This window comes from Pongo pygmaeus, chromosome 1, assembly GCF_028885625.2.
Source record: "Pongo pygmaeus isolate AG05252 chromosome 1, NHGRI_mPonPyg2-v2.0_pri, whole genome shotgun sequence".
Taxonomy (NCBI): domain Eukaryota; kingdom Metazoa; phylum Chordata; class Mammalia; order Primates; family Hominidae; genus Pongo; species Pongo pygmaeus.
The window spans coordinates 128708421-128780509 of NC_072373.2; the positions used below are offsets into that span (position 1 = coordinate 128708421).

The following is a 72089-nucleotide window of genomic DNA, read 5'->3' on the forward strand; positions in this document are numbered from 1 at the left end:
CCAGGACAGTCCTGCGCAAACTAGGATGGTCAGTCACCCTAGGTCACATAGCTAGTAAATGACTGAGCTAGGATTTGAACCTAAGGCACCTAGCCCGTACTTATTATACTTCCTGAGTTATTGAACTCAATAGTTATTATTGCTAATATTATTTAACAGTTATTGAGTTATTGAGCTCAATAACTGTTAAATGAATGACAGACACCTAGTCTGTCTCCTTTCCACTGTGCCATGTGCTTCTCCTTACTAAACAGCAGTCTCTTCAGACTAATACGTAAAGGTGTTGCTTGCCTTCTTTCTTCTTGAAATGCCAATCAGTGGAAAGGAGAGGGGAAACACTGCTTTGAAAGAGAAAAGCATCCTTGCATTAACTCCATGTCAGAATAATCACTGACAGTAATAATTCAACAAAGGGATTAATTACAGAGTCTGTAATTATCTTAACAAGAGCTTGAAATCAAAAATGATTGTGATGGGCCACTAACCCAATCAATATATGGACTCTGCCCTGGGATAATCTAAGACTGATTGCATATATGAATATTCAGTACATGTAAATTTTAAATCCTACCATCAGATAAAAGCAAAGGGTTGTAAGAGATTTAGTGGTCAGTATATGTCCTTCCATTCAACCTTGACTTCACTGAAACCATCTCAGAAAAGATAACAGTTGGTGCTCCTTTTAAAGATGTCCCTCTGAGGCAAGCCCAAGAGCTTCTTCAGGTGCCACTTTCAGCCACCACTGAATGATGAGTACAGCTTAACCTTGCAGCTAGTAAAAGGAGTGCTGGATATCAGAGCCTGTTTACTTTCCCTCTACCAGACTCTCTGTGCAGGACACAACCTCCAGTTTCCTATCCCCTCAAACCCCTGCCAACTCAAGCTCTCCTCTGTCACCCAGGATGCCACTATCCCCCAAGACTATGTCTAGCCTTTCTTTTGACATATTTCCTTAGTTAACTCATATAATCTTCTGGGATAATTTTTTTAAGAGATAGATTCTTCTCTGTTGCACAGGCTAGAGTGCGGTAGCACAATCATAGTTCATTGCAGCCTCAAACTCTTGGGCTCAAGTAATCCTTCCTCTTTCAGCCCCCCGAGTATCCGGGATTACAGGTGCATGACAACAAGCCCAGCTAATTATTTTATTGTTTGTAAAGACAAGGTCTAGCTGTTGCCCAAGCTGGTCTGGAATTCCTGGCCTCAAACAATCCTCCCACCACAGCTTCCTAAAGTGCTGGGATTACAGGTGTGAGCCAACACACCCAGCATCTTTTGGGATAGTTAATTCCAAAGATTTGTAAGCACCCAACATTTTACTTTTTTTTCTTTCTGAATATCCATCATTCATTCAGCAAACATTTAGGAAATGTCTATAATGTGTCAGGCACTGTGCTAGGTACTGAGATTAGTCGCAGAAAATTTACAGGAGTTCCTAAGGCAGTTAAGGGAACACAGAATAGAAAAGTAATTCCTAGAAAAGAGGACAGCATCACATACACAAGACAATATGCTCAGACAACTACAAAATAAGTTCAAAAAAGCAGGAGTCAAGAAGTCTCTACGAGTTGGCACCCATGGCCAACTGGATAATTCGGTACTTTTTCAGGAAGTCTTATCTGGCTAATCTCGAGAGAAGCAATAGCTTCTGCCCCTCACCTTGAATAAACATAAGACATTCAAGACCTCCTGAGGCCATCCTCTCTTATTTTCCAGTTTCCAATTGTTTTCCGCTGTGAAAATATCTTAGCTCCTGTTTGCATTTTCTTTTCCATCTCTCTCTGTATATACCCTATACGCTAATCGACATCAATGTTTTCTGCCAGCAACCACTGGGAAGGGTGGAGTAGCCGTCGCTTCCTGAGACCCAGGAAGAAGAGAAAACCATGAGGTTATCATCTCTGTGCTATGATTAAGCCACTGTGTGTTTCCTTCAAAGTCTGGTTAACCTATCTTAGCACAACCTCAAATACCTGTCTCTGTGAAGTATGCTCTATCAACTGAAGGAACAGAACCCCTTACACTCCCAAAGATGCTTTCCAATGGCAGAAAGGGAGCTAAGCAGAGGACTGGCTTAATTCAGGCTGTATTAAAAGCAATACCAAGAAAAGGAAGGGAACTGAAAGAAGGCTAGGAAAAGCAAGGGAGGAGGAGAAAGTGGCTCTTTAGAAAATGTTCCTGGTTTTCAACACTATCACGGGCATGACAATCATGTGCCTGCTCCACACACAGGCTTAGCTAGAAGTTATTCCCCAAATCCTACCTGCCAAGTCTAAGCTGATTGGAAAAGTGGTAGGATCTGATCCAAGCTCTGTCACCCCACGGGCTGGACAATGGCCTGTGAAGCAGCCTCAGCATGATGATACTGATGGCTGTAATAATAGCAGCTATGATGCATTAGGGGTTACAATGTGCATGGTAGATAATTTATCTCATTTAATCCTCGCAGCAACTCTATGGGGTAGATACTATTATTATCTCCCTTTCACAGATGACAATACATGTTTCAAGAGGTTTCACAAGTCTGCCAAGCTCAGAGGATTGAGTCAAACTCTGGTCTGCCTGATTTTAGAATCAAACCCTTCCTCACCTTTCAGTATTGCCTTTCATTCATGTATTTATTTATTTAAAAAAATTTATTCTGTACCTGCTATTAACCAACCACTGTGGCAAGTGCTGGGGATACAATGGAGGCCAAGACTTAAAATGACCCTGCCCCCCGGGGCTTATACTGCACAGAGGAGATAGATACACAGTAAGCAAATAACACAAATAAGTACAGGCTGCATTCAGTTGTATGAAGAAGACGAAGAGTTTGTTATGATAGGTATAGGGGAGGCCGGGTGTGGTGGCTCATGCCTGTAATCCCAACACTTTGGGAGGCTGAGGTGGGCAGGTCACTTGAGTTCAAGAGTTTGAGACTAGCCTAAGCAACATAGCAAAACCCCGTCTCTACGAAAAATAAAAAAATAGCTGGGCGTGGTGGTGCATGCCTGTCATCCTTGCTACTCAGGAGGCTAAGGCTCAAGGATCACTTAAGCCCAGGAGGTGGAGGTTGCAGTGACCCGAGATCGTGCCACTGCACTCCAGCCTGGGTGACAGAGCAAGACTCCGTCTCAAAAGAAAAAGAAAACAAGAGAAAGAAAGGAGAGGTGTAAGGAGACTTACTTAGATAGGTGGTTAGGGAAGCCCCCTCAAGGAAGGGACATTACACTGAGATCTGAAGGATGTGACAGAGCCAGTTATAAGGTGACCTGAGAAAAAGGCAAGTGAACAAGATGCAGAACAGGCCAATCAAAGAAGAGACAGAGGCAGTGAGGCTGGGTGTCTAGAGAGCTTGGCAGAGGCCGGATGTCACGGGGCCTTAAAGACCACCAGAGTAGTTAGAACTGGCTTCCAAGTGCAATGGCAAGCTACGGGATAGAGTAAAGCAGTGGAGAGTGGAGATGGCTGGTTTACTTTTTATTAAAAAGAGAAGGGGCATAATGTAGTAGTTAAGAACATAGACTCTGGACCGATAATGCCTGCACTCAAATCCCTGACTTGCTGCTTACCAACTCTGTAACTGTGACAACCTCTTCTGTGCCTCAGTTTCCTTATCTTTGAAAGACAGACACTAACCAAACCTGCCTCAGAGGGCTGTTGGAATGATTAAATTAATTATTATTTGAAACCACGTAGAATACTGCTTGGTATCTAGTAATAAACATGCTTACAAAATACATTAATAAACATAATTAATAGATGTCTTTACAAATATAACCACATAAATTTGTTTTGCAGACGTACAGAAATGTAATATCAAAAGCATGCTTTTCTTTTAGTGAAGACTTTCTGCATTGTTCTTTCTCTTCCTCTTTCTCCCCCTCTACTACATCAGCAACTGCTCCCCCTTAAGGTAATTTATGTCAGGAACGCCATATGTTTCCGACCACAGAATTCTAAATAGGCAGACATAAGATTTATGTGCATACACATATGTGGCATTCTTTTATCTTTGTTTTGCAAAAATTAAATTATTATGTGCAATTGACCCTTGAACAACTCAGGATCTAGGGACGCCGAACCTCTGCACAGTCAAAACTCCATGTATATCACCACCACCAGAAAAAAAGAAAAAGATATTTTGTATGTTATATGGATTATATATGTATTCTTATAATAAAGAAAGCTAGAGAAAAGAAAATGTTATTAAGAAAGTCATAATGAAGATAAATATATTTACTATTCATTAAGTAGACATCAACCATCATAAAGGTCTTCATCCATCATTGTCTTCATAAGTAGGCTGAGGAGGAGAGGAAGATGAGGGGTTGGCCTTGCTGTCTCAGAGGTAGCAGAGGTGGAGAAGGTGGAGGAGGTGGAAGGGGAGGCAGGAGAGGAGGGCACTCCCTTGGTGTAACTTTAAGTGGACCCACACAGTTCAAACCTGTGTTGCTCTAGTGTCAACTGTGTATCTTTTTCTCACTCAAACCAGTATAACTCCATTTCATCATTTAAATGAGTGTATTCTGGTCCATGGAGGCAGATGTACCATAATTTATTCAGCTGTTCCTCAACTGATGGACATTCATTTGTCCCCACTTCTCTTGCTGTTACTAACACTGTCTCAGTAAACATTATTGTTCAAATGACCTTACAGTCTAGTGGTTTCACCTCTATGAAGTAGATTTCTAGGAGTGAGTAGATTTTTAGGAGATTGCTAGACTAGATGACATAATTATTATTTTCTAAATAGATATAGATGAAAGATCGCTTGTTTAAAAGACTAATACTGTTTTCATTTCCTGCAGGAAGATATGTGAATGCTCATTGGCCTACATCCTTGCCACAGCAGGTCATTTTTGGATGGGTGCAAACTTATGTTACTTTTTTTATAAAAATGTTTGTATTCAGTGAAAATGTACATGTAGTAAAAATACACAGATTATAAGTATACAGTTTGATGAGTTTTGACACGTGTTTATACCACATTATACCATGTCACCAATACCACTATCAAGATATAGATATTTCCAGCACCCCAGATAATCTCCCTTGCAGACAAACTCCACCCTTTGTAGGCAACCACTGTTTTGATTTCTATCAACGTAGATCAGTTTTGTGTGTAATTAAACCTCCTATAAATAAAGTCATGTAATGTTATTTTTGGTGTCTGGCTTCTTTTGCTCAACGTAATGTTTTTGAGATACATCCATGTTGTTGCATGTATCAATAAGTAAACAGTAGATAATCAGGGCTGGGCATGGTGGCTTGCACCTATAATCCCAGCTACTCGAGAGGATCACTTGAGCCCAGGAGTTCGAGGTTAAAATGTAAATAGAACAAAATGTACAGATTCCATATGTTCCACTGAGTTTTGACAATTGTATACACCCATTTAACCACCATGCCAAACATTTCCATAATCTCAGGCTCTCCTGGCCCTTCGTGGTTAATTCCCATGCCACCTTACTCTATCCAGAGTCTGTTCTAGAGCTGTATACAAATGGAATCATAGAGTATGTACTCTTTATATCTGGTTTCTGTCACTAAACATAATGCTTTTTTAAATTCATTTGTGTTGTTTCAGTTAACGGTAGTTCATTCCTTTTTATTACTGATTAGTATTTCATATAGCACAATTTGTTTCTCCATTTTCCTGTTGCTGGACATCGGTGTTGATTCTCATTTTTTAGATTTTCTGTATAAGACTGCCATAAACTTTCTTGTGCAAGTCTTTTGTTGACATGTATTTTTATTTCTTTTGTATAAATACCTGGGATTATAATTGTTAGGTTACAGTTTGATGTATAAATTTGTAAGAAAATGACAAGCAGATTTCCAAATGTAACATTTTGCACTACTACCACAAATGTATGAGTTTCAGTTGCTCCACGTCTTCCTCAACATCTGGTGAGTTATAGGATCTTTTTATATATTCTAGAAATAAGTCCTCATATTCATATATATATTCATATTCATATATATGTATGTATAGAGAAAGAGAGAGAGAGAATTATGAGTATTTTCTCCTGGTCAGGGCTTGCTCTTCCATTTTCTTATTCATGTCTTTTAACGAAGAGAGGTTTTTCCTTTTATGTAGTGCTTTTTTCCTAAATATTTGTCTGCCCCAAGTTCACAAAGATATGCTTATTTCTATGCTTGCTATGTTTACTTCTAGAAGTATTATACTTTTAGTTCTACATTTAGGATTTTTATTCATCCTGAATTAATGTTTCTGTATGGTATAAGGCAGGAATCAAAGGTCATTTTCCACACATTTATATAGTTTTTACAAAATTATTTGGTGAAAAACTTGTCTTTCCCAGTTAAAACTGCTGCAGTGTCTTTTACTAAAATTGAATTGAACATATATGTATGCAAATATTTCTGGATTCTCTAGTGTATTGATCCTGTTTGCCTATCCTTATGCCAATACAATACCACATTTATTACTGTAGCTGTGTAGTCAGTCTTAAAATCAGATAGTGTATTTTTTTTCTTTTATTCTAGTGAAGATTTGTTTTGTTTATCCAATATGCATTACGCATTTCCATGTAAATTTTAAAGTAAACATGTCAATTTCTACAAATAAAATCTGTTTTCATTTTGACTGGAATGACATTGAATCTATTAGTCAATCTAGGTAGACTTGACATCTTGACAATATTTAGTATTCTGACCCAGTTATTTAAGTCACCTTTAATAGCTCTCAGAAATATGTAGTTTTACTGCAGAGGTTTGGCATATCTTTTGTTAAATTTATTCTCTAGTATTTTATGCTTTTTGGTACTATTGAAAATCTTTCATTTAGCCGGGTAGAAAATTAAAAAAGAAAGAAAAATAAATTTGAGTTGTTTTTTTCTGTATGCTTTCCAATTGTTTGCTGCAAGTATATAGAAATGAAGACAACATTCAAATTGTTCCTGTTTGCAGATGACATGATTTTATATCTAGAAAACCCCATTGTCTCAGCCCAAAATCTCCTTAAGCTGATAAGCAACTTCAGCAAAGTCTCAGGATACAAAATCAATGTACAAAAATCACAAGCATTCTTATACACCAATAACAGACAAACAGAGAGACAATTCATGAGTGAACTCCCATTCACAATTGCTTCAAAGAGAATAAAATACCTAGGAATCCAACTTACAAGGGATATGAAGGACCTCTTCAAGGAGAACTACAAACCACTGCTCAAGGAAATAAAAGAGGACACAAACAAGTGGAAGAACGTTCCATGCTCATGGGTAGGAAGAATCAATTTCGTGAAAATGGCCATACTGCCCAAGGTAATTTATAGATTCAATGCCATCCCCACCAAGGTACCAATGACTTTCTTCACAGAAGTGGAAAAAACCACTTTAAAGTTCACATGGAACCAAAAAGAGCCCACATCACCAAGTCAATCCTAAGCCAAAAGAACAAAGCTGGAGGCATCACACTACCTGACTTCAACCTATACTACAAGGCTACAGTAACCAAAACAGCATGGTACTGGTACCAAAACAGAGATATCGACAATGGAACAGAACAGAGCCCTCAGAAATAATATCACACATCTACAACAATCTGATCTTTGACAAACCTGACAAAAACAAGAAATGGGGAAAGGGTTCCCTATTTAATAAATGGTGCTGGGAAAACTGGCTAGCTATATGTAGAAAGCTGAAACTGGATCCTTTCCTTACACCTTATATAAAAATTAATTTAAGATGGATTAAAGACTTAAATGTGAGACCTAAAACTATAAAACCCCTAGAAGAAAACCTAGGCAATACCACTCAAGACATAGGCATGGGCAAGGACTTCATGTCTAAAACACCAAAACCAAAATTGACAAATGGGATCTAATTAAACTAAAGAGCTTCTGCACAGCAAAAGAAACTACCATCAGAGTGAACAGACAACCTACAGAATGGGAGAAAATTTTTGCAATCTACTCATCTGACAAAGGGCTAATATCCAGAATCTACAAAGAACTCAAACAAATTTACAAGAAAAAAACAAACAAGCCCATCAACAAGTGGTTGAAGGATATGAACAGACACTTCTCAAAAGAAGACATTTATGCAGCCAACAGACACATGAAAAAATGCTCATCATCACTGGCCATCAGAGAAATGCAAATCAAAACCACAGTGAGATACCATCTCACACCAGTTAGAATGGCAATCATTAAAAAGTCAGGAAACAACAGGTGCTGGAGAGGATGTGGAGAAATAGGAACACTTTACACTATTGGTGGGACTGTAAACTAGTTCAACCATTGTGGAAGACAGTGTGGCGATTCCTCAGTGATCTAGAACTAGAAATACCATTTGACCCAGCAATCCCATTACTGGGTATATACCCAAAGGATTATAAATCATGCTGCTATAAAGACACATTCACACGTATGTTTATTGCAGCACTATTTACAATAGCAAAGGCTTGGAACCAACCTAAATGTCCAACAATGATAGACTGGATTGAGAAAACGTGGCACATAAACACCATGGAATACTATGGAGCCATAAAAAATGATGGGTTCATGTCCTTTGTAGGGACATGGATGAAGCTGAAAACCATCATTCTCAGCAAACTATCACAAGGACAAAAAACCAAACACCACATTCTCACTCATAGGTGGGAATTGAACAATGAGAACACTTGGACACAGGAAGGGAAACATCACACACCGGGGCCTTTTGTGGGGTAGGGGGAGGGGGGAGGGATAGCATTAGGAGATATACCTAATGTAAATGACAAGTTAATGGGTGCAGGTCACCAACATGGCACATGTATACATATGTAACAAACCTGCAAGTTGTGCACATGTACCCTAGAACTTAAAATATAATAAATATATATATATATATACCTAAAATTCAAAAAAAGAAATAAGGTTAATTTCTGCATTTTGACCTTGTATCCTACAATCTAACTATTCACTTAGACTTTGTAGGTTTTTATAAACAAGTTTTTTTTTATGTAACAAATCATGTTGTCTCCAAGTAAATACAGTTTCATTTCTCCCTTTGCAATCACATGCATTTTATTTCTTTTTCTTGCCTTATGGTATTGGCTAGTGTCTCCAGTGCAGTGTAAAATAATAAGTAATAAAAGCAAACTTTCTTGCATTGTTTCAAGACTTACAGTGAAAGAATTTAATATTTCTTTATTATTTCTTAAGACAGGATCTTGCTCTGTTGCCCAGGCTGGAGTATAGCGGCACAATCATATCTCACTGTAACATCAAACTCCTAGGCTCAAGTGATCCTCCTGCCTCAGCCTCCTGAGTAGCTTGGACTACAGGCATATGTCACCACACTTGGCTAATTTTTGCATTTTTTTGTAGAGATAGGAGTCTCCGCATTTTGCCCAGGCTAGTCTTGAATCCCTGGCCTTAAGGGATCCTCCTGTGTTGGCCTCCCAAAGTGTTGAGTTTACAAGTATTAGCCACTGTGCCCAGTTTACATTCAATATTTCATCAATAAGTATAATGTTAGCTTTGCAGACACCACCACCACCGGGAGCCCAGTACTACCCACCATGGTCAATTCCACTGTGTTCTTTGACATAGCCGTCAACAGCCAGTCCTTGGGCCTCTTCTTTTTCAAGCTGTTTGCAGACAAATTTCCAAAAACAACAGAAAACTTTCATGCTCTGAGCACTGTAGAGAAAGGATTTGGTTATAAGTGTTCCTGCTTTCACAGAATTATTTCAGAGTTTATGTGTCAAGGTGGTGACTTCCCACGCCATAATGGCACTGATGGCAAGTCCATCTAAGGGGAGAAATTTGATGATGAGAACTTCATTCTGAAGCATACAGGTCCTGGCATCTTGTCCATAGCAAATGCTGGACCCAACTCAAATGGTTCCCAGTTTTTCATCTGCACTGCCAGGACTGAATGGTTGGATGGCAAGCACGTGGTCTTTGGCAAGAAAGAAGGCATGAATATTGTGGAGGCCATGGACCACTCTGGGTCCAGGAATGGCAAGACCAACAAGAAGATCATCATTGCTGACTGTGGACAACTCTAATAAGCTTGACTTGTGTTTTAACTTAACCACCAGACCAATCCTTCTGTAGCTCAGGAGAGCACCCCTCCACCCCATATGCTTCAGTATCCTATAATCTTTGTACTCTCACTGCAGTTCCCTTTGAGTTCTCTCTTTTCCTTATTCCCTTTCTATGCCTAGCTGGATTGCAGAGTTAAGTTCATAACTATGAAATAAAAACTACGTAACAATAAAGAGTATAACGTTATCTGTAAGTTTCTCATAGATGGCCTTTATGAAATTAAAGCATTTTGTTTCTATTCTATTCTTCCTTTAGTGAAGGTTTCTAATCATGAATTGATGTTTTATTTTGTCAAATGCTTTTTCTGCATATATTGAATATAACTATCATAGTTTTCTCTTTTTCTCTTTGATGTGTGAGTTACATTGATTGGTTTGAAGAAGACCTTGAGCTAAGCTTGCATTCCTAAGATAAGCTCTACTTGGTAATAATATATTATCCATTTTAGGCATTGCTCAATTTGATGTACTAATATTTTGTTCAGAATTTTTGCATCTGTGTTCATGAGGAATACTCATCTGTAATTTTTTATTTCTTTGTTTTATTATCTGTTTTTAAAATTTATTTGAGAGGCTTTGATGTCAATATAATTCTGGCCTTGTGAAGGAAATTTGGGGCAGTTCCCTTCTCATATATTTTTTCAGAAGTTTGCAGGCTGGGCATGGTGGCTCATGCCTGTAATCCCAGTCTGAGGGAGTCTGAGGCAGGAGGATCACTTGAGTCCAGGAGCTTGAGATCAGCCTGGTCAACACAGGCAGACTGTCCCTACAAAAAAATTTGAAAATTAGCCAGACATGGTGGCATGCACCTGTAGTCCCAGCTACTCAGGAGGCTGAGGTGGAAGGATTCCTTGAGCCCAGGAGTTTGAGGGTGCAGTGAGCTATGATTGTGCCACTGCACTCCAACCTGGGCAACAAAGCAATAACCTGTCTCAAAAGAAAGAAAATAGTTTGTGTTAGATTTGTATTATTTCAGCTGGGCATGGTGGCTCACACCTATAATACCAGCACTTTGGGAGGCTGAGGTGGGAGGATCACTTGAGATCATGAGTTTGAGACCAGCCTGAGGAACATAGTGAGACCCTGTCTATACAAAATATTTTTTAAGGCTGGGTGTGGTGGCTTACACCTGTAATCCCAGCACTTTGGGAGGCCAAGGCAGGTGATCACTTGAGGCCAGGAGTTCAAGACCAGCCTGGCCAACATGGCAAAACCCCATCTCTACAAATACAAAAATACACACAAAAAAATTAGTGAGGCACGGTGGTGCACATGTGTAATCTCAACTACTTGGGAGGCTGAGGCATGAGAATTGCTTGAACCCGGTAGGTGGGGCTGAAGTGAGCCGAGATCTCACCACTGCATCCCAACCTGGGCGACAGAGCAAGACTCTGTCTCCAAAATAATAATAATATTAATAATTTTTAAAAAGTTAGCATGATGTAGTAGCACACATCTATAGTACCAGGTACTTAGGAGGCTGAGACAGGGGGATCCCTTAAGCTCAGGAGTTTGAGGCTACAGTGAGCTATGATCAGTGCCACTGCACTCCAGCCTGGGCAACAGAGTGAGAACTCATCTCCATTAAAAAAAAAAAAAAAAGATTTATAGTATTTCTACCTTAAGTATTTGATAGAATTCATCATTGAAACTATCTGGGTCTATGAGATCAGCTACTTCTGGATGATGCGGTATGAGAGAAAAAGACATATTCATGGGCTCACTCCTGTGCTTCCTTCTTTGAAGTGGGTTCCCTGCTCAAATGCTGTGTTTGTGAGAGTCCAGGCCTAGATGTCAGTAATTCTGTAAGCCCCCTAGAGAGTGGTACTAGCTGAGATTTTGCATTTCCAGAACCAGTATTTACCTCTGTGAGAATGAAATTCTGACCGTTCCAGAATTTAATAGTTGATGTGGTGGCAAATCAACTACTTGGATGGAAGGGGCCCAAAGTAGCTGACTTGCCACCAAGTTACAGGTTGTCCTTCTGGAGGATCAGTGCCATATATTGCCATATTAGTGGTAGGCACATTGGTCTATGCCACTGAAAGTTTGAATATTCAAAAGAGGCAATAGCTATATTGAACCTGGTAAGAAGTCCATGCTGTTGACCTATACGTAGCTTCCATATCTGCCACTATAGCACTTCTTGTGCTGGTTGCAGGGTGGCCAATGACAAAGACTAGCTAACATCAACTGGCCAAATAATGTTAAATAATTGGTTGCTCAGTGCCTCTTTGCAGGTGGATATGTGCAAGTGAGGGTTAATGTGTGATACAAAAATCTTTACACTTTATGCCCACTTTCATATTTCCTCTGCCTCCATATATCTACCTGAGACTTCCTTGTCTTCAGTCTTCTAGTCCTTTTCCTTCCAGCCCCCTTAACAGACAGCGAGGACATTTTCCACTATCCAGGATTTTTCATATATTTTTGTTTCAGGCGACTTCTTTCACAAAAAGTGGATGACTCAGTATACTTATAACAGGTCTGCCCTTTGGAAATTTCTCTCTCCGCTTTCAAGGCCAACTCGGATTGTACCTATAATACAGTCACTGTTTATAGTCAGCTTGCACACACATACCGAGACCAATCATTGACAAACCAAGATCATGATTTTTCCTCCTCCATCAGCTGGTCGTATGAGACCCCTTATGTGGCCACAGGTGTAAGCTCGAAAAAAAACACTTGTGTAACTATGGACAGTGATGTACTGTATACTCATGCCCTCTGGTCATACTTGGGCTTGACCTCGGAAAAACTATTATGATGAACAGCAGCTGGGCCTGCTCTAATTTGTGATTTGGTGAGTCCCACCTCTGACATTTCCAGCAAATTTGGGGTCAGTCATGGGCCCGAATGACAGAACTGCTTGTACCACAGCCTTGCTTTAGTGGACAGCTTTTTCCTGCTCTGGGCCCCACTCAAAGCTAGTGGTATTTCTAGGTGTATAGTGCGTTATCTTATATACCCACAAATGAAAGATGCCTGCCACACACTGAGCTTCCTTCTTTGTGATAAGGGATGCAAGATGTGTCTTTTAATTTGAAGGGGATAGTCCAGTGTTCCTCAGACTACTAGATCCATACAAACTATATCAAAGTGAGAGGTCAATAAATCTTCATAGTGTTTATCTTGCATGTGTCTCACGAAGTCTTCTAGAGTATTATCCAGTCGGCATAATGTCATTGATGGAATGAATCAATATGACTTGTAGGGAAATTTCGAGATGATCAAAATGTCTTCAGTTTATATTGTGTTAAAAGCAAGAGGGTCAGCATAGCCTTGGATCAAAGCTGCAGTTGAATATTACTCACGTCACATGAATGCAAATTATCTCTGATCTTCTTTCTAATTGGAATAGAAAAGAATCCATTTCCCAAATCAATGACCACACGCCATGTACCCGAAATCTCATTAACCTATTTTATCTTATTTATCTAGCAATAAAACCACATCCAGCACAGTAGCTACAACTGGGGCTATCACTTGTTTGAGCTGTGGTTTTCTGCTGTTATTCTCCAGAATCACCCAGTTTCTGTAGGAGCCAGACTGGTGCTGCTAAATGAGGATATGAGAGTGAGTAGTGACCACCACCCCTGCGTTTTTAGATCTTTAATAGTAGCATTAATCTCTGCTATTCCTCTACTCCAGGATGCAATTTTTCTCTATTTCCTGCCTTGGCTGGGGGAAGGGGTGTATGGACGGTTTCCAGAGGTTTCCACTTGGCCTTCTCCACTATGATATGGCCTTCCCCACAGGTCAATGATACAAAGTGGGGTTCCTCTAACTGCCAGTATGTCAATCCTAGTTATGCACTTGGAGATTTGAGAAATGATCACTGGGGGTGTCTATAGACCCACTGTAGCTAGAATTTACACAGGCATTTATTTGTTACTGGCCTCATCAAACTCCAAGCTCATGGGGGCAGAAGGAGGACCATGATGACACTGCGTCTCTGGAGATGAATCAAATTAGACAATGTATCTTTCTTTGGGGCAGGGACTTCTGAATTAAGATGATCCTTCAGTGCTATCCCAAGTTGAGGTGAGAGAGTGGCCCCTTTGTACCCCTACTGGATCAGTCATTGAGTGTTAGCTGCCCTGAAGAGGGCTTATCTCTGAATATGTTTGCCCAAGATTCCCAGCACCATAGCAATTAATTCCTTGTTCCTGAAGGGACATTTGGGCAATGGATCACAGTATCTACTACAGGAATGTCCTTAGAAACAATGTCTGTAAGAGAGTAAAAAAGCATGATTGGGCGGAGGGAGAAGTTGAAGTGTGATGCAGTTGTAACAGAGTCCTCAGCCAATCTAGGGAGCTCTGGAACTGGCATGACCCTTCAGAGTTGTCCTGAACTCTTGTATTCTTTGTACAAGAGTTTGTACTCTTTCTTCAACCAGCATTGAATGCAGGCTGCCCATCAAAAAGGGATATAAAGCCGGTTGCCGTGGCTCATGCCTGTAATCCCAGAACATTGGGAGGCTGAAGTGAGCAGAGGTCATTTAAGGCTAGGAGTTCGAGACCAGCCTGGCCAACATGGTGAAACCCCATCTCTACTAAAAATACAAAAATAATCTGGGTGTGGTGACACAAGCCTGTAGTCCCAGCTACTCAAAAGGCTGAGGCACCAGAATCAGTCGAACCCTGGAGGCGGAGGTGTGCACAGAGCTGAGATGGCACCGCTGCACTCCAGCCTGGGTGACAGAGTGATACCCTGTCTCAAAAAAGAAAAAAAAAAAAAGAAAAGAAAAAAAAACAGAAAGAAAGAAAGAAGTAGAAAAAGAAAAAGGGATATATAATCTTAAACCGAGGACAATGCTCAAAGAGGGAATCCTTGTGAGCTGTCAACAGTCAATACTCTCAACAGTTGGGAAAATGAATGCCTTAGTCTTAGAGGGCGTCTCTGGGTGGTGTACCACAATCTCCATAACAGGAATCAGCAGCATATAGACACTAACTCATGCCATGAATATGGATGAGATCACTAGGGAGAAAACATGGAGAGTAAAGAGAAGAGCATCCAGAACCTAGCACTAAATCAAACCAAATCAGTAGAAGTCAGTTAAAGGGGAGCTGGCAAAAAGAGATGGAGAAAGAGCAATCAGCATGCTAGAAGAAAATCCAGGACAGCAAAGTGTAACTGAAGTCAGAAAAGATAGAATTATCTACCAAGTGGAATAATACTGAGAGGCTAACAAATAAAAGACAAAAAACATGTCCATTGTTTTGTCAACATGAAGTCCACTGGTAATTTTGAGCAAAAATTATTTTAGCAAATGCAATACACAGAAGCCAGATTATAGTGTGTTGAAGGATGAAATGCAGTTCAGGCAGTGACATCAGCATACATATTAATAAAACTTTTTTAGTTTTACTGTACAAGGGAACAGTGGTAGCTGAAGGGAAATAAGGGTTTACAGAGGATTCTAGGTTTTTTTGTTTATTTATGCTTGCTTCTTAATTTGGTATCTATTAAAGTATGTTTGTAGTTGGGGAAAGAGATGAATGATGGTGGAGAAAAAATAAGAGAAGAAATAGGGACAATATTTGGTTGATAGAACAACTCAGTCCCAGGACAGAATTGGAGAGGATAGCCTTTGGTAAGCACAAAACCATGAGAAAAGAAGATGGGGAGAGATGCAGGCAAGATTGTTGATTTGATGGTGGAGAATGAAGAAGTTCCCAACTGATGCCTCTTATTTTCTCAATGAAATATAATAGTCTTGGGTAGGTCTCTGTTTTATGCATTGCAGATCTGTCTCCATCCTAAACTATGATGGCTCAAGGCTCTGGTTCTCATCATTACACAGGAAGAGAGAAATAAGGTGTGGCTTTGAAGAGCTGACAGCCACTTGGCACATGTCACTTCAGTTTTTTGCCTTCTTTCTTTTTACTTCCATTTAGAGTCATGTGTGCCAGCTTTCAGACTGGTAAACAGAGGGTGGGGCAGAAGGTCAAAAGGTGATGAGATCTCAATCTGAACTTACTGGTGTGATCAGCTGTGCTTCCTCATTATAATCAGGAAATCCTGGAGTGACCCATCCAGCAAGAGCACATCTGGAGAAAGGGGGCAGGGTGTATGGTAAGGAAGGGAGGGGCTCATCTCCCTTTTCTAGGCTCAAAATGGATTGTCATTCCTTTCATTCATATCTGTGCATATATTCCTATAAATACATGCACTTTCAATCTCTGCAACATTTTGTTTGCCCTTTAAGGCTCTGTTGTTTTTATGATCTCCTTCCCCACTAGAGGAGATTTCACTGAATTTATAGATAAGGTTTGTTGATTTACAGATAGAGCAAAGATAGTCAATATTCTGTCTTATGTCATAAAAGCCTACAGATATTAGTGGTAAAACAAAGAAAATATAGCAAGATACATTTCTTTTTTGTTTTCTGTTTGTTTCTTGAGAAAGGGTCTTGCTCTGTCACCTTGGCTGGAGTACAATGGTATGAACATGGCTTACTGCAGCCTAGGCTTCCTACGCTCAAATAGCCTCCTGCCTCAGCCTCTCATGTATCTGGGACCACCACGCAGGCTAATTTTTTTCTTTTTATTTCTTTTTTTTTTTTTTTTTAATCAGAGACACGGTCTTACTGTGTTGCCTAGGCTGGTCTTGAACCCCTGGCCTCAAGTGATTCTGTTACATTGGCCTCCTAAAGTGCTGGGATTATAGGTGTGAACCACCACACCCAGACACAAGATACATTTCTTGACATGAAAAAATATTCCCAATACATTGCTCAGCAATAAAAGTAAATTTTTTAAGTGGATATAGGCTGGGTGTGGTGGTTTACACCTGTAATCCCAACACTTTAGGAGGCTGATCGGGGAGGATAGTTTGAGGCTAGGAGTTTGTGACCTGCCTGGGCAACATAGCAAGATCCCTTCTCTACAAAAAAATTTAAAAATTATTCAGGCTTGGTGGCATGCACCTGTAGCCCCAGCTACTCAGGAGACTGAGGCAGGAAGATCATTTGAGCCCAGGCGTTCAAGATTGCTATGAGCTATGATTGTGCCACCACACTCCAGCCTGGGCAACAGAGAGAGACCCTGCCTCTCAAAAAAAAAAAAAAAAAAAAAAAGAGGGCCTGTCACGGTGGCCCACACCTGTAATCCCAGCACTTTGGGAGGCCAAGGTGGGTGGATCACTTGAGGTCAGGAGATCAAGAACATCCTGGCCAACATGGTGAAACCCCTCTCTACTAAAAATACAAAAATTAGCTGGGCGTGGTGGCGCACACCTGTAGTCCCAGCTACTTGGGAGGCTGAGACAGGAGAATCGCTTGAACCTGGGAGGCGGAGGTTTCAGTGAGCCGAGATCGCACCACTGCACTCCAGCCTGGCAACAGATCGAGACTCTGTCTCAAAACAAACAAACAAACAAACAAAAACAGATATACATATATATACAAATATACACTTTTAAATGGCTAACATCTCTTAAGTGATTATTATGTGCCAGTTATAATGTTAACTCTGGATATTGAAAATGAAGTTTACATCTTTTAGATTTTAGCAGTAGTTATTAATTTTTCTATACGCATTGCTTATGTAAATAAAAGTTAATTTTAGAGCCAATATCAGGTTGCTGGTAGACTTTGCCATTTACATGCAGATTCCATGGTTCCTCCTCCCCATTTGCAGCCTATAATTGTATCAGACATGAGGTTTGGGAGTTCTTTGCTCTAGCCTGACTGAAGCTTTTCTCTGCTCTTTAACACTTGCCATGGTTTTGGGGCTAAGTTTGGAATGCCCTGTAGAAGCTGATAATTTCCTGAGCTCCGTAATTTGCTAACAACAAATTTCACGTGTTCAGCAACATTAGCTTAATCTAATTCCTGTTCTTTTCTAAAAGAAGCTCCCGGGCTTCAGAGAGCATATGCATGGCTTCCCATTACTTCAGGGTTTGTGGCTTTGACCTCAGAAGTCTCTTAACTGCTTGAATGCCAGAAGCAGTTCCATCCTGTGACTGCTTGCTGTCAGAAAGAAGGCAATAAATGCCTCCTCCACACTGTTAATGGTCTCGTTTTCCACTCTACAACGTCTCTGTGTACAAGAAATAAAACTTCGCCGTTTCCCTCTTATCAAGTCTGAGCCAAAGAGAGATTGTAAAAGTGTGCTCAGAGGAACCAAGTATGTTTTCGCAACTTGTCTATCTTATTCCAATCAGGAAGTTACCCTGACAACTGAATAACTGCTTTTTTTTTAACCCTACTCTTTGTCTTCTATAAATTGAGTTTCTTCTTAGGGAGTTAGTCTGCCTCCTAAACTCTGCAAACCATATGATTCGTTTTTAAGCCTGCTGACAATGACAGGCATATTGTTAAAATTGTTGGAAATCTTTGTCCTGATTTCCCTCTCTTGAAGTTGAAAATGTTCTGAATGTTGGCATCCCACAGTTCCTATTAAACCTCCCTGTTTCCTTTGGAGATCACAGCTGAAGGAAGGGGGCTGGCAACACATCCCTAAAGGTGATATTTTAAAGAGAGTAATCCAGGCGAACAAAAAAGGGACAGAAACCCACTATTATCATGTTTCCTGATTCGTCAAGGAGGATTTCTGACCACCCTATTGGCTGATCTTTTGGATATTGTGCTATTTCGCCATAGTTTCCTAGGGAGTATTTTCCTGAACAACTAATTACGCTTGTTTTACATAACAGGAAAAGAATACTCTTTTTAATTCTAAACTTTTTTTTAATAATTCTAAACTTTTCTTTTTGAAAGCTACTTAAACTCTTAAAATAAGACCCTAATTTGAATTAAAAAGAAAAAAAAGTAAAAGTACAAGAAGACTCAATCAGAAACTAAATTGTTGTCTTTTATTTCCTAGCTTTTTTATCTGCTCAGCATCCCTGTTCCTGATTACTGATTTTCCCTGCAGTTATTTGGATCCAATTACCTCCAGCAGCTAGTTGATTTTCCTCTATTTCAATCCAAAGGGCCATTATTGACCAAGGGCAGGGCTGGGCCTCAAGAATGGGAGGCACAATGGTTAAAGCTAGGCCTTGATCACAACTAGAAAAATGACTCAGAATGCATGTCCTTTTCCAAGTGGGTTGGTGACCGCTTCTTTTTCTACAAAGGTCGGCATATTCACTGCATTCTTTTTCCTTTTCTCTTTTTTTTTCTTTTTCTAGGCAACTGTGGCAGGGGGAAATGGCATTTCTTCCAAAGAGTGTAAAGCAGAATACTTGGGGAAAGGATTAGAAGCAGATCTGCCTGGACATCTCACTTTTCTGCTTGGTGGATCTTGAGAGTGAATAGTCTCAGCCACCATCTGAGATCTGTGCACCACCGCCTGTCACCTCAGGCTGATATCATGATTGCTTTAAATGCTTAAGGATCACCTGCACACATTGTTCTTCATGGGACCCATGAGTCAAATGACATGTACACAAATAAGACAAACTCATAGATACAGAGGCTATGTTAGTCAAGGATATCCCTATGTTTATACAAACAATTTCTTAAAATTTAACAGTTAATAAATATGACATATAGAAATTGATTATTATTAATACCTTATGCCCATCAATAGCTGCAGTATTGCACATGGATCAAAATGGATTAGCAAGGATCATTTCTTCAAAGTGCCTCTGATATCACCAGTGAAAAGTTTCCTGAAAGTCATAGCAGCACAACGGCAAAAAGAAAAAAAAAAGAAAAAAAAATCTCTATTTCAAAATGACAGAAACTCTAGGAACTAACATTGTTCTCTTTTAAGATAAAAGGATGTATCCCCATCCTCTGAAACAGGAACCTGTGAAATCTTTCTTTATTATGAGATAGGAAGCTCTAAAAGAATCCTCTTCATTTTGCCTTAAAGACAAACCAATCAAGGAAATCAGAAGGAAGAAGGAGATGTCAGTGTGAGAGGAAAGAGATTAAATATGCTTTAGTTTAGTTTATACAATTCTTTGAAGACTCTCCGTCTTTTATTCCTTTCTCCTCTCTAATTCTTAAAATGCCAGCCCCATAACCACTCTGAATCATCATTTTAATCTGATAGAAAGTTCACTTTGATTCCAGAGGATGCTGAGGAGTACTTCATATCAAATACCTACACATTCTTTCGGGAGAATTCATCTCTCAACATTCTCCAAGGTACCCTCCCCCATACACACACATGAAAACACACGTACATGTGCATGCTCACACACTCAGTCACTCACATTTTTTTTTCTTTAGTGAGTGCTTAATCAGGTTTTTTCTTTGACCCACCCATTATCTTTTAGCAAAACCTCAGAGAATAAAAAAAACCAGCAGGGCTCTGTACACCACCTCCAAATGCCACAATGGCACAACTGTGACTGATGAATGAATTGTCTGTCCTTGCACAGAAGTTGAAAGCAAACTTCAAAGAATCCTAGTTGTGATGGCCAGGATTTTAGAGATTAGGATTCCAGTACATTTTATTTTCAGTAACCTAATGGGACAGAGCACTATGAGCAAGAATGCACAAAACAAAGCCAGAGACAGGGAAAAAATATGAACAAGAAGAGGGAGAAAATAAGGATAGATGGTAAAAGATGCTTTAAAATGGAAAATTAAATATGATATTTTAAATTAATAATAATCTAAACAGAACAGGGGAAAATAATTTAGCCTGCAAGAACAAAACAGAGGCCAGGCATAGCTCATGCCTGTAATCCCAGTGCTTTGGGAGGCTGATGCAGGAGGATCACTGAAGCCAGGAGTTTGAGACCAGCCTAGCCAACATAGCAAGACTGTCTCTCAAAAGACATTTTTAAAACTCAAGAATGGAGGAGGAAGTGGTGAAATTAGCCTAGAAAAAAAAAAGAACCTGGAACCAAAATAATATGGAGACCTTTACTGTTAGCAATTTTAAGTGGCTAAAATCTGTATTTTTTTTCCATTTCCTGGCGTGTAAAGTTCTCTTTACCAACACCAAGATCAAAATAAGTAGTCATCAGACCATTAGTCAGCACTTCTAATAGAATTGCATCAAGCATTAATCATCTCTGAAAAGGAGTTCCCCATTCTTCCCTTCAAAGTGATAACTTTTAGACCAGTCATCATAAACTAAGTTTTGAATTTCATGTTCAAGGTTATTATAGGATAATTCAATTTACATAAAATCTTTACTCAGAAACCTACATTTTTGTTCATAACAATTTTCTTTTGTGGAATGGTCTTTAGGGCCAATGAAACCTAGATTCAAGTCCCTGTTCTGCCAATTACTAGTTCTGTATCCTTGAACACAGTTTTTAAAAACTTCCTTGAGCCTCGGTTTCTTGCTACACACAATGGTGATTCTAAGGATTAAATGAAAGAGGCAATATAAAAGGACCTTTCTCATCACTAGTATATAACAGGTGTTCAATAAATTACAGCAATGATTATCATCATAGTAAAGAATCAATATTCACATATATAAATGGATGAAAGAGAAAATCCTGGAAAAAGAGCTAAAGCCACAGGGGACTGTAAACGTACATATATGAACAAAGAGGAGGTGATGATATATGTTTTCGTGTGTATGCCTATGCCTGTATGTGTGTCCAGTGTGGGAGCAAACTGCAAGTGCCGGATAAAGAAAGAGAGACAGAGATCTGACAGCAAAGATGGAGAAGAGGATAAGGAAAAATAAGAGGAAGGGAGACCCTTTTAGAGAAAGCGAAGGGCACACTGGGATCAAGAGGAAAGGTTTGACTTAAAGGTCTGCAACCACTGTCAATTCCAAATCAACAGACAGACAGACAAGTTCCAGGGCCGCCCACACCTGGGTGCAGTCCAGTCACCTGGATAGTCAGAGAACCATAAAGCTAATAAACAATGAGTTCCTTAAGGCAACAGCCATGCTTCTGTAACAAGTAAAATTTTGAATATTAAAATGCATTTTTTTTGCCTCCTTGAGTAGAAACCTTCACATTAGTCTGCCCTAGCCAATGACTTGCCCAGATGGAGAGTCTGAATTTATTATAGAAGAAGAACAAGAGAAAGAGTAACATTCTGCTTCTGTCTTTCAGAAAGTAGGTTTATACAAGCCTCTTGAAAAGGGATTTGCTGAACTCCCTTGTGAGGCATTCGTATTTTAACAACCAAGCATGGAGATTTCAGATCAATGTGGTTTAAAAACAAAAATAAAAAGAAGGTAACCTGCTTGTCATTCAGATTAAGCTAGGAAGAGTCAGGAAGAAGATAGACTAGAAAGAAGGAAAGACTAGTCCTTAGTTAGTGTGGAGAACTGTGGAAAGCAGAGAGAGAGGGAAATGAACTGGTGAAGGTTGTCCTAATCTCCCCTCCCCCAATTCTTCTGAGTTTGGCCCAGGTAGGGAAAGCGGCACAAGGGAAGCAAAGTTAACTCCAAAGGCAGAGTGGGGGCCATTATTGAAAAAACTCCTCATGAACTCGAAAGAGGGGGCTCCGTGTGTGGCACGCTCCCATACAAACCTAGGGACCAAGCCCACCCCTAGGTAGGTCAGACATGGTCAGACAGAGCGAGGTAGAGAGGACTCGGAAAGAGCAAGCCTCTCTGCTTATCAGAGGCAGGTAAAGCCAGGGCTGGCTGAAAGGCCAACCAAACTTCAAAGGGATCTCTAGCACCAGGGGAAACTGAAATGAGGGCAGCTCAGCCAGAGCACACAACAGGACTTTAACCAGACCCAGTGAGACCAACCACAGGTCACACCCACTCAAGCAATCACACCAGGGCAAGCAGTACCAAATGGGAAGGAGATTGGCTGGAGGACAGCCAAGGCAAGCAGGGAACTGTGGCTGAGGACACCACCTCCTCCCCACCAACATGAGGTTGCATAGACCTCAGCCCTTCCCCAGGGCTCTAGGCAAGCAGAAGAGGAAGAGCCTGAGAGCCTCAGCAATTTTTTTTTTTTTTTTTTTTTTTTTTTTGTGATACAGAGTCTCACTTTGCCACCCAGGTTGGAGTGCGGTGGTGCAATCTAGGTTCACTGCAACCTCGACCTCCTGGATTCAAGCTATCCTCCTGCCTCAGTCCCCACAAGTAGCTGGGACTACAAGTGCACACCACCACTCCCAGCTAATTTTTGTGTTTTTTGTAGGGATGGGGTTTAGCCATGCTGCCCAGGCTGATCTCCAATTCCTGAGCTCAAGCCATGTGCCCATCTTGGCCTCCCAGAGTGCTGGGATTTCAGGCATGAGCCACCATGCCAGGCCTAGCCTCAGCTTTTTTTTTTTGTTTTTGTATTGTTTGGTTTTAGCCTCACCATTTTTATCCAAAGGAGGCAGAACAAGCATTCAAATGGATTAAATTACTGATTGGGACTACATTTTAAACCAGTCATTTAGTTAACCTTATTCCCCCTTCTAACTAGAATGTAAATGTCTGTGAGGGAAGACAGAATAGGATAGACTAAATAAATTCATTTTTCTGCACATCCAAGTTGCAATGTAGGTCAAATTTTGCAATTTCATCATACGTTCTTTTTTTGATCTCATGCAAAAAGGAAATCTGAGCACAAAACATAGTTGTTGACCAGCAGAACTTCCAAAGGAATGAATTCTTTGAAAAAGCAGGAATATTCATCTAATGAGGCATGGTTTAGTGGGGAGGGTCAGTGTAAAGTAGGAAAAAGAAGAGAGGGAACTGGCCCTGGCAAGGGTTTTGTCTATTTTGTTCACTGCTCTAATGGCAGTACAAAGAACATAGTAGATGCTCCATAAATATGCATTAAATGAAGGAGTAAATGAACATTTGTTGACTATCATCTATCTTGGGCCAGACATTAAAAAATATAATCCTATTTATGTATTTATTTATTTATTTATTGAGACAGAGTCTCACTCTGTCACCCAGGCTGGAGTGCAGTGGCATGATCTCAGCCAACTGCAACCTCCACCTCCCGAGTTCAAGCGATTCTCCTGCCTCAGCCTCCCAAGTAGCTGGGACTACAGGTGCATGCCACCACACCTGGCTAATTTTTTGTATTTTTTTTAGTAGAGATGGGTTTTCACCATGTTAGCCAGGATGGTCTCGATCTCCTGACCTCATGAGTCTGCCTAGGCCTCCCAAAGGGCTGGGATTACAGGCATGAGCCACTGTGCCTGGCGAAATATAATCCTATTTAAATCTCACAACAGTCTTTGAAGTTAGTATTATTACCATTATTTTATTTTTTTAACAACTTGTAATCAACTTATTAAAATGGTTTACTTAAGCATCTGCAATGGTGCCTTCCACCTCAACTCCTGGCTCAATACTGATGGAAGTAACCTGCTTAACAATCTCAGGACTGTGCCAGTCAATGAGTCGCTTGTGGATTCTCATCCCGAAACAATCCCATGTCTTAGAAACTTCACCACAAGGAGTTTTTCTTGTAGTGATTCTCAAAGTCTTGGTAGGCATTCGAACTGGTCCTTTCACTTTGAGATTCTTTTCCTTTGCTCCTCTGATCAAGTCAGCACACACCTTCTCCAGGGATTTTACTTTGCGGCTTGTTACAGTGATTCGAATTTGGTGAATTGCCACCTCTGGCTCCATGGGTGTGTTTCCGGAATTCTTTTTTTTTTTTTTTTTGAGATGGAGTCTCGCTCTGTCCCCCAGGCTGGAATGCAGTGGCGTGATCTCAGCTCACTGAAAGCTCCACTCCCCGGGTTCACGCCATTCTCCTGCCTCAGCCTCCCGAGTAGCTGAGACTACAGGCACCTGCCACCATGCCTGGCTAATTTTTTTTTTTTTTTTTGTATTTTTTAGTAGAGACGGGGTTTCACCGTGTTAGCCAGGATGGTCTCGATCTCCTGACCTTGTGATCCGTCCACCTCGGCCTTCCAAAGTGCCCGGTATTCTTAAAAGCCATGGCTGCTGCGTGGCTTCCTGACCGACTGTTCCTCACAAGAGCGAACAGCGGTGAGTCAGGAACAGGAGCTTGCGGATCAGCGATTCTTTTTTTTTTTTTTTTTGAGACTGAGTCTCACTCTGTCACCCAGGCTAGAGTGCAGTGGCGTGATCACGGCTCACTGCAACCTCTGCCTCCCAGGTTCAAACTATTCTCCTGCCTCAGCCTCCCAAATAGCTGGGATTACAGGCACACGCCACCACACCCGACTAATTTTTTGTATTTTTAGTAGAGACAGAGTTTCACCATGTTGGCCAGGCTGGTCTCGAACTCCTGACCTTAAGGGATCTGTCCGCCTCGGCCTCCCAAAGTGCTAGGATTACAGGTGTGAGCCACCGCACCAGCCTATCACTATTTTACAAAGAAATGAACTGCATTTCAGCTAGGTTGAATAACTTCTCCAGGGCCACCTACCTAGTGTGCGGTAGAGGCAGAATTCAAACACAGGCCAAACTGACTACTCTGACTTAATATATTTCCTCGTATGCGGGGAAAAATCTTCATATACTAGAAATTCCATTGATAGTTCTCCATTCTGCTTTATATTACAAGAAAGATCCTGATGTTCGTTGGGTGACCAGAGTCCCGCTGCAAAAACGATTCTTCATGGCTGGGTGCTGTGACTCACACTTGTAATCCCAGCACTTTGGGAGACAGGCAGATCATTTGAGCTCAAAATTTCAAGACCAGCATGGACAACATGGCAAGACCACATCGGTACAAAAAAAAAAAAAAAAAAATTAGCCGGGCATGGTGGTGCCCACTAAGCCCCAGCTACCTGGGAGACTGAGATGGGAAGATCACTTGAGCCCAGGAGGCAGAGTTGCAGTGAGCCAAGATCACACTACTGCACTCCAGCCTGGGTGACAGAGCCAGACCCTGTCTCAAAAACAACAACAACAACAGTAAAAAAACTCCATGATTCTTCCTGTGCATGACACCACGAAGGTAGCACTGATATTACAGCATTTGTTTTATCTGTGTTGAAATGCTAATAATTTTCTGGCTAGAAAGAAATCACAAGAAAGAAGAAAGAAGTGTGTAGGAGACCACAGTGCAATCCCAGAAAAAGGAAAAGAAATTTTAAAAAGGGAAATCATAACCCTAATCTGTACTTTAGCTGAAATAAGCATTTTTAATGTCAAAAGAGCCCTTGAGCTTGGTGTAATCAAAATAAACAACAACATGGGCCAAATTGCACAAAATAAGTTCTTTCTCGGGTTTCCAGTGACGTTACCAACCACGCAAAACTCCACCGTCCACCGAAATTATAGCCTGTGATTTTATCCTCTGGTGGGTTGTGTTTAGTCAAACACCACCATTTCATTAACATTTGCCACGCAGTTCTGCTTGGATCTGCCACTCTCCCTAAATTCAACAGACATTCACACTGCTGCAGAAGCAAAGTCATTGTAATTTCAAAGACTTGCATTCCATTTACCTCAGTTTATAAAAGTTAGCAAGGGCCAGTAGCCTAAGGGTCTAAAGACAATCTGGCTGGATCTAGGAGAAATAAATCTGGAGACGTAAAAATAGCAATAAAACCAGCAACACAAACCTTTCACTTTTCAACATTTTCTTACTAGCACAACTATGATTTCAAACTAGACAAGGACAAGAGAAATGAGTAGGAGTCAAGAGCGAGTCACTTATCTCTGAAATGAGACGGTTGGGCAGGTTAATCTCTAAGGTTCCTTCCAGCTCAGTGAGTCTATGATCGTAAATCTGGGGAAGCCTGAGGAAGTTTTCCAGGCTTCACTGTGTAATGGAAAGGCAAAGCCGTCTTCACTGGTGACTCGTTATGTGGGGAAGTTGTTTAACCTCCCATTTGCCTCAGATGCGCTGCATCCTCTGGGCACTGATAGTAATACACACTTCACAGTATTGTTGTGTATAGCTAATTGAAAAGTGCGAAAGTCAGACTTGCCAATACATTTATAAGCTGTCATTTATATATATATATTTATATTTTATACATATATATATATATGTATAAAATAGATACCCCGCTGGGTGGGGGGTCTCACTATGTCGTCTAAGCTTTTTTTTTTTTTTTTTCAAGACAGGCTCTTGCTCTGTTGCTCAGGCTAGAGTGCAGTGGCTCAATCATAGCTCACTGAAGCCTCAAACTTCTGGGCTCAAATGAATCTTCCCACTTTGGCCTCCTGAGTAGCTGAAACTACCATGCCTGGCTAATTTTTTTTTTTTTTTTTTTTTTTTGGTAGAGACCTTGTCTCTACCAAACTCTCAAACTCCTGGCCTCAGGTGATCCTCCAGAGTAACCAGGATTACAAGCACATGCCACCGCACCCACCTGAAGCTTTTAATTTTTGAAGAAATTTTAGAATGGGAAGATGAAGATGGAACCAGCATTTGGAAAGGGTCTGGTATGTAGCATTTGATGTGCCTGTCTGAATTTCCCATTATGCTGCTACAGTGTACAAGATGTCACCTTTTAGAAATGTTGAGATGTTGGGAGGCCAAGGCAGGTGGATCACGAGGTCAGGAGATGGAGACCATTCTGGCTAACATGGTGAAACCCCGTCTCTACTAAAAATACAAAAAAGTAGCCGGGCATGGTGGCAGGCGCCTGTAGTCCCAGCTACTTGGGAGGCTGAGGCAGAAGAACGGCGTGAACCCGGGAGGCGGAGCTTGCAGTGAGCCGAGAGAGCGCCATTGCACTACAGCCTGGGAGACAGAGCCAGACTCCGTCTCAAAAACAAAAAAACGAAGGTTGAGATGCCACTGTTTCTGTGCCCATCACCATACATTCCATTCACCATACAATGGAAATCAGGAGCTGAAGATGTTTCAGCCAGATATGAGGTAGCCTCAGATGATCAGATATGCCAACTAAGACATCTCCCCATAGTCCTAAAACCTGAGCTAGCCTGTTCCCCAACTCCACCCATGCTTGTCACACCCCGGGCCACCAGACAGAAACTGCTCCAGTGGGGAATTGACTTAGCACCCATAGTGGACCTTCAGGTGAATAGCTCAGCTCTGAGAGCTCAGTTGTTTTAATTTATATTAGATGCCAAAGAGGAGCCCTGGGGTCAGATGTGGATACCATTGTGTCATATTTTGCCTGTATAAGAATTGTTTTTAATCAAATTAGCATCATTTAAAAATTGGGAGATTATACATCAAAGCTCATATGTTCTGCACACTTTGGAACACTGACAACACTGGGCCAACATTCAGCTAGCAAAAAAGAGCTGGAGTGGGATAAAGACTTCTCCACTGAGATGGACATTCACTCTCAAGCTCATCAGTTTCTCCCCAGGCCACTTCACTCCAGTAAGTCCTCTGCCTGGTTCCTGGACGTATTTGAGAGCAATCACTGATTCAGAATATCTGAATATCTAAGCAGACAAGAAAAACTACATCTGAGTATACCAGGAAAGCTTCTCAACTCTCCTCAACTGCCTAGATGATGCAATGGCCTCAGGATTTAAGTGGCTACCCTCACCTAGTCTTGAAGCTGAGATCTATCCTAGGGACCCCTGAAAACCAAATGATAGAGGTACACTGGCTAGCTCAGTGCTGTGGCAAACAGGCTGAAGATCATTACAACACTCCAACAAAGAAATCAGGGTCAGGCCAGAAGTTCTGTTTTAATATTACAATTGCTTGTCAACTGCTTTGCCATGCATGGTATATAAAATGCCATTTTATGAGATATGTTAATTAACCAACAACTATATGGAGACATTTCAATAATATAAAGAGCTATTTCAGTCTACTTAGAGCTGAATTCAAATAGTGCTTCACTTAAAGTCAATGCTTTCTAGATCCTATGATTCTCTTCAATAAAAATATACCGTTTCATGGAAAGCACTGTAAATCAAAGATCCTGATCTTAGCAAAGCTAACAGATAGATCCTTATTTTCCCAAGGCCCATAACTTGGCTCATTTCAGGGAAATTACTTTCATTTCGGTCATGGTTTCTTGTATATGGTGGTTGTCAGCCTGAATGCCAGTCCCTGAGTCAGGTCCTACTTGTGGGAAAGAGCTCCAGATACTTAGACTTTTATGTTAGTTCATCCCATTAAGGGGCTTATGCTTTGTTATCCTTTTCTGAACCTTGGCAGGGCCTCTTCATTCTCTTACAAGTTAAGTGAAAAGCAAAACTCTGCACTGAGCTGTGAATGATTCCTAGTGAGAGCTGTGAAATGTGAATGGTGTTTGTCCTAAGGGATTGTTCAAGTAGGCAGCCACAAATCCCAGGGACACCCTGCCAGTTCAGAACTACGGGAAACAAAGTTGCACCCTCAATTTGTGCTCCTCCTTAAACTTACCAAAAAAGGAATTCGGGAAGAGGAAATGATTCTGCCAACTTCAATAGCTTTAACCAGGATGTCAGCCTCTGATATAAGAGTGAATACTATGGGTTTCCTCCAAATTAAATAAAAGTTCATGGAGTGACATAAAGAATGGAGATCGTTTATAACACAGAGAAACTATAGTAAGCCCCAATGTCTAAAACTTCTTTTGTATGGAAGACAAAATCCTCTTTTTCCCTTTAGATAGATTTAAATGAAAGTAGGGAAGAAGTAAAAGTACTTTTAACAATTAGAAAATGTTCCGATAACTATGCTTCAAATAGAATTTTCCTGCCAGTTACCAGTGCATTCTTGATAATGAAATGCAAAGACTAATGTGAACTCACTGTGGTAGCACAGACATTTAATTCCATATGAGCCGAAATTCAGTAAACCACCGGTAACATCAGCTGGTAGTGCCAGAACTCAACCGTGACATGACCAGAGGCAGATGTGGTAGACTGAAAACTGCCCTCACCGGGGGAGAAATCACACCATTTGATGACAGCATGACTTTACAATGAAAGTCATCCCTTCGGTGCTTTTGTATCTTCAATGTTTATTTAATTCCTCCAAATACCCCACAAGTTTTTCTATCCATTAGCAAAAATTATATAGAAAGAACTGGGTTTTAGAAGAGACTCTGAGCACTAGAGAATTAGAAAATCATAGGCTGCTTTCCAAAAGCCACCTATCTGAAGAGCGTGTTGTATTTTATTTATTTATTTTTACTTCCATCTCCCTTTCCTGGTACATGTCATATTTTAAAACACAAAGAAAAATAACTGTCCATTCTTCAAGTAAAAATGTTTAGATTCAAGTGTGTGAAAGGTAAAAAAGGAAAAGAAAAAAATAAAATTATAAAAATACTTTAGATTTTTCAAACAATGTTGAACATTGCATTGAGTTAATACATTTATTCTAAACTCTTACTTTGGGGGCAGAACTAGTTCATTAATTGATTCCTTTTTGGAGAAGACAAACAAAAGATTGATTTTTTTTCTCTAGGGAGAAATCCGATGTATATTTAGGTATTCTAAGTGTTCAGAGCAGCTAACTACTGGCAGCTAACTAGTGACACTAGTAGTTTGTTGCCCCGAACACATAGGTGTTAACACACAAACTTCAAATATATACTCTAGTGCCTTGATTAGCATTTAACCTAGACTTTGTCAGAATGCCCAACACTGGCCTTTTTATAAATCTAAGAGAAAACCCAGATGAGTGTAGAAAGATGCCAAATAATTCTAGGAATCAAACGCTTCTCCATCTCTGAAGACCACATAAACCTCGGCACAGCTCTTGTCCCTGCAGTACCCCTTTAAGGAAAGAACACGGCAATCCAGATATTCTTCACGCTGGTATCAAGTTCAGCAACAATACTGGCTTGCATCAAATTTCTTAGAAAATGAACTGAGAGTAGAGGCTGGGCATGGTGGCTCATGCCTGTAATCCTAGCACTTCGGTGCCTAGGCAGGAGTATTGCTTGAGCTCAGGAGTTCGAGACCAGCCTGAAAAACATAGTAAGACCCTGTCTGTATTAAAAATAAAATAATAAAAGTTAAAAAAAAAAAAGAACTGAGAGCAGACTCCATTTGATACAAATCCCCTACAGATGTTTAAATTACTTTAACACATTTCAATTTTCGCTAATTAGGCCCACAATTCAAAATCACTATTTTTTGAAAAAACAACATAAAACACTAAACGAGCATAGTTTTTTTAACAGAAAAATTAATACAGTGGATATATAAAGTGACATGATGTATATTATGTATATATTATGGTGTATATTATGTATATTATATGGGCCTTTTTGCTTCTTTACAATTAGAAGGTCCAAGGCTGGGCACAGCGGCTCATACCTGTAATCCCAGCATTTTAGGCAGCAAAGCAGGAGGATCGCTTGAAGCCGGCAGTTCAAGACCAGCCTGGACAACAAAGTGAGACCCCCTGTCCCCCCAACCATCTCTACTGAAAAACAAAAAAGTAGCCAACATGACATGCACCTTGTAGTCCCAGCTACACAGGAGACTGAGGCCGGAGGATCACTTAGTTTGAGGCTGCAGTGAGCTAAGATCACGACACTGTACTCCAGACTGGGTGACAGAGCAAGACCCTGTCTCCTTAATAAATACATAAAAGTAAGCTCTTGTGGTTGTGTCTTCTAAATTTCTTTCTTTTTTCTTTTTTTTTTTCAGATGGAGTCTTGCTCTGTCGCCCAGGCTGGCGTGCAGTGGCACAATCTCAGCTCACTGCAACCTCCACCTCCCAGGTTCAAGTGATTCTCTTGCCTCAGCCTCCCAAGTAGCTGAGATTTCAGGCCCATATCACCACCCCTGGCTAATTTTTGTATTTTTAGTAAAGATGAGGTTTCACCATGTTGGTCAGGCTAGTCTCGAACTGCTAACCTCATGATCTGCTCACCTTGGCCTCCTAAAGTGCTGGGATTACAGGTGTGAGCCACCGCACCCAGCCCTAAATTTCTTATGATTCTGCAACTCCTACTATTATAGTGTAAATAGTATACATAGTAAAAATAGGTTCCTATTATAGTATAAATATGTAGCTGGAAAAAGTGTTGATATGAAATATTCAGTCAATTGAGGCAAAGCATTTTACAGATTGAATAATCTAGGTAATTCTTTGGTACCCTAATTCACTTTGCACGTGTGAATGGGAATATGAAAATCTGTGTTTTTCTAAATGCTGCCTTGACCAGCATCTAGACAAGGAAGAGAAACCAAGAACTATTTCTGCAGGTGGCCACATGAAGCTCGCTGAAGCAGAACAGCATGTGAGAACTAACCACTATTTCTGGTACCTCAAAAGATCTGCAGAAACTTGGTGAGAGAAGACTTTTCAGGCAGATGATAGTTAATGTCTTTACAAGTGATTTAGCACAAGTCTTCTCTTATTATAGAACATAACTTTACTGGTGACCTGAATTTGTTTTTCTCTGAAGTGTCTAGACAGGAGCAAGAAAAACTCTGAAATTAGAAATAAATATACTCTCCTTTGTACAAAACATTGAAGCTACTCATCCTCCCACCAGCAGACATTATACTTTGAGGGGCAGATCTGGTAATGGCGAGCAGGTATCTGAGCTATTGGCATTCTCAAGAGACTTCCTGATAGCAATGGCACACAAATGTGAGCAGGTCAGCTTGGATTCAGTAGAGCTGGTGTATAAGATGAGTGCAGAGTTCTTGGGCTGCTCAAGGAGTTATCCCCAGCTCCCTGACCTCAAGCAATCACTGAACATACAGCACACAAACGACCTACCTAGGCTCCTCTCTCAAGTCCTCTAGATGATTTGCAATGGCTCACTAGTAGATAAGTCTGCTCATCCTCTTGAGTTGTGAATTTTTCTCTCCTTTCCTTTTCATCCAAGTTGAATGAGGACACCACCTATGACTTATTCAAACGTACACTTCATTTGCACATTATAAACCAAGCAGCTCCACCTAGCACAGTTCACAGTAGGGATCTAGGAAGAAAAACGCAAACTAAGGAGAGATAGAAACTAAAGACAATGTTGAATGCTTTTATTTTACAGAGTTGATTCTTGATCACATGGGGACTACATGCTGAGGAATAGAATACAAATACTGATATTTACAACAACACCCAATAACATAAGGAACTTCTCTCCATTCCAAATATGAGTTTATTCTTCATTATTTAATTTTAAGTAACTTAGAGATATAAATTAAATAAAAGCCAATGATGAAAAGCTGCCAATATTAATTGTATTTGTTAAATGAAATTATTTTACACTGCTAAAGAACTCAATATATTAGAGGAAGTGTACAACAATGAACAAACTCATGGGAAAAAAAGAACTGTTTCTTGGCTGGGTGCCGTGATGCACGTCTATAATCCCAGCACTTTGAGAGGCCGAGGCAGGTGGGTCGCTTGATCCCAGGAGTTCGAGACCAGACTGGCCAACATGTTGAAACGCTGTCTCTACTAAAAACAGAAAAATTAGCCTGGCATAGTGGCACACGCCTGTAATCTCAGCTACTCACGAAGCTGAGGCAGGAAAATTACTTGAACCTGAGAGGCAGAAGTTGCAGTGAGCCGTGATCGCATCACTGCACTCCAGCCTGAGCGACAGAGTGACACTCCGTCTCAAAAAAGGAAAAAAAAGAAAGAATTTTGTCTTGCCATATCAAGGTCCCTGGACCCCAAAGGGAGGGAGCCACAGGAGTGCCAGAGCTGAAGGAATGGATCCCGTGAGCTCTAGGAAGGCAGAACCTCTGTTTATATTTGCCCCTAGATCCACAGCACAGAGCACAGGGCGAGCATTCTTGTTGAGTGGATGAGTGGGTGAGTTTACCGACCTATCAAAAGGAACGGGAGGAGGAAGCATGACCCACACCAGTAACTTTTTCCAAGGTTTTTCTTTCTGCCCTGGTATCAACAAAGCAGCAGAAAAGTGGAGTAATAATAGTAGTAGAGCTCTAGGGAAATGGATAAACAATTTCCTAAGTCTCCCTGCTCCTTGTTAGCTCAGGTAACCATGCCCCTTCTTTCCTCTTTCTATTTCTGCTTTGTATCTAATCAGTCTGTCCAAAGAGCAGTGCAGCACCTGAGGCATTTCTTCTCTGTCCAGTTACTCCCAGAGCTGGCTGAAAGAAAGACCCCTCAGACAGGGGAGTGCAGGTAACAATGTGTCTGGCTGCAAACTTATAAAACTCACACCATGGGTACACGTGGACATAGAGATGGAAACAGGCTGGTTATGATGGCTCACGCCTGTAATTCTAGCAGTTTGGATAACCAAGGTGGAAGGACTGCTTGAGGTAAGGAGTGTGGGAACAGCCTAGGCAATAAAGTGAGACCCTGTCTCTACAAAAATAAATAATTAGCCAGGTGCAGTAGCACGCACCTATAGTCCCAGCTACTCTGGAAGCTGAGACGGGAGGATTGCTTGAGCCTAGAAGTTCCAGGCTGCAGTGAGCTATGGTCACACCACTCCCCTCCAGCATGGACAACAGAGTGAGACCCTCTAAAATAAATAAATAAGGGAACAATAGACACCGGTGTCTACTAGAAGGGAAAGAGAAGGAGGGGGACAATGGCTAATAAACAACTTGTTGGGTACTATGCTCACTACCACAGTGATGGGATCATTCACACCCCAAACCTCAACATCACAGCAATATGCCAATGTAACAAACCTGCACATGTACCCTCTGAATCTAATATAAAAGCTGAAATTATTGAAAAACAAAACACACAGGAACATAAGCTTGTCTTCCATAGCCTTTGTGTCTCTGCCTATTTCTTCTAACAATGCAGTGCTTACACCCAGGACAAGTGTTATTATCTGAGTGAATGCCTTTTATAGGTTTGGTCAGGTGGCCATGATAAGAAATTGGCACACTCCAATTTGTATGTCTCCAATACTAATATGTTTACATATCCTTGCAATGTATACAAGTTCCATTCTTCATAAGGCTATTTACAACCCAACATATATTCCTAAAACTGAAATGCAAATATCAATAAACTTTTATTGTGACAGTTTCATTACATCTCTAGACTCTTTCAAGACACAGAAACTCTTCGGGGATTACAAATACCAATAATAAGTCAAATTCGCATCCTATGGAAGCAGAGTATCATCATGTCACAATTATTTAGCATTCTAAAGTTTTATTTCTGGGTAGCATATTTCCCTTTTATGAAACACTTTCGAACCTTTTCCACATTCTTTTTTTTTTTTTTTTTTTTTTTTTGAGACAGGATCTCACTCTGTCACCCAGGCTGGAGTTGGAATGCAGTGGCTGGATCTCGGCTCACTGCAACCTCCACTTCCTGGACTCAAGTGATTCTCCAGACTCAGCCATCCAAATAGCTGGGACTACAGGTGTGAGCCATCATGCTCAGCTAATTTTTTTTGTATTTTTTGTAGAAACGGGTGTTGCCATGTTGCCCAGGCTAATCTTGAACTCCTGAGCTCAAAGCTATCCTCCTGCTTCGGCCTCCCAAAGTGCTGGGACTACAGGCGGGAGCCACTGTGCGCAGCTGCCACTTTCTACTGAACTTCATGGAACCTTCCCACAATTTCACAGAGAAAGTCTCATATAGTCCTTATACTCAGAAGTGAAAGTCTAGCATATTGTTATTTTTAAATTTCACTGGTCTTAAGAATATGATTACATAAGTTTAGACAAATACGCACATCTGAGTGAACAAGGTCCTAAAAATTAAGATAAAGAGCATTGCTAACAACCTAGAAAGTTCCCTCTTGTTCCTTTCCAGTTTATCCTCTTACCCCAGGCAACCACTGTTCAGATTTATATCTCCATCTATTAGTTTTGCCTATTCTGGAAGTTTTACATAAATGAAATCATGATGTATGTTCTCTTTTGTGGTTGCATACGAGGTTTAAGATTCATGAAAATGGTTGCAAGATTAGTAGTAGGTCCTTTTTCGTTGCTGAATAATATTCCATTGTATTAATTTACCATGGTGTATTTATCCATTACTGATATGGAAGCTTCTGGTTGGATATATGAAGATACTTCATATATCAAGGTTGGATTACATAAAATGTAGCAATTCCTGTTCACTCAAGTCTGCAGTCCACACTTGGCTCTTGCTAATGACTATAACCAGAGCTAAGTCTAATTTTTTAATCCTTTAGTCCTCAAAGGGATAAAAAAGAAAGCATGGGAAAAACAGAAATTACTTGAGAGTCTGAATCCAAGAAGAAAGTGTAGGGAACAAGAGATCGGATGTATTAGGAGAGATATCTTCAACATGAACCCAAACTACTCTGGGTCCCGGTTCTTGTCAAAGATTGTGTGTGACAGAAATAAATGCAGGTCTAACCCCTCACTATGCTCTTCCTCCTATCTCTCCTAGGTTTTTAAACCACTGGTTTAAAATCCTCTTTCTTTATAGATAATCCATATAAGGCCTTTAGTTATGCAAGTAAACCTTGCTTGCTTGAATGTTCTGAGAGACAACTCGAGTTCCAATTAGCATTGCAGTGAAGGCAATGGTGTATGCTAAAAAGTATTTTGAGTCCCTTTTCTTGGACCATGTGAAGTATACGTCAAAACAGCAGGAAGGAAGGGCAGAGAAAATGTTGTAGTTTATTATGATTTCTCATCATCATACATTTACTGTGTCCACAGGGAAATAATACTCTGATAGTCTCTACAGAAGTTTCTTTTAGTTATTTGTGATTCCTCCCTCAAGGTATTTATAACCTATTTAGAGAAAACACAGACAAATCTGTGGGAGGATCACTTGAGCCCAGGAATTAAAGACCAGCCTGGGCAACATACTGAGATCCTGTCTCTACAAAACATTAAAAAAAAAAAAAATTAGCCAGGCATGGTGGCACGTGCCTGTGGTCCCAGCTACTTGGGAGGCTTGGGGCGGGAAGATCACTTGAGCCCAAGAATTCAAGGCTGCAGTGAGCTATGATTGTGCCACTGCATACTAGCCTGGGCAAGAAGGCGACACCTCATTTCTAAAACATAAATAAAACATTTTTAAAACAATTAAATGTTTATCCTTCTAAGGAGATGTAAAAGCAAGAATAATAATTTGTCTTATATAACATCTTGATTTGAATATTCTGTAAAATTGTAATCACATTTAATATTGTTGGGGATAAAGTATTATATGATGTTACTTCACAATTTTCATGACTATTTTGAGTCAATTGAACTTTTTACAAGAATATGTCAAGTATTGTCCAGGATCTGTTTCACTCCTCTTGAAAAACACTACAATTTTAAAATCAAAGCCTTATATGTGTATTTTTTAGTACAAACATATAATTACTAAGGTTTTTTCCTCATTCTTACTTCTGAGAATACACTGAATTAAAACCATATATTCACGTTGAGAGACAACCAAGGATTCCTTCTTCTTAAGTCTTTGCTTCTTGGTCTGATCAGGGGCTCTACCACACATGTGCCCAGGAAAACCACAGTCCATGACTACCCAGCTTTCTTGGAATGAAATGCACAGTCTGGAGTTTCCAGGAAGAAAGTACATCTAATCACTGGATAATGTGTTCACAGGGGGAAAAGTGTCACCAAAGAGCTCCCCATCTCCCAAAGCCAGCCACCCTATCCCATCTTTCCCCATATCATGAATCACTACTGTGCTTATGAAGATAAGTCTGAGAATATGAACATTTTATCTTCCACAGAAACACAAAATGGACATACTTTTCCATTATGCTTGACTCTGTAATGAAAGTCTAGGAAGTGAATGTAACATGAAATCATTCCTTCCGCCTTAGCAGACAGATGGAGAGAGACATTCCAGTTTGTTTCCGGCCTTTTGTCTTTGGAGCATTTTTGGCATTTCCTTCAGGAAACTGGAGGTTGTGACCTAAGGTTTCCTTAGTGAACACATTTCTGTTTCCCACAGTTAACCTTACCCAGAAATGACATCTACTGTATTAGGTGAGGTTTATCTTCATGTCCCAACTGTGTCCTGTGCATATTCAATGACACTTGAAAGCACAAATTCTGAAAGTAGCAATAAGATTAGAGAGCCAAACATGCCAAAATACTTTAATCCCCCAAAAGATGACAATAATCAGAAACAAGAATTAACTATTACAATAAGTCTGTGATGCTTGCAAAGTGCTTTCATTTTGTAGTTGGAAAAATTAATGACTGAGAATGTTAATGCTTTCAGATACTATGAATTGAAGGTTTTCAGATAAAAGTGTTATGCTACTCAGCCCACATTTTACAGCTAGCTGCTTCACTGATACTGTATACTTCTATGTGGTTCAGAAGATAGGCTGGGAGAAGCCAAGGCAGTGTCCTGAAAAAAAAAAAAAGGCACATGATTTAATACCCATATTCATATCCCCACTTCCCCAGCATGTTGATGAAAGGCCAAGAATGTATGCTTTTTTGATGGGTTTGAATGATGATTGAGTCTCATCATTTAAACTACATTTACAACCACATTTTTGTGTATAATTTCTTTAAAAGCCCATATTTGATGACAGAATTATTGTATTTACTTTATTTGGCTTAAATGCAATTTAAAACACAAACAATTCTACTTACTAGCCAATGTGGTATTCAGAAGGTTGGTGGTTTTTATCTCATTCTTTACTACTCTTCAGTGTTAACTTATTGAAGTTTCTCTTCCTGAAAAAGATAGAGTGGTTTCTAAACAAACCACATTTTTTTTCACACCCTAGTTAAGGTAAAAATCCTTTAAAGAATAACAGAAATTTGTCCTTAACTTTGATTCCAAAGAGCTACACAATCCAATAGATGACTCAATAATTATTTTTAAGAATGCTCTTCACAAAGGGATCTTTAAAAAAATCAGTTTATTAATGTTTAAAAGTTGATAAAGCTATGTGCAAAATGATCCACAAAAGTCAGAAACCTATTAAATACTATTTTTTTTAAAAAAAAAACAAGACATCTCTTGGTTTAATTGCACTGAAAACCACACTAAAGAGACAGTAATATATTTTTATTCTTTGTAATATTTATACATATCTTCAATTACTATCTAATGAACAGCTGGACTGAAAAGTTTCTGGTGTTCCCTACCAGTTAAAGTAATGCTTTTAAGGGCACAAGAGGGTGGTATTTTCTTAAGAAATACACATTCAATGGTGTTAACACAGGTTAGAAAAATCCAATAAAATGACCTCTGTTGAAACAAATACATTCAAAAATCATGAAAAGTACTTTTAACACAACAAAATACAACCATGCTGTTGCTTGAAATGAATCACACAACATTCTGAAATAAACATCAACAAAAGTGCCAAAGACAGATGTCATATTTGTCAGACTCATTTGCTAAGAAATCTCCCTTGGTTTGCAAAAGTTAATCCATTCAGTTTTCACTTTGTTTTGCTTGTCTGTTTCTCCTAGGACACCAAGGATCCTGGCTAATATCATTTAGATAAAGTGGGCTTCCTTATGCAGATTTCAGCTTCAATGGATATGAAATGGTAACACATTTCATTGAAAAGATGTTTTTTAAAGAAATCAAAGTGACTTCAACCAAATTCCAAAAAACGGATCCCGCTTACATGGAAACTTTGGCCTCAGCAAAGGACATTGTTTTATACCTCCAAACCATCTTCATCTTCCCACAGCCTACGTACTCAACATAGCCTATTTGCTATAGATGATCGATCATTCCACAACCCCAGCTCTGATAACTCTCAGGTAGTTAAAGTATAAAGTAAAAGAACTTTGAGGAGGGGTATGAAGGGAAGGGAGGGTGGGGTGTGGGATGTACAGGGCATCCCTAAAGAAGCAGAAGTGCACACACTCACTTGGGTTTGAAACTAAAGTGAAGGAAAACATCTCCTCAAAGCTCCAGACAAAGAGACGCTTTCACATGGGGACATTAGTCTTTGAGGAGGGGCCAAATGAACCCTTTAGGAGCTTGACAATGCTAGACCTTTGGCTCAGTGCAAAATCAAAGCTCCAGGGGGGGAGGAAATATATTCCAGGCTGGGACCTGATCTCCACCCTTCCCAGTGCATTGTTCACAGGAACTAACTCTACCCACCAACACCCGACACCACCAGGCTGTTCGTATTCTCCCCCTTCCTCCCTCTGGCTTGCAGCAGCTCCTCCCTGGCAGCAGTCGAAGCCCAGAGATTTTTTTCCAAACACTGGGGTGGCAAGCGACCAAGTAAAGAGCGCTTCCGCTGGGTGGACAGCTTCCAGTTCTAGGAAGAAGAGTTGACGTTTCCAGAAGACATAATGGTCTCTGGGTTGTCCCCATCGTCCTTCTGGGGGTGGGAGGAATTGTCCGATTTGCTGCGGCTGAATTCCATGCCGGCGATGATGGGTCGCTTGAATTTGCCAGCAGAGTCTCCGCTCGGGCACTTGCAGCAGGACATGATCCGAATGAAGGCCCGACGCATCTCCTTGTTGGTCAGAGTGTAAATGATGGGGTTGGTGCCAGAGTTGAGCACAGCTAACACCAGGAAGTACTCCGCTCTGAAGAGGATGTCACAGGTCTTCACCTTGCAGCCCACATCCAGCAGGAGCAGGATGAAGAGCGGTGCCCAGCAGGCGATGAAGACGCTCAGGACGATAATTACGGTCTTGAGCAGCGCCAGCGACTTCTCAGAGCTGCGGCTGGCCTTGGAAATGTTCTTGCGGAACGTCAGGCGGCGGCTCCGAGTCCTGACCAAGGAGTAGATCCTGCAGTACAGAATGACGATGGAGAGCAGAAGCAGAGTGAAGACCGTGGTGCAGAAGAGGATATAGTGCTTGTGGTAGAGCGGCAGCACGGTGGAGCAGCTGGACAGCGCACTGATGCAGTTCCAGCCCATGATGGGCAGGCCACCCAGGATGAGGGAGATGACCCAGCAGGCGCTGATGAGCAGGAAAAGGCGGAAGTTATTGCTCCCGTTGTGGAGTTTCATTTTCAGCATTGTGATATAGCGCTCAATGGCGATGGCGAGGAGACTGAACACCGAGGCTGACAGGGCCACAAACATACTCCCTTCCCGCAGAAACCACTGGGCGGGAGTGAGCTTGTAGGTGGTGGCCCCAGACAAGAGCAGGTTAGCTGTGTAGGCTACTCCTGCCAACAGGTCTGAGAGGGCCAGATTGCCAATAAAATAGTACATGGGTCGGTGGAATTTCTTGGTTTTCCAAATGGTCAGCAAGACAAAGATGTTCTCCAGAATGATAAAGCAGCAGATGAGAATGAACACCACCGAGGTCAGTTTAATGCTGTTCTCCTTGTCCGCGCTGATATTCAGCTTTCCCGTGTAGTTGTAATGCCGGACGATGATATCATAGTTGACGTAGTCAGAGACCGAGCTGCGGTGGGCCTTGACCAGCGGGACGCCGGTGGACCCCATGGTACCAATCCTGTGTCCCCAGGAAGCCGGGGTGGCACTACTCCAGACGAACGCTAGAGGGCGAGGCGAGAGAGCCTTCACTGGCTGCAGGGGTGGTTCAATGAGTGATCCAGGCTTTTTGTGTAGCTTTTCCTTGGCTGGAGAGGGCCTCGGAAACCGCAGCCTTAAACAAGTCAGAGGAGAGAGTCAGGGAAAGAGCCACAGCATACTGGCATAATTCATTCTAGCTAAGGCACTGCTCCAATTGTGTTGTTGTTGATTTGTTTTAAAGAAACTTGGGGAGAGCTCAGGGAGAGAGATTTTTTTAAAAAATCAAATTATCTTTTTTTCATCCTTTTTTTTTCTTTTTTCAGAAAAGGAAGAGGAGGAAGAAAAAGAGAGGGAGAAACTCTATGGCCATATTCACTCAAAGGGAAATGGGAATTATGATGTTGGCTGTGGGTTGACAAAAAAAAAAGATGATGAAAAGGAAAACAGGGAGTTGGAGGAACGGGAAACCTAGAGAACACACCCCATTTGAACTCCACTCCTGCCCTCTCACCACCCCACACCCCCTCACCCCCGGATTTCCAGCCATGAGATTCTCTGAAGCAGTCACCAGCTCAGCTGCACGCTCAATACCAGCCCACGTCTCTCCTCGGAAAAGACTCAACTGCCAGTCTGAGGGGGAAGACACACATCTCTGTCCCCCATGCCCACCCTCAGCCCCCCGGTTCAAAGAGACTAGCACCACCTCCTAATTGCCATGCAAGAAATCAGATTTGCAGGAAAATCATTTGAAAGCGTAAGTCATTTGGGGGCTCTATTAATAACTCTCTAGGAGCAGGTGTGCTTAGGGTCCGAGGGCGCAGTGAGGTGTGGGCAGCCAGGCCCGCCCCGCCTTGCAGTAAACAGGAAAGCTTAGCGCCTCCGTGAAGCGACTGCCTTTTCTTTCTTCTTCTTCTTCTCCCCGCCTCCCCCGCCCCCAAGCCAGGGCAAGTAAATTTAAAGGTATTCAGTTAAAACCATTCATAACAGATTGCAGCAAATCCCAGAAATTTCGTACATTAGTTGATTGCATAAATATTTTTTGCTTTGTTTAGTTTAGCCAAAACATACACAAAAGAGAGAAATCAAACTACTCATGACAGCAATAATATATGCTACCACATTTCTAATTTCGATTGCAAAACTACTCTTCAGAAACTCACATTAAACTGCTCCCTGGTGCATTGCTAAATTTGCGTGGGCAGTTTTATTTACTGCAGTCCCCCAACACGTTGACTCCTCTCCTAGGACTAGAAAGTTACAAAGAAACTTTCTAAGACGGCACTGGTCAGCAGAAGTCTACTTCTAAGTTGCTTAAATATTTCAAGGTAATGCAGCAGTACAATAAAATGAGGTAATAGAGATGAGAACAATCCCAGCAACTCCGCGAACAGCAGAGGCTACTCAAGCCAAGCAGCTCCGCATTTTCCCCCAACTAATGTTATACCCTGCTCCTGGGCAGTACTAGTTTAAGCCATTACCCACGCCCCACAGCACCCACCATATTCTTTGTCTATAGAATTTCCAAAATTTAACGCCTTCCCTTCTATTCCTCCGACCAACTGCAGCTTTCACTGCCCCTACCCCCGTAGGTTCCACAGTTGGGAATTAACCTTTTTTCCAAACTGCATAACTCACAAGTGCCCAAGAACAATCTGATAGAGATGGGCTCCTTAGTGGCCCAGAGATGCAAATTTTCAGCGCCCGGAGATGTTTTCAAAGTTTTTGTTTGCCTCGTTCGACTTAAAAATTCGTTTCTGACACCTAAGCCCTACCGCAACCGGGGTCCCCGCGCCCGCGTCCCCCGCCATTGGCCGCCCCCTACCTCGCTCAAGCAGGGCGAAGTTGCATTCGGAGAGCCCCGGATCTGTACGGCTCGCTCCTCATCTTGCTGCTGCCCCCGACTGACTGCGTAGTGCTCTTGCAAACTTACTCGAGTCGGGGTCCCCTCCCTCCGCAGCGGAGCACTCCAATGGCCAGTCCCGCTCGCCGCGGCCAGTTCCCTGCCTGCTACGCGAAGTCACCCAGCGCCGCGCCAAGGCTGAGTGGTTTCTTCAGGAAGAGGCTGGGAGGGGTTAATGCCTTAACCCCCCACGCCCTCTGCCAGCTGGGGGCCCCCGGATCTGAACTGCTGAGACGCACTGTCCAGGAAAGATCTGGGGCAGAAGCAAAAAAAAAAAAAAGAAGAAGAACCCCTCCTCCCCAAACAACAAATGAAAGAAAAAAAGAGAGAGAGAGAGAAGGGGCGGAGCCCGGTAACCCCTGGATTCTACTGTATAAATCACTGCCCTCGCCCGGATAGACGCTGATCTCTGGCGGTGGAGAGGATTCTCCCGAGCCCCTGTAAAAAAAGGAGGTGGAGAGACTTTTGAAACTTTTCTCTCGAAAAGTCTGAGTGGGCAGAGGACGGCCCGGAGTCTCGTAGCGCACCGCCCTGGTCCCACACCCCCCGCAGCCCTAGGAGGATCGATGTGCTGAGCTTGTGGCCAGGAGCTCCCCGAGCCACTTTCGCGCGGGCAGCAGAAAACCTGAGCCGCGACCCGGCGAGTGTCGGCGGCGCTCTGGGGAGGAGAGGCTGGGAAGGGGCTGCGAGAGGTACGGAGGAGACAAGCAACCCGGGAGGGAGAATGGACCGGGAGATTCCTGTACTCCCCCCGGCACCCCAGATCCTGGTGCTCCTCGAAACTGCGGTCTGAGGGGCAGTGGCTTTCCCAGAGTGCACAGAGAAATGAACCAGCGCCGGTTTTGGTGTTCGGCGAGGGGTTTCCCTCAGCTGAGCACAAAGTCAGGCTGTGTGTCCCAGATTCTGGCCAATGGAGAGGTCGTTGAGGAGGTGGGCTGCTGCTGAGTCCTGAGAGATTCAAAACGCCTGGGCAGCTCCGGAATTTCCAAAGGCGAAGATTCTCGGCCAGGAGCTGCTGAGCAACTGCAGCTGCCCAGCAGAAGCCGGCACCCTTCTCTCACATTCTACTTGGGAGTCGACTCAGAGGCCTCAAATCTCATTACTAGCACTTTGCCCACCCTTTTCTTTTGCTTAGATGCTACTTAAGAACGTGAGGCTGAGAGGCGGGCTTGGTCAGATCTGCCTGCGTGACAAGCTCAGGACGCTTCTGCCCTTGCATTACTGTTGTAAAAGTTTCCACCCAGTCCCTGGTTGCACTGCTTTCCCATCCCGGCAGATGTGAACTCAAAAACTTCCTCCGCTGTGCAGTTTCAATTGGCAGACACACCCTGTACCTGAATGACTCAGAAGGAGGCAGAATGAATAAACAACAGACCCCTGACTTCTGGGATTTTGTGAGTTTGCCAAAAAAAAAGAAGTGACAGTTAATTCACAGCTGTTTTAAAGCATTCATCGACAGCGACGCACCCAATACATACCCACAGCTTCAACAACAGTACAGTGCATATAATGTGGAAACCAAGATAACGGTCCTGTAAGACTCCAGAGTAGATCCTAATTGGATTTGAAGACTTATTTCACTTAAAGGGGAAGAGGTATATTGTGTCTACCCAGCACAAAAAAACGGGGGACTTCGCATTTCCCCCGCCTTCTCCCACCTCCACCCACACTAATTTATGCATTCGTTAAAGCCAAAGGAATCAAAGTGAAATTTCACACCTAGTCTGTATCAAGCATGTGCTAGGTTAATTTAACCCTACTGCTCTGTGAAGTAAGCAAGCATTGCTGGCCATTTTATTGTTGAGAGAAGTGTCATTCAGACAACTAAGGTGACTTGTAGATTTCCCAGCTTGTGAGTGGCAGAGCTGGGTTCCAAAACCTAAATACTGCAAATGCCTTGCCTTATGGCTCAAACGCTATCAGTCAATAAACAGTTAAGGAATTGAAATATATGTTCCCAGAGGGAAACAGACTTCTAGATTTAAAGTTTTACATTTGCTGCATTTCTGACTGTACATGTCTACAAAATGCATATACAAGTATGCTAATGAATGTCCTTTTAAAACCACTCATTTTCTACGTATGCATACAAAGTGTATACGTATGCATATTAATGAATGTTTTCTAAAACTTCTCATTTTCTGCCTATGATATCTCATGTAACATTGTACTTTTAGTATTTGCACATATTGTTACACATATTAATTCATTTAATCTGACAAGTTAGGCACTATAATTATTCTAATTTTACAAACAAGGAAATTGACTCCCAGACATATTAAGCAGTTTGGTTAATGTGGGACAGGCTGCACTCTTTACCACTAATCCAGACCACCATGATAAACCTCAAACAGGTTCAAGAATTTCCTTGGGGATATCAGTTGTTTTCTTGTGAATACCACTGGTTATTAACATTCAATATTGATAATGTGTTTTACAGAGTCCAAAAACCTTTCAGATTGTTATTTAATAATAATCATCTTTAGTACACACCTATGAGATGTAATTGTAGATGATCCACTCAGGTAAAATTAGATAGTAGGCAAATGTTTCCAGCAATGGCGTCCTGGCCAATTCCAAGTCTCTAGTTCCCATATAAGTCTCTTCCCATTGCTCTCCAGGGAGGCCCTAAAAATTGCATTCTCAAGCTATCTCCTGACTGCTAGTACAACTCCCTGTCTGCTGCTGCCTAGAAGTCAAGCCCAATATTCCTATCTTAAGTTTGCTCCATTTCCAATTTTTGATTTCGAAGTGGCTTTGTTGTTCTTTACACATGCTTTAGTGTTTCTCTTTAAGAGTTTCCAGATAAAATACCACACAATCTTTGGAGCATACACTAAACAAAAATTTGTCATAAATGCACCATTCAAATGTAACTGTGTGAGCTTTTTTTTTTTTTTTTTTTTTTTTTTTTTTTTTTTTTTTTGAGACAGAGTCTCACTCTGTTGCCCAGGCTGGAGTCCAGTGGCGCGATCTCAGCTCACCGCAACCTCCACCTCCCAGGTTCAAGCAATTCTCCTACCTCAGCCTCCCTAATAGCTGGGATTACAGGCCTGCACCACCACACCCAGCTAGTTTTGTGTTTTTAGTAGAGATGGGATTTCACCATGCTGTCCAGGCTGGTCTCGAACTCCTGACTTCAGGCGATCCACCTGCCTTGGCCTCCCAAAGTGCTGGGATTACAAGCATGAGTCACTGTGCCCAGCCATGAGCTATATTTTTTATTTGCTAAATATTACAACTCTACTCTTTTCCTTTTCCTTTTTTTTTTTTTTTCTTTTTTTCAATTGAGACAGGGTCTGGCTCTGCTCTGTCATCCAGGCTGGAGTGCAGTGGCGAAATCATAGCTCACTGCAGCCTTGATCTCCCACCCTCAAAGGATCCACCTACTTCAGCCTCCCAAGCAGCTGGGACTACAGGCGCCAGTCACCATGTCCTGATAATTATTATTTTTATTTTTTGTATAGACAGGAGTCTCACTTTGTTGCCCAGGGTGACCTCGAACTCCTGCGCTCAAGCAGTCCTCCCACCTTGGACTCTCAAAGTGCTGGGATTACAAGCCTGAGCCTTACTCTCTTTCCTAATTGCTCCAGTCACTTTCCAACACCCTTTTCTCCCCTCTCCCCTCCCCTGACCCAGTGACTGGTAAAGATCCAGGCTTTCCCTTACTTGTCTATTCACAGGAGAATAACTAGCCTCTTATTTCAAGGAGGAAACAGTATGACCATCTCAATTTCCCTCCTCTCCAAGCTCCAGCTTAATAGCAACTTTACCCACTTTTACCTCCTTCCCACCTGTTTCAGAAATAAAAGCAACTTTACTCCTTTCCAAGGCAAACTCTTGCCCAGGTCAGCATGCTGCTTCCTCTAAACTTTCTAAGACTTGGCTCAATTATTCCTATTCTCCCTTGTACTTTCAGTTCTTAGCTTCTGAGGACTCTTTACTTTCAACTTACATAAATGTTTATGTGTTTTCTCTACCAAAAACTCTTTCTTCCCTTCATCCTAGGTCCCAATATCTCTCTCTCCTCTTGTTTACCAACATTCAAAATTAGTGGAACATGACTGAGCCTTGGAACAGACACTTAGATTCAGCCTTGATATTGCCAGTTCTAAGCTACGTGACTTTAGGCAAGTTCTTTTAACTTCCTTGAACCTCAGTTTCCTCATCTGTAAAATGAAATAATGATATTTGCCTCTTTCAGTCATTGTGAGGATTAAGGAGCTACAAATCTGTGAGAATTCCCTACACTACAGAGAAAATGCTTCACCCATCCACCACCTCCATCTTTTATTATTATTATTATTATTATTATTATTATTATTATTTTACTTTAAGTTCTGGGGTACATGTGCAGAATGTGCAGGTTTGTTACATAGGTGTACACATGCCATGGTGGTTTGCTGCACCCGTCAATCCGTCACCTACATTAGGTATTTCTCCTAATGCTATCTCTCCCCTAGCCCCCCACCCCCCAATGGGCCCCAGTGTGTGATGTTCCCCCACGTGCCCATGTGTTCTCATTGTTCAACACCCACTTATGAGTGAGAACATGCAGTGTTTGGTTTTCTGTTCTTGTGTTAGTTTGCGAGAATGATGATTTCCAGCTTCATCCATGTCCCTGCAAAGGACATGAACTCATCCTTTATTATGCCTGCATAGTATTCCATGGTGTATATGTGCCACATTTTCCTTTTCCAGTCCATCATTGGTGGACATTTGGGTTGGTTCCAAGTCTTTGCTATTGTGAATAGTGCCACAATAAACATATGTGTGCGTGTGTCTTTATAGTAGAACAATTTATAATCCTTTGGGTATATACCCAGTAAGGGAATTGCTGGGTTAAATGGTGTTTCTAGTTCTAGATCCTTGAGGAATTGCCACACTGTCTTCCACAATGTTGAACTAATTTATACTCCCACCAACAGTGTAAAAGTGTTCCTATTTCTCCACATCCTCTTCAGCATCTGTTGTTTCCTGACTTTTTAATGATCACCATTCTAACTGGCATGAGATAGTATCTCATTGTGGTTTTGATTTGCATTTCTCTAATGGCCAGTGATTATGAGGTTTTTTTCATATGTTTGTTGGCTGCATGAATGTTGTCTTTTGAGAAGTGTCTGTTCGTATGCTTTGCCCACTTTTTGATAGGGTTGTTTGGTTTTTTTCTTGTAAATTTGTTTAAGTTCTTTATAGATTCTGGATATTAGCCCTTTGTCAGATTCATAGATTGCAAAAGTTTTCTCCCCTTATATAGGTTGCCTGTTCACTCTGATGATAGTTTCTTTTGCTGTGCAGAAGCTCTTTAGTTTAATTAGATCCCATTTGTCAATTTTGGCTTTTGTTGCCATTGCTTTTGGTGTTTTAGACATGAAGTATTTGCCCATGACTATGTCCTGAATGGTATTGCCTAGGTTTTCTTCTAGGATTTTTCTTGTTTTAGGTCTTACATTTAGGTCTTTAATCCATCTTGAGTTAATTTTTGTATAAGATGTAAGGAAGGCGTCCAGTTTCAGTGTTCTGCATATGGCTAGCCAGTTTTCCCAACACCATTTATTAAATAGGGAATCCTTTCTCCCTTTCTTGTTTTTATCAGGTTTTTCAAAGATCAGATGGCTGTAGATGTGTGGTGTTATTTCTGAGGCCTCTATTCTGTTGCATTGGTCCATATATCTGTTTTGGTACCAGTACTATACTGTTTTGGTTACTGTAGCCTTGTAGTATAGTTTGAAGTCAAGTAGCATGATGCCTCCAGCTTTGTTCTTTTTGCTTAGGATTGTCTTGGCTATGTGGGCTCTTTTTTGATTCCATATGAAATTTAAAGTAGTTTTTCCCAATTCTGTGAAGAAAGTCAATGATAGCTTGATGGGGATAGCATTGAATCTATAAATTACTTTGGGCAGTATGGCTGTTTTCATGATGTTGATTCTTCCTGTCCATGAGCATGGAATGTTTTTCCATTTGTTTGTGTCTTCTCTTATTTTCTTGAGCAGTGGTTTGTAGTACTCCCTGAAGACGTCCTTCACATCCCTTGTAAGTTGTATTCCTACGTATTTTATTCTCTTTGTAGCAATTGTGAATGGGAGTTCACTCATGATTTGTCTCTCTGTTTGTCTGTTATTGGTGTATAGGAATGCTTGTGATTTTTGCACATTGATTTTGTATCCTGAGACTTGGCTGAAGTTGCTTATCAGCTTAAGGAGATTTTGGGCTGAGATGGTGGGATTTTTAAATATACAATCATGTTATCTGCAAACAGAAACAATTTGACTTCCTCTTTTCCTATTTGAATACCCTTTATTTCTTCCTCTTGCCTGATTGCCCTGGCCAGAACTTCTAATACTGTGTTGAATAGGAGTGGTGAGAAAGGGCATCCTTGTCTTGTGCTGGTTTTCAAAGGGAATGCTTCCAGCTTTTGCCCATTTAGTATGATATTGGCTGTGGGTTTGTCACAAATATCTCTTATTAGTTTGAGATACATTCCATCAAAACCTAGTTTATTGAGAGTTTTTAGCATGAAGGGGTGTTGAATTTTGTTGAAGGCCTTCTCTGCATCTATTGAGATAATCATGTGGTTTTTGTCATTGGTTCTGTCTACGTGATGGATTACGTTTATCTATTTGCGTATGTTGAACCAGCCTTGCATCCCAGGTATGAAGCTGACTTGACCACACCACATTCATCTTTAACTATCTTTAAGTGCAATCATTGCTTTCACTATCCCACTTTCCATTTTTTTATTCACTTTGCTTTTTAATTTTCCAATAAAATTTTAAAGTCAAAATAATATGTGCACATCATTTTAAAGAGATCAAATGGTACAAAACTTGAAAAGAAGAGCATTAGTCCTCCGAGGTTCCCTGGTTCGCCAGTTTTTCCAATCACTGTGAAGTCTTGTTGATTTTCTTCCGGTGGCCACTTGCAAATCTTGAAATCCCATGTTTTATACCTCCATTTCTTCATTATCAATCTTATAATAATATCTACAGGTTTTCTGCCATGTTGAAGGAGTATTAATTAACTTGAAGAAGGATGCTTATATTATAAACTTTTCTGAATTCTTGCATGTCTGACATTTTAAATATTGTATTCTCTACTTGAATAATATTTTGACTAGGTATCAAGTTAAAAGTTGTAAGTCATTTCCCCTGAGAATTTTGAAGGCATTACTCTTTTGTCTTTTAATTTCTAGGGCTACTGATAAAGAGTATAAAGCTATTCTGATTTCAAAACATCACAGCCAACTATTTTTTGTCTCTGGATGTTTTTAGAAACTTCTCTGTCTCTTCAGTATTCCAGAGTGGCATGGTGATATACCTTGATTTTCTAAGTCCTTTGCAGTTCTGAAAATTATCTGAAATTATTTCTTTAATGACTTCATCTTCTCCGGTTTTTCTATTTTCCCTTTTTGCAAATCCCACTATTCAGATTGTGGACCATCTATCTAGCCTGATTTTTAAATTTCCTCCTTTTTTATTTTCCTCTTTGTACTTTCAATCCTTCAATTAATAGCTCTCTTTTCACTATCATACTTTAATTTCCAAGGGCTCTCTTTTTCTTTTCTGAATGTTACATTTTTACAGAACTCTGTTCTTATGTTAAAGATACCACATCTTTACTTATCTCTGAGGATATCAGAGTGTTGTTGTTGTTTTTGTTGTTGACATTTTCTCCTATTTTCTTTGTTGTCACACTTTCCTATTTGTTTTGCTCTCAGTTCTTTGTGCCATTGGCTTTCCCAATTGTCAGATGATCTCTGGCCATCCATTTATATTTCAAACAGAGGCTAAAATAGAGGCAAATCAGAAAGCTAATTTAAAACTTTTTGTGGGGGCTTGTCAATGGAGGGATGGTAAATGATCAGGATAAACACTTTCGTTGAGTATGCCAAATGTCAATATCTGGAGTTCTCAAGATTTGGGCAGGTCAGTTTCGGGCAGGTCAGTTTCGCCAGACAGAAATTGTAAAATCTCTTGTCTGACTTCTAGCATTTTCCCGAGTGAACCAAGAAAGAAAAGTGGGAGAGTGAAGGAGGGAACACCTCATCATTTGATATTTAGATTTGAACTGAATCATCATGATGGGAACCCCCTCTACACACTCAGCTCCATCAGGTGTCTCTGACTCCAATGATCCTCTGATTTAACCCATTCAGAGAAGAAACCCCCAGTCTTCTGCTGGAATGAGGGTACTGACACTTATCCTATTGTACAGGTTGGAGATGAAGGGCTGGATATGTGGCTGCTTATTTTAATTAAAACAATTTTATTTAAAAATCAAAAAGGAATCCTTTTGTAGTTCATGAGCGTGATCATTGGGTGTTTACACACGTGTGAGATGTGCCATCCTTGAACCTTGTTATGATGTCAGCACATTACCCATCTAACATAAAGAAAAAAAAAACAGGAAAATAAACAGAAAGTAAAATAATGAAGGCAATGACTACAATAGGGCTAGAGAGAAGTGGTTGGGTGAGTGTGAAATATTTTCTCACTGCTATAGTGGATACCCTATAATCAGGCTTCTTATTTTCAGGTAAGCATTTATTGTCATTTTCATAAATACCTGGAGCTTCTAAGTCCTCTTATTTGAGGATCTGTAGTGGGAATTTGGTTTGCTTCTACAATCCTCCTGCTATGGGCTTAGGTCTCAACTTTGTCTGGTTTGTCAAGCCACTTACACACAGTTTGTTTTCTAAAACTTTATTGCTATTGTTAGAGGCAAAATTAACTTTGAAACCAATGTAGCTTAAACTTGAGTCCTTCACTTCCAAGTCCTGGAAGGAACCCAGCAATAGGTCCCCAAGGTTATATGTTTTTGTAAAATATTAAAAGCATGGTATTTTAACCAAAATTGGCTATCACTGACACAGATCACTGTCTTCTTCCATTAGGACGCTCCCTCTATCTCATTTTCCCTTGTGTAGGAGAGATTTTGGAGTTGTTGAAGGTATTTTTGGTTCATAGGACTATTTCAACTACCCTCTATGGCTGCCATGATACAAAAGTACAGGGCTAGTGTCACGTGACTGAGCCAGGAGCTAGTCTGGGGGAAATTCATCCAAAATACCATATGCAAATTATAATTTGAGGATTTGATTCTCATTGACACCTAATTAAAACAAAAGTTCTGTTCTTCGCAGAATATATTTACTAACTCAGTGTATATAATTATAAACACATCACACTTGTTTTTCCTTTTTTTTTTTTTTGAGACAGAGTCTCACTCTGTTGCCCAGGCTGGAGTGCAGTGGCATGATCTCGGCTCACTGCAACCTCCGCCTCCTGGGTTTAAGCAATTCTCCTGCCTCAGCCTCCCAAGTAGCTGGGACTACAGGTGCACATCATCACACTTGGTTAATTTTTATATTTTTAGTAGAGATGGGGTTTCATCATGTTGCCCAGGCTGGTCTCAAAATCCTGACCTCAAATGATTCACCCGCCTCGGCCTCCCAAAGTGCTAGGATTACAGGCGCTCACCACCAGCTGGAATTTTTGTATTTTTAGTAGAGACAAGGTTTTACTATGTTGGTCAGGCTGGTCTCAAACTCCTGACCTCAAGTGATTTGCCCACCTCAGCCTCCCAAAGTGTTGGAATTACAGGCGTGAGCCACCACACTTGGCCTTTTTTTTCCATTTTTAATAAGAATCACATAAAAAAAGATTAATCGAAATTTTCATATATTTGTATGCTATAACTATTATAATTTGGTTATAAATTTAGGATTATTTCAATGAAATATGTGAGAAATTACAGACTGGCCTTATATAAAGAATATTTTGTTATCTATAAATTTATTAAAGGGTTGAGAGAAAATTTGTATTAAAAATGCATAAAATATGAAACAAAAACAATAAAAATGAGCAATTGAATAAATAAATAAAAATCGTTCTGACTTTAGATCATATCCAGAACATGATACATTATTAAAAGGAAGATGCATGTTTGAATAGAAACAGTGAAGATATGTTATTTGATTGTTAATAACCTATATAATGAAGAACAATTAATCATAAGAACTAGAAAAAGGTAAATTTCCTGCTGATTTGACACACGAAAAAACCCTGACATGAACAAAGATACTGTAAAGCTCAAAATATGTCGGTATGACATAAAGACATCAATAACAGATTGGTTAATAATTATCTCAATCTAAGTGTATTTATGATTAGAGCACAAGAAAACTTGAAATGCTTTGAAATTTCACTATTTATCCATGAAAAACAAGTGATAGGAATTTTCCGAAATTTAGCAACAGTCCTAAAAACTTACCATGATGCTATCAATAATGAATTTTGAAGCTGAAAGAAACTTTTCTAAGCCATCAATTTAAAAAAAATTTTTAATCAAACCTGACAGAAAGAAGACTAAATTACCTTTCGTTTCTCTCTAAAGAAAATTATATTTTAACATTTTATTTTCTGAAGGGAAGACTGAAGGATATGTAGCCAAGGATGTAAGGAAAAAAAGTCATAAAATGTTTAAGGCAGTTAGTTAATTAAAATATTGTTATTTGTATGATTCATGATGTTTGTTCCCTTTTTTTTTTTTTTTTTTTTTTGAGATGGAATCTCACTCTGTCACCCAGGCTGGAATGCAGTGGCACGATCTCAGCTCACTGCAACCTCCGCCTACCCCGGTTCAAGCGATTCTTCTGCCTCAGCCTCCCGAATAGCTGGGACTACAGGCGCACGCCACCATGCCCAGCTAATCTTTGTATTTTTAGTAGAGACGGGGTTTCACCATATTGGCCAGGCTGGTCTTGAATTCCTGACCTCTTGATTCGCCCACCTCGGCCTCCCAAAGTGTTGGAATTACAGGCATGAGCCACAGCACCCGGCCACTTTTTTAAATTAGTAATTTGTTGTGATGTCTTTTCTTATTCTAACTATATTCACTTTCATACCTAATTTTGTTTTTCTAAACAAAGATTCTCTATCACTAATAGTATAAACTTCTCCCTAGCTCTTGTTTCTTCTTTCATTCTCTTTGTCCTTTTAAGTTTATTTGCTGTAATCAGTAGGACCAAGAAGGGGAAAAGACATGGGTGCAAACCTCCATATTTTAGCAGAAATATCCATTCATAATTTCCTAAAATAGTAATAATTTTTATTTTAATCAAATGTGTACACGATTTTAAATGAAATATTTTTGTAAAACTTATTAAAGAATGATTCCTACCCCACCATTTTTGCTCCCCAGTGGTAACTACTTTTACCTCTTTCACTTTTCCTTTGTGTATCTTCCTCTCGTTTTCTAATTATGTTGACACCTTTTTTTTTTTTTTTTTTTTTTTTTTGAGACGGAGTCTCGCTCTGTCGCCCAGGCTGGAGTGTATTGGCGAGATCTCAGCTCACTGCAAGCTCCGCCTCCCGGGTTCACGCCATTCTACTGCCTCAGCCTCCCGAGTAGCTGGGACTACAGGCGCCCACTACCACACTCGGCTTATTTTTTGTCTTTTTAGTAGAGATGGGGTTTCAGTGTGTTAGCCAGGATGGTCTCCATCTCCTGACCTCGTGATCCACCTGCCTCGGCCTTCCAAAGTGTTGGGATTACAGGCGTGAGCCACCGCGTCCGGCTGACACTTTTTTTATTTTTTCAATTTTAGATATTATGTGTTGACTTTGTCCTGTGAATATGAGGATTTAGCTCTCTTAAACACGCTGCTTCTTTCCTGTAGGAGACAAAGAAAAAACCAACCAAACAAACAAAAAACAAAAAGACCCACACTTCTGCCCCCTCCCTCCCATCATAATTTTCTACTCTTTAAATATAGGTTAAATATTAACATAAATTCTTATGACTATGCAGATTTTACTTAGTTTGGCCATGCATGTACTATGATATATTTGTATATATATAATGTATATTACATGTATTACATGTATATACATGTATATTACATATATTACAAATATTCATGTATACTTTTTGGTATCTTTTTCTTTACTCAGTTTTCTATGTACTTACTACGATTTATCCACACATTCTTGGAGCATTAAAACACATGAGAAAATATATCAAATTCATGGATACATCACTCCTGAGTTTTCTGTCTTTCTCTCCAGTCCTAGCTGCTGCATAATTTTCATCCTGGGGATTGCTTTCACCAGTCTCCTGGTTGGAGTTTCATTTCCTGAATCTCCTTCATTCTTTGTTTAAGCCTTTCTATTGATGGAGCTCAGCTTCCAGAAATTTCCAGGTTGATATAATATGGAAAATAAATTCCCTGAGAAGTTGAATGTATAAAAATGTATTCTGCCTTCATTCTTTACTCATAGTTTGACTGAATACAGAATTTTAGGTTAGAAGTTATTTCCCTTGAGGATTTAAAAGGCATTTTTCCATTGTCTTCTGGTATCCAGTGTTGCTATTAAGAACTTTGTTGCCGTTCTGATTCCCTATTCTTTCGTGTAGGCTGTTTTAATTGCTTTTTTCCCTTTCTACATGCTCTTCTTACAATATAACATTTATACTCCTCCATCAAAGCTGGAATATATGTTGCCTCTCCTTGAACCTGGTGGACCTTTGTAACCAAAATGAGATATTAATGATGCTACCTGACTTCCAAGGCTAGATGATAATAATAATACTAATACTAATAATAATAATAATACTAATACTAATAATAATAATAATAAATGGCTAATGTGGTCTTTCTCTCTCTCATGCCTGTGCATGTGTGAGCACCTTGTGAGCTCACATCATGATAGTCTTAGTCCATTCCTGCTGCTACAATAAAATATCTCAAACTGGTTATTTATAAACAACAGAAATGTATTGCTTACAGTTCTGGAGACTGAGAAATCCAAGATCAAGGTGTTGGCAGATTCAGTGTCTGGTGAAGGCTGCTCTCTGCTTCCAAGATGGGTATCTCAATCTAAGTATATTTACAAGATGGTATCTTGTTGCTATGTCTTCACATGGTGAAAGGGGAGAACACTGTGTCTTCACATGGCAGGAGAGATGGAAAGGCCAGGCAGTTCTCTGGGGCCTCTTTTATAAGGATGCTAATCCCTTCTTGAGGACTGCATCCTCAATCACCTCCCAAAGACCTCACCTCTTAATACCATCAGCTTGGGGTTTAAATTCCAATATACAACATATGAACTTTAAATGAACACATACATTCAAACCATAACAATGATATAGATACCACATGAGAGGAGGAGGAGGAGGAGGAGAAGGAGGAGGAGAAGGAGGAGGAGAGGAGAGGAGAGAGAGAGAGAGAGAGAGAGAAAGAGAGAGAGAGAAAGAAAGAAAGAGGGAGAGAAATGTGAATGGTACCTCAGTATCTCAGCCTGGCTGGTCAAGTCTTCCCAGATATGTGAGGGAAACCTTTGAAATGTTCAAGCCCAAGCCACAGACTAAAACCTCTTGAGACGCTGAGCCAGAACAACCCAGCTGAGCCACTCTGGATTCTTGTCTCTCGGGAATCACGAGAGATAGTAAGTGTGTTATAGTTTTAAGCCACTAAATTTTAGAGCAATTTGTTGTTACACAGCCACAGTAAATAGGACAATTTATCACTCCACTTCCCACTTCCATCTACGCTTTTAAGATTCTCTCTTTGTCTCGAGTTTTCTGAAAGTTCACAGTGATCTGCCTGGAGCATGGCTCTTTGACTCTTTTTCCATACATTTTCTTAGGCACCCATTGAAAAATTCAACTTAGAAACTTCCCTCAGTTAAGATGAGTTATTTAAATTAATTAAATCTTCAAATTATTTTTTTGTTGACTTCACTTTCTCTATTTTCTTTATTCTTTTACTAAAAAATTTATATTATTTTGATGATAAAACTCCTGAATCAGTCACATAGGTCACTTTTCTAACTTCATGTGAGATTTTCTTGACTGCACTTCACAAGCCTTTATCTCTCACTCAACAAATATTTACTAAGACCCTACTCTGTGCTAAGATGCAGCAACACAAAATAAGTTAACTGAGATTTTAATTTCTACTATCAAATATTTAATTTTAAGAACTCATTTTTGTTTTCTGTGTGTTACATGTTGTTTTCTCCTTTTTTGTTTGTTTTAGGTTTTCTTCATCCTCATTGTCACACTGTTTGTTTTTTTTAGTCTCTAACTTTCATGTTAGCAGCTCAGCTAACATCACTGATGATCCTTGGATGTCATTTGTTAATATTTTAGACACACACACAACTATGGGAGCACTATATGTCGTTAACAGGTAGACATTGCTGCAAGATTATCTGGCTGAGCCATTTCACTGGGAGACTCCTGATTCTGGGATATTCATTTATTTAAAGAAAAATCTTTCACTCTTCTTTCTAGAAGATATAAACCTGATTCCAGCATTCTGAAAGAGTGGGTGAATATAGCTGGGTTATCTCATCACTCAGCATATAGACTTCAGCTTAACCCTCCTGTTTCTACTATGGCCTTCCACAAAATCATTCTGTTTACTCTCTCTACCCCGTCTTCTGTCCCAATATGGAAAAAACAGTCCTGGCTCTGCTGGGTCGGGGGTGAATCTTGGTGGGACAGGATGAAGGAGAGAGGACGGTCTAACTACTGCTTAAGCAGACTTTCAGTTTTCATCTTAATTTTCAACCCTACTTTCAGAGGTACCTATAACACCTAATTTGGAGGCCTTTCTTGGGTTCTATTGGGCAACTCAGCTTCCTTCTGTGCTTCCTTCATTACAGCTCTAGTTTTCTGTTTTCTTAGTTGCACTCAGTAAATTAACACTCATCTATCTGCTTTTCAATTTCCAAAATTTTGTTGTTGTCATCTGTCTTTTCCTTTTCTTTATTTGTTTATGAAAAAAAAAAAATCTCTTTACTATTGTATCAGTGAAGTTTTAAGAGTGGAGGGAAGTGAAAGTGTTCAATTCACCATCTCTGAAAAGAGGTCATTTTCATTTCCTCTTCAACCCATCCATACAGCTCTCCTGAACTTACTCTTTCTAAGGACACAAATGACTCCCTAATCATCACAGCCAAGGACCCCTACTGATTTCTCATTCTAAAGGAGCCTCCTGTGCCGTTTGACACTGTTGACCACCTCCTTGTTCAAACTCTTCCCTCTGTTTTCTGTGACACTGCTCTGTCTCATTCTCTTCTGGCTCAGATCACTCTTTCACTCTTTCCCAGTATTCTTACTTGGCTTCTTTTTCTATATTACCTTAAATATCTTTACTCCTGGGAAAATAATAATATAATCTGGATTATGTGCCAGGCATTGTACTAAATAGGCACTTTGTGTGTAATACATTTATCTTCTCAACAACTCAGGTAGGTATTATTAAATAACCCATTTCACAGATGAAGAGACCAAGGGCACAAGAAACTTAAGTAATTTGTCCAAAGTCTCGCAGCTTTTTACCACTGTACCTATTACCTCTACAAATGCTACATTTTTTAGTTTTCCCTCTTATTTGTTTGCAGTTTGCTGGATTTTCTCATCTACTTCCAGGGCTTAATCTCTCACATATACCTATATTCAGACAACTCTGAACTGTTTTCAGTCCTACCTTTCTTCTAAGCTCCAAAACTCAATGTCCAAATATTTATTGGAAACTTCCATCTGCATGTCCCATAAATGCCTCAAAATCAAAATATCTGAGGTCCAACCATGTCATTTTCACCACTCTTTCTTCTCAAAACAACTCAACCTGTTTGGTTTTTATATATTTCAGTTAATGGCATCAGCATTCACCTCCAAGGGAAAGTTAGAACACTCAGCGTTTGTTCCGACTGCTCACTCTCTCACCTTCTATATGAAATTTGCTGCTAAGACTGTTGTTCTCTGAAGGGCCTTCTGATTTCATTTCATTTCCTCATCATCCTCCCACTATCCTTGTTAGGCCCTTACATGCTCTTGATAACAGCTTCCTCCTAACTAGTCTCAGCTCTAATCTCCCACATCACCGTCAGAGCTATCTTTCTAAATACTTTTTTAAGATCTGTTCATTCTACTTATTTAGGGTTGACAGGTGATTGACTCTAAACAACCAAGTCTTGGGAAAGAATGGGCTCCTCACATACAAAAAAATAGCAAGGTTCCTTAAAAAACATCTCATGTATACGTTTGCAGATTAATACACATATACCAGGAAAAAATAACAGCTGTAATGTTCCAAAGCATTGGGGATGAAAGACCAATGAGAAACTAAGATAAAGCAATTCTGAACTTATGCTGATGAGCTGGACATTCGTTTATTTATTAACACTTATTTATTGAGCACCTACTGTGAACCAGCAGGCATTCTTCTAGGAACTGGGACTGCTGCCATGAAAAAGACAGATAAGGTTCCTGATACTATGCAGTTTATATTCCTGTAAAGAAGACAAATGAATAAGCAAATAAATATGTAAGAAAATATCGGATGACAAGGAGTACAATGCTGAGAGCTAGGACAGGATGATTGCCTTAAGTCATTCCTCTGGGTGGCCAGGGTTGGCCTCTCTGAGTGGGTGGCATTGAATACTGATGTGCCATGACAGGCTCAGGGCTCCTTGGCACAGCATCAGGGAGGCCTGAGAAAAACTCCGCCCAGGCCTGAGAGGCAGCAGGCCTAGTGAGGAGAATTTTGAGGCAAGCACCCTGAGGCCTATCTGGGGACTCCTTTAGTGGCCTAGGGCAAGTCTCCCCCTCTCTGGGCCACTGAAGTCCTTTCCGCCCCTAGCACACTGTTACTTGCCTTCCTGGGCCCTGATTCCCTCAATTCTCCCCAATTTATGATTCTTTCAACTGCAGAGCCTGAAATAAAAAGGCCTGGCTGGGCCTCTTTTCTGTCTATCATGGAGCGTTGCTTGGCCAGTGGGGTGAGAGCTCCAGGCAGCCAGAGCACGGGGTGGCAGATGCCAGGAACTGCTCCAGGCAAACACATGGCTGTGGCTCCATCACCTGCCAGCCACACCTGCCAGGCAGTGGAACCCCAGGGGGCAGCCCTAACATGCAATTTCACCTTCTTATCCGGCAAATTTTGGAAGTAATCTCTGCCCAATTGTGGAATTACGTTTACATGTCTGTAAACTAACATGTTGGCGAAACCTAAGTATTCGTGATCGAACTTTTAAAAATAGAGGATGAGGGAAAACAACAAAAATTACTCTGTCTACACACACACACACACACACACAGACACACAGACACACAAATTCAGTGAGTACAAACACCAGAAGAAACTTTGGTATATATACAAAGTAAATCAAATTTGTCAGCTTTGAAAATCTGCTCAATAGATGACTTTTCTAAGGAATCACTTCTCTAGCTATTTTGGAAACAGATTGGAGACAGATTCTCCAACAGGTTTTATGTTCTATAGACTCCCTCTTTCTAAAGTTTCCAAACTAGTCTTAGGGGCCTGAAATTTTGTGTCTTTTACATTTGTATTCTCTCTCGTTATGTCATTCTCACAAGTCTCTAAAATGATTCAATTCTTCATACTAATTTCTAATGTAATTAAGGGCCCTTTGGGACTATCAGCATAAAGAGAGCATCTCATTCTGCATCATCCAGCAATCCAGGCCATGTGGAGGAAAGAACAGTGATTGCTGTCACATTTACATGTTTAAAGAGATTGACTGAGGCCAGGTGTCATGGCTTATGCCAGTAATCCCAGCACTTTGGGAGGCTGAGGCAGGCGGATCACTTGAGGTCAGGAGTTCGAGACCAGTCTGGCTAACATGGTGAAACCTTGTCTCTACTAAAGATACAAATATTAGCTGGGCGTAGTGGCACATGCGTGTAATCCCAGCTACTTGGGAGACTGAGCCAGGAGGATTGCTTGAATCCAGGTGGCAAAGGTTTCAGTGAGTCGAGATCGCACCACTGCACTCCAGCCTGGGCGACAGGGTGATACTTTGTCTCACAAATAAATAAATAAATAAATAAACTGAATTGTGCCTACATAAAAAAGAAGTACTTTTAATCAGTAAGAAACATAAAGACATTTTAATATCACAACTCTGGTTGGCAAATAGAAGGGATTACTATGCTTTGAAGCAAGTTCACAGCTTTGAATTTATTTGTTCCCTGTGTTTTACCGGAAATACCCCTAAGATGGTGAGTGAGTTGCTAGAGGTCACTTAGTGAATCTATAGCTGGGCAAGATAACGAATTGTAGGCTCCTGGCTTCTCACCAGCACTCAAAAAGCAGTTCAGATTAAAAATGTGGAAGGAAGGGAGGGAGGAAGGGAAGAAGGGAGGAAGAGAGAGAGGGAGGGAGGGAGGAAGGAGTGGAGGAAAATAAGAAAGGCATGAAGGAAGTAAAAGAGGGAGGGAGGAATACCCAACAAGTATTCATTCTTCTGTAATCCTTATCTATTTGTTTATTGTCTGACCCTCCCACTAGAATGTGAGTTCCATAAAGGCTGACATTTTGTCTATCTCTTACTACTGTATGCTATACATATATTAGTACTTAGGGCAGTCCCTGGTACATAGATATTAATAAATAAATAAATAAATAAATAAATAAATAAATAAATGTCTCTCATACTCATCCTGAAGTGTGTCAAATGGAGTCGACCATTTGAAAGCAGCTAGAATAAATCACAGTGTCCTTCTGCTTTTTATTGAATTTCAAATAACAGAGGCACCATTTGTTGCCTCAAGTCTATAGTTTATTCTCTTGTAGCCAGAAGTTTTATCTCTCCTTGTCCCATTGTTTCAGTTGTACTGAAAGATGCTTATCCAGTCTTTCTGGGGCCCTTCAGGTCCTTCTATGTATTTTAAGTCAGAACATCTTAATATATCCTCCCAGTTTGAAAAAAAATTGGCCAGCAAATTCTGCAGGATTAAGTAATAGAAAATTTTATTTACATAAATTTTAAATATTATGGTCCCTGAAAATTTAATTGTTAAAATCAACATCGCAAAATCACATTAAACCTTATTACTTGGAAAAAGCCAAATTAAATAAGTGAGACATCTCAATTAGAAAGTATTTAAAAAGTAAAATTGACCTAATTTCTTTACAATCCCCCGGATTACAAGAATGAGTGTAATCAAGGATTGCTGAGGAGATAGCCTTTACTGAATGAAAGAAATGGGTCAAAACCAGCTCTCATAAACGTGAAATAAACAAATGCTTCTCAAGTGCTTAAGGGATCTTAACATGTTTACTCAGAGCCCTTTAAGTCTTTTAAGTATCATTTAAGTATTGTTTAGACTCAACTGACTTACTAAATTTTGTCTTCACATGTTATTCTGCCCCCATGCTCATCCTAATTCTTATATATTCCATTGTCTGCAATTTTTAAATCTGTTCTCTGTGGCAGGAGGGCATTGACAATTGAAGAGAAAAACCAAGGGATAAACAGATGAAGTACTTTGTGTACGTTCCCACAATTCAGACAAGGATTTGCAATTGCTGGAGTTTTATCTCTATCACTAAATGTGAAGTGCTAAACACTGAGGAATTTCAGAAGGTTGTATGGTAATTACTCTCTTGATGTCCTGCTTATTCAAAATGCAAGTGTCTGCCTTAGGTAATAAAAGGGAAAATAATTAAAGCTTGTGGATTTAAATACACTAAAAAATAATTGTGTGCCAGTCTTGGATGAGGCCTTTGCACTTGCTATTCTCTCTGCCTGGAATGTTCTTATTCTCAAATAGCTCACACCCTCACTTCATGCAGGTCTCAGATCAAATGTCATCTGAGAGAGGCCAGCCCTGACTCCTAGCTAAAAATGCACACATCCCCTCTACACTCCATCTCCTCAAGCATACTTTATTTTTCTTTAGCACACTTAAATTATCATCCAACAAATGATTTGTTTGAAATTTATTTGTCGACAATTTCCCACCAGAGTGCAAATTCTAGCAGATAATTGCTTTGTTGGTGACCAGAAGAGTCCAGTAACTCAAATATTTGTTGACTGAATGATTTAAAATCACAAAAATCAGTGATATTTCTTTCTCCTTAATTGGCATTTTTTTTAATTTAGAAAGTGAAAATTCTCTGCTTTGAAAAAAACCTCTCAGTAAAAGCCAAAAAAAAAGCATCAAAACCTCTAAATCACCAATGTAAAATCTAGAGCTTTCATAAAAGTATTTATGGATATACTTAATGTACACCTACCACTGATACTGTATGAGCCTTAGTTAAATTACTACCAGGTTCTTAAATTCAGTTAATTCAGTGCAAGAAATCAGTCAAACTGGTTGTTTGCCATTGCATAGAGAAATCAACTCATTGCTTGGTTACGTTTTTTCAACAATGACTTGGCTTCAGGTAAGACAGCATTGGATCTCTAACTGAAAACCCAGTGGCTCAAAGTTGGCTTTCTTCTTGGACTTACCAGTTCCCCGTCACATTTAAATTTTTGTGCTTCACTAATGAGTTTTATGACATCAAAAAAGATATACCTTTATAACAATCCAATTCACAAATATCTAGCACTGCATATATGCTACTACTAAATTTATAAAATTCCCATCCCTAACATGTTTACAGTGTAGTAGAGATGCTTGAGAAAGAAATATATATGTACCATCCAGCATGAAGTTCCGCACCCCCAGCTAAGCTTGCAGTCTTAGGCACGCAGGCTCTGAGGGTGTTCCAGAGGCTACTAGAGGGAGACTTTCTTAACTGAGGCTGAGCTGTCTGAAAGTTGACTTCAAAATTATTGAAACCTCAGTGGGGATAGCAATGGAGCTGGAAAAATTCATTTCAAAACTGCAAGCAGTTTTCTGGAGAATTTGACACTTGGATACTCTTTGAGTCAGATTATTCTTTTATTTTTGAAAAACTATCTAAATGGGCCCTTCAGTTATACAAATGAAAAATTTTAAATCCAAATCAAGAAAGGTCACTTTTGAGAAGTTGGTAGCTTTAGGGAGTTAAATTGCTATTGCTACAAAGTAAAAACAGACAAACAAAAATAATCTACTTGATATCTCCCCTTGACATCTCAGACAACTCCAACTCAACAACAGAACTTATGATTTCCCCTTCCAAAAAACCCTGTACTTCACAGCCACCCACCACTCACTCCCATCTTCTGGTTCTCAATCACAGGTACTTCTAGTCGTTATTGATTGTCTTTTGCCTGTTCTGGCAGATCTGATCCTTCGGCAAGTTTCGTCAATTCTGTCACCAAAACACATCTCACATCTGTCCACTTGTCTCTTTTTCTACTGCCACCCTGGGTCCAGGCCATCATCACCTCTCACTGAATTACTACAGTGGCTCCTCACCTCCCACCTCTGCTCATCTCCACTGAGTGGCTCATTCTCCACTTTAGTCAGAAAAGAGGTTTAAAAAAATTCTTTAACTTAGTAATCTCATTTTTTAAAAAATTAATAAACCTCATTTTTTAGAGCAGTTTTACAGTCATAGCAAGATTGAGTGAAAAGTACACAGAATCCCTATACACCCCATTACCCCCAACCATGCATAGCCTTTCTCATTATTGACATCCCACACCAGAGTGGCACACTTGTTACAATTGACGGACCTATGCTGACACGTCACCCAAAGTCTATAGCTTGCTTTAGGGTTCATTCTTGGTGTTGTGCATTCTATGGGTTTAGAACAATGTATAATGACTTATATCTAACAATTAGTTTTTCACGCCTGTGATCCCAGCACTTTGGGAGGCCGAGGCAGGCAGATCACGAGGTCAGGAGATCAAGACCATCCTGGCTAACACAGTGAAACCACGTCTCTACTAAAAATACAAAAAATTAGCTGATTGTGGTGACGGGCACCTGTGGTCCCAGCTACTCGGGAGGCTGAGGCAGGAGAATGGCGTAAACCAGGGAGGCGGAGCTTGCAGTGAGCCGAGATCATGCCACTGCACTCCAGCCTAGGCAACAGAGCGAGACTCCGTCTCAAAAAAAAAAAAAAATTACTTATGTACGGAATAGTTTCACTGCCTTAAAAATCCTCTATGCTCTGCTTATTCATCCTTCTCTGTCCCCTAACCCCTTTCAACCACTTGTCTTTTTACTATCTCCATAATTTTGCTTTTGTCAGAATGTCATGTAGTTGGAATCAGACAGTATGTTAACTTTTCAGATTGGCTTCTTTCACTTAGTAATATGCATTTAAGGTTCCTCTATGTCTTTTCATGGCCTGATAGCTCTTTTCTTTTTATCGTTGAATAATATTCCATTGTCTGGAGATCCCACAGTTTATTTATTCATTTGCCCACTAAAGGACAACTTGGTTGCTTCCAAGCTTTGGCAATTATAAATAAAGCTGCTATCAATATCCACGTACTGGTTTTTGTATGGATGTAAGTTTTCAGTTCGTTTGGGTAAATACCAAACAGCGTGATTGCTGGATTACATGATAAGAGTGTATTTAGTTTTGTAAGAAACTGCCAAATTATCTTCCAAAGTAGCTGTATCATTTTTCATCCCCACCAGCAATGAATGAGGGGCCCTGTTGCTTCATATCTTTGCCAACATCTGACATTGTGAGTGTTCTGGATTTTGGCCATTTTAATAGGTGTGGAGTGGTATTTCATTGTTGTTTAAATTTACAGTTTTCTAATGACAGATGGTGTTGGATACCTTTCCATATGCTCACTTGCATTCTGTATATCTGCTTTGGTGAGGCGTCTGTGAAACTCTTTTAACTCATTTTAAAATTAGCTTGTTCGTTTTCTTAATGTTGAGTTTTAAGAGGTCTATGTGTATTTCAGATAATAGTTCTTTATCAGACGTGTCTTCCAAAAATATTTTCTCCCAGTCTGTGTCCTGTCTTCTCATTCTATTGACATTGTCTTTTCCATAGTAGAGGTTTTTAATTTTTAAAAGTCCAGTTTATCAAGTATTTCTTTCATAAATTGTACCTTTGATGTTGCATCTGAAAAGTTAATGTCATAACCAAGGTCACCTAGATTTTGTCCTCTGTTATCTTCTAGGAATTTTAGAGTTCTACGTTTTATATTTCAGCCTATAATTCACTTTGAATTAACTTTTCTGAATGATGTAAGTTTTGTGTCTAGATTCATACTTTTGCATGTGGATGTGCAGAGGTTGCAGCACCATTTGGTGAAGGAATATCTTTGCTCCATTGTAGTTCCTTTGCTCCTTTGTCAAAGATCAGTTGACTATGTTTATGTGGTCTATTTCTGGGCTCTCTGTCCAGTTCCATTGATTTATTTTTCTATTCTGTCACCAATATTACTATTCCAATTACTGTTACTTTATAGTAAGTCTTGAAGTTTGGTAGTGTCAATCCTCTAACAGGAGGAGACTTTAAAAGAAAAATTTGGGCTGGGTGTAGTGGCGCACACCTGTAATCCCAGCACTTTGGGAGGCCAAGGCAGGCAGATCACTTGAGGTCAGGAGTTTGAGACCAGCCTGGCCAACATGGTGAAAGCTCGTCTACTAAAAATATGAAAATTAGCCAGGTGTGGTGGTGTGCGCCTGTAATCCCAGCTACTCAGGAGGCAGAGGCACGAGAATCACTTGAACCCAGGAGGCGGAGATTGCAGTGAGCCAAGATGGCGCCACTGCACTCTAGCCTAGGCGACAGAGTGAGACTCCATCTCAAAATTAATATTAAAAAAAAAAAAGCAAAATTTGGTGGGATCTGCCGTCTCCTCTCATGGACCATAATGGTTTTTGTTTGACACAATTGGAAACACTGATTATTACTAAGGCTTTGACTAGAATGGCATATTTTCACATATGATCAGACTGCTTTGAGGAACTGAGATTAACTTGATACATTTATAATTCATTTCTAGTGACTTATTTTATTCCTTCATTTGGGCTTTGGCTCCCTGATTCATTGCATGCCTTGTGATTCTTTTTGAGATTTAGGCATTTGAAAAAGAGTCACCTTCCCTTTGAGAGGTCAAGATGGGAGGATCACTTGCACTCAAGAGTTTAAGACCAGTCAGGGCAACATAGCAAGAACCCATCTCTGATGGATGAGAATCTCAAAGGAATCCTGCTTCAATTGCAGAAGTGTCATACTCCAGAACTTTGAAAGCCTTGGGAAGGTGCATGGGTAGCGTGGTCTATGGAGGTGCATGGGCTTTGGAGTCAGGCAGAGTTAATCCTGAGTTCCAGCCCAGCTGCTTAGTAGCGGTAGGGCTTTGGACAAGTTTCTTAACTTGAAACAGTTATACACACCTCATTTACGTTTACTGGCTTACAATAAAGGACACTGCAAAGGATACAGATGAAGAGACGTGCAGGGCAAGGTATGAGGGAAGGAATGTGGAGCTTCCATTCCCTCCTTGGGTGTGCCGCCCTCCAGGAACCTCTGTGTATTCATCTATCCAGAAGCTCCAATTGTCTTCAAAGAGCCAGTAAGAATCCCCATAGAAAGACTGGCCTGGTACCTTGTCTAAATAGTTCCCTTACAAAGTTCTTGACCTGTGATAAGCCAAGAATGTCACTTTCCAGCCCAGGAAGCTCAAGATATTTTGGGACCACAAGAAGACAGGAATTCATACAGGTATTATAAGCACAGTCTGATGGTGAATTCTTGGTTTGGCTTCTAGCCTTGGGGCTTTTAAAAAGTTGAATTTAAAGTTGTTTATAAAAGTTCCAGCAAAGCCAACTTAAAAGTCTATATGACCTATAACTACTCTTGTTATATTTTATACAAATAATCAGGCCAAGTACAATAGACTAAAATTTATTTTGCAAATAAATTGGTCCTACTGTGATTTATCCTTGGTATAAATGGAGAAACTAGAGAGAGAAAAATTTAGATTCTAGCCCTGACCATTGTTTTTCAGTTTTTATTTTTTGACTATAATTTGGGCTAAATCCTGAATTATTTCCTGAATTAAGAAGAACCAGGTTTTAATTTTTGGATTTCATTTAACAATGCTTTTAGTTGGCTTTCTAATGGAAAAGGGGGTTTTTTGTTGTTGTTCTTGCATACAAATTCTTTTTTGATTATAATCTTTGTGTGTATTATATCAAATTATTAATGCTGTGTGTTTTTCATTGTTTTACTTCTAACAAAACCAAAGTTTCAAAGACTAGAGATGATTCAACCAAACCTGTGAATCTCCCTCATTTGAAATCCCACTGGGCCAGATCTGTTTTCCACTGCCAATGCACTGCTGCTAAAACTATACAATATCAAGCACCCTCTCTAACGGCTCAGGGGCCATTGCGGAAGACAAGGGCATCTGAAACTAAGAGCTGCATTAGTGGGATGGAGCATGGAGGCTAAAGCAACTCGATCGTGGATGCTGATCTTCCATATTGACTTCTATTAACCCCTGTTCTGGGAAGGCTTCTGAGATTTCTATTTTGTCTACTGTTCCTTGTGTAAGAGCATGTACTTACTGTAAATCTTCCCCTTAGGCAGATTCACATAACATTATTGCCTTTCCCTAAAGAGTGTACTTCAGTTGTGCTACATATTCTTCTCCTATAGTATATAAGCGCTCTGTCTGGGGGAGGTGGGATGGGTAATGGTGTGGAGATCTGCCATCTCATTTTGTGGCCACCCAGACATCATGACTTCTGTCTGTAGGTCCCTATTAAATGTTCCTTTCTGAGAAGAAGAAAAAAACCATGAATCCTTTACAGCCTGCTTCTTATCTTTAGTATAAAGTCCAAAATATTGGGCTGGGTGTGGTGGCTTATGCCTGTAATCCTAGCATTTTGGGAAGCCAAGGTGGGTGGACTGCTTGAGCCCTGGAGTTTGAGACCAGCCTGGGCAACATGGCAAAACCCCGTCTTTACCTGCCCTCCCCACTCAAATATATATATACACAAAAATTACCTGGGCATGGTGGCACACACCTGTAATCCGATTGGGAAGCTGAGATGAGAGGATGGCTTGATCTGGGGAGGCAGATGTTGCAGTGAGCTGAGATCGTACCACTGCACCCCAGCCTGGGCAACAAAGCTGAGATCCTGTCTCAAAATAAATAAAAATAAAATTTTTTTAAATCCAAAACATTTAACAAGGCCTCTAAGACCCTCTGCCAACCTTTCTACTTCGGTCTCCTCTTCCTTCTACCTCATTTTTCATTCCCTAGTCATAGCAGACCTTTTTTCTTTTCTAAATGTGCACGCACTCATGTACCTTGTCTTGTTGCAAGAATATTCTTACCAGCCCTCTCCCCTGGCCCAGCAGTCTCCCCACACTAGGCCAATTCCTTTTTTATCCTTTGGGTGTTACCTTAAACATCACTGCTCAGGGAAGTAGTCCCTGATCCTCCTAAGCGTGTCAAGTCCAATGTCGCATGCTACATTTCTTCTCTATTCTGTTTTGTAGCACATATTAACTCACACTTAGTTTATTTGTGTAGTTATTTTGCAAATGGGTATCCCTACTAGATTACAAGCTATGTGAGGCCAGGGACATTGTCATCCTGATCACTGTGGTCTCCTTGGCATAATGCCTGGCACATGACTTGGCATCAATAAGTACTAGTTGAAGGAACAAGTGGTTGAAGCCTATAAGGTCCATAGTTACACAATCACATATACATTTGAAAAATATAAGTATGTTCCAAAATTACTACTGGCAGTCTTTTCAATACTAGAATAAATTCACAAGAACAGAATTCATGCATAAAGAGTCATTATATTTGACCAGTAATTAGGTAACATAGACATTTTACTCTTTTTTTTTTTTTTTTGGTTGTAAAATAACTACAGCTGTTACAACAAGACAGATAATGTCCTTTTACTTTTCTCTGAAAATAGTATTCTGCAGAGAATAAAATTATACCCAGTTATAATGCTATTACTAAAACTTGTAGGGCCCCTGGAAAAAAATTCATGAAGAACCCACGCCTTTATTAATAATATAAGAAGCAGGACTCCAGCTGCTACATAGGTGCTATTTTTTACCTATGAAAGCAGAAAAGGAAACTAATTGTGGAGAATGATTTTCTTTGCTCAGTTCTACTTTAATATTTTTTATATTTTCTGTGGATAATCTTCATCAAGCTAACTGATTTTTGGAACACGAGCACCACTGGTTCACTTTTAATAAGGATTAAACTTAAGTAGGTATTATACAAAAATGTAGTTTTAAAGAAAACCTTTAGGCCAGGCACCATGGTTCACGTCTGTAATACCAGCACTTTGGGAGGCCGAGGTGGGTGGATTACTTGAGGCCAGGAGTTCGAAACCAGCCTGGCCAGCATAGCGAAACCTGTCTCTGCTAAAAATACAAAAGCTAGCCAGGCGTGCTTGTGCACGCCTGTAATCCCAGCTACTCGGAATACTGAGGCAGGAGAATTGCTTGAACCTGGGAGGCAGAGTTGCAGTGAGTCGAGATGGTACCACTGCACTCCAGCCTGGGTGACAAAGTGAGATTCTGTCTCAAAAGAAAAGAAAAGAGAAAAGAAAAGAAAACCCTTAATGTTTTATTAAATACTATAAATAACTTTTTGAACCATGAATTTGAGAAGATAGAGGCTCAGCCAGAACCCACTCTGAAATTATTCTTGGAATGGAGTAGATTTCACTGGGGCTCAAACCTTCTGGGAACTCTGCAAATAACTAAGAATATGGTCCTGTCGTATATATTCTTTTTAAGAGCTATCTTTAATAGGGAAATATTATGCTACAGCTTGAGCAGTAAAAAAAGAAAAACACTTTCTAGCAGGTAGAAATAGATAATGAACATTATAAGCAAGTAAATTATACAGTATGTTAAAAATAGTTGAAACAAATAACCCTAAATCCAAAACAGGATGAAATTGTTAAAATGCATTTTCTTTCCAAAAGTTTCAAAGATTCTATACACTCTAAAAGCAAAAACTGCTCACTTTTTAATAAAATTTTCTGGAAGAAAGTTCTATTCATATAAAGTTTCTTATATATTTATTTATTTTTAGAAACAGGGTCTTGCTCTCTTGCCCAGGCTGGAGTGCAGTAGCGCGATAATAGCTCACTGGAACCTCAAACTCCTGGGCTCAAGCAATCCACCTGCCTTAGCCTCCCAAGTAGTTGGGAATACAAGTGTGCACACCATGCCCAGCTAATTTTTCTGTTCTCTTTTTTGTAAAGACACGGTCTTGCTGTGTTGCCCAGGCCGTCTTTGAATTCCTGGCCTCAAGGGATGCTCTCACCTCAGTCTCCTAAAATGTTGGGAATACAGGCGTGAGCCACTGAATCCAGGCTCTTTTTAAATAGTAGGTGTATTCATAAGTTGTTGATCCATTTACTCTAAAATATGTATTAAGTGTCTACTATGTGCAGAAGATACGGCAGCAAGCAATATTAACACAATTTCTGCCCTCATGAGTAAATATTTTATATTAATCCAAGAATTTCATGGTGGAGAAGCAGATCTGAAAAAGCATGCATCATCTGCATAGCACATTTACCCTAAAATTAATAGCTACTTTTCAAAGGCTCTTCATGTTTGTTTTGTCAACTGAGAGGCTCCTGAAATCCAAACCATTGTTTTTAACTGGAGGGGTGGAGATAGGGTAAGTCTTTGTTGCTGCCGGTACTATAATATTATATTTTTGTTGTGACAAGGAAAACTTGCCAGTAGCTGTGTACCTCTTACTTCTCCTTATCCAAGGCATGTTAACTGAGCCATGAAGGATGGCATCAGGGAAAATGTTTCCTAACTGCCGACACCCCAGGGCAGTCCAGGTGAAGAAACTGCAGTTTCTACAAGAATTTTTCAGAACCAAATCTGGGGCCACCTTTCAATCCTAGGTTCATGAAATATGCTTAGTGTCCCAATGTTCAAATTGTGGAAATTGTTTTAAAGATGAAAATATCTTTAAAACATATCCAATATCTTAATATGTCATAAAACGCTCCAAAGACATTTGTGGGAGAATCTGTTCTTTTTACCAGCCTAGAATCTCTTCCCGCTTTTCTTGGTCCTAGCACCCTACTTTTTCTTTGGCAAAGCATCCCTCTCCATGACATGCCAGGACTTCCAATCAAGCGACCCAACTCCCTTGGCCAACCTGTGTGCCTGGGACCCGAGCCAGTCCAGGCTGATTTTCCTAGGATTTGAATCTTGAGCAGGGTGACTCAGGGTCAGAAAACATTTGCAGCCAAGACTTTCTGATGGCAGAATCCTGAAGAGATCATCCATTGGTTCTTGCCATCTAGATCCCCAAACTTAACTGAGCTACCTCATATATCCTTCCTGTAAAATTGCCTTGCATTGTTTCTGCTGCTTACAATCAAGGA

At 40.3% G+C, this 72089-nt stretch overlaps 2 protein-coding genes, 1 non-coding gene and 1 pseudogene across 5 annotated transcripts; 2 read left to right on the forward strand and 2 right to left on the reverse strand.

The window, feature by feature from the left end:
* Positions 1-9516: 9516 nt before the first annotated feature.
* On the forward strand, positions 9517-10008 carry LOC129017467 (peptidyl-prolyl cis-trans isomerase A-like; annotated as a pseudogene).
* A 14198-nt stretch (positions 10009-24206) lies between these two features.
* Positions 24207-29310, reverse strand: LOC129042690 (small ribosomal subunit protein uS10-like). Its single transcript, XM_054498984.1, has 2 exons — positions 29191-29310; positions 24207-24551 (listed from the first exon to the last, which is right to left on the reverse strand). Exons 1-2 carry the CDS (start codon positions 29308-29310, stop codon positions 24207-24209), a joined length of 465 nt encoding a protein of 154 aa, XP_054354959.1.
* A 3633-nt stretch (positions 29311-32943) lies between these two features.
* S1PR1 (sphingosine-1-phosphate receptor 1) lies at positions 32944-44375 on the reverse strand. Of its 3 annotated transcripts, XR_010123871.1 has the most exons (4): positions 42924-44375; positions 42262-42348; positions 41631-41731; positions 41216-41234 (listed from the first exon to the last, which is right to left on the reverse strand). XR_010123871.1 is itself a non-coding variant. In XM_054448267.2 (3 exons), coding segments are annotated over exons 2-3 (1314 nt in total). In that variant the 5' UTR covers positions 42264-42348; positions 42924-44267; the 3' UTR covers positions 38535-39922. The 3 variants fall into 3 exon arrangements, 1 of the variants encoding a protein (XP_054304242.1); XR_008493637.2 differs by lacking the exons at positions 41216-41234; positions 41631-41731; positions 42262-42348 and adding exons at positions 32944-38028; positions 38280-38363 and having other exon boundaries at positions 42924-44361; XM_054448267.2 differs by lacking the exon at positions 41631-41731 and having other exon boundaries at positions 38535-41234; positions 42924-44267.
* Positions 44376-51287: 6912 nt separating this feature from the next.
* On the forward strand, positions 51288-51389 carry LOC129024045 (small nucleolar RNA U13). The gene has a single exon (XR_008497020.1). It is a non-coding gene; the product is annotated as a small nucleolar RNA U13 (small nucleolar RNA).
* Positions 51390-72089: the final 20700 nt, after the last annotated feature.

What these genes read in the sequence shown, in the direction of transcription:
- LOC129042690 (XM_054498984.1), bottom strand. Translation starts at nt 29,310, where the DNA reads ATGAACTTTTATTTAATTTGGAGGAAACCCATAGTATTCACTCTTATA. An exon ending in CTTCCCGAATTCCTTTTTTG is followed by an intron (nt 24,552 to 29,190) that starts GTAAGTTTAAGG and finishes AAAAAAAAAAAG; the next exon opens with AATTCCGGAAACACACCCAT.